This window comes from Camelus ferus, chromosome 16 (genome assembly GCF_009834535.1).
Source record: "Camelus ferus isolate YT-003-E chromosome 16, BCGSAC_Cfer_1.0, whole genome shotgun sequence".
Taxonomy (NCBI): Eukaryota; Metazoa; Chordata; class Mammalia; order Artiodactyla; family Camelidae; genus Camelus; species Camelus ferus.
Genome location: NC_045711.1, coordinates 55,647,027 through 55,719,115, shown reverse-complemented (window position 1 = coordinate 55,719,115; position 72,089 = coordinate 55,647,027).

Genomic DNA, 72,089 nt, shown 5'->3' with positions numbered 1-72,089 from the left:
TTCCTGCACTATTCACTGTAAAACCGAGTTGGAGCGAGTACCTAGCCATAGACATCTATGGAGTTCAGTTGGCAAATGAAAAGAAACTTTGTCTTCCCACAAGCTGGGTGAAGGACGATTTTCACACACACTTATCTCTCAGAACTGAGCATGTGGAGAGATGATCGTGCATCTAACGCAAAATGAACGTGTTATAGGAGAAACTTTTCCTCTGGTTTCTCAGTCTTTTTCCTAGTGCCGGTTTGAATTTCCTGCAGGTTTCACTGTAAAAGAGTGTTGGAACTAGTGCCTCCCCATATACATGTATGGATTGCAGTTTGCAACTGAAAAGAATCTTTGTGTTCCCAACAAGCTAGGTGAAGGCGGCTTTCAAACACACTTTTAAAAAAGAACTGAGCATGTGGGGAGACTTTCCTTCATCTAGCACAATGGGAACTGTTTGAAGGAGAAACTTTTACTCTGGTTTCTCAGTGTGTTTCCTAGTGCCGGTTTGAAGATCCTGCAGTTCACACTGTAAAATCGAGTTGGAGCTAGTACCACCCCATATACATATATGGAGTGCCGTTTGCAACTGAAAAGAAACTTTTTGTTCCCAAAAAGCTAGGTGAAGAACGGCTTTCACAAACACTTATCTCTCAGAAATGAGCTTGAGGAGAGACTTTGGTTCATCTAGCACAAATGGAACGGGTTGCAGTAGAAACATTTACTCTGGTTTCTCAGTGTGTTTCCTAGTGCCGGTTTGAATTTCCTGCAGTTTTTACTGCAAAACTGTTTTGGAGCGAGTACTTCCCCATATGTATGTATGGAGTGTAGTTTGCAACTGAAAACAAACGTTGTGTTCACAACAATCTTGGTGTACGACGGCATTCACACACAGTTATCTCTCAGAAATGAGCATGTAGAGAGCCGTTCTTTCAACTAGCACTTAGGGAACGGGTTGCAGAGAATCATTTACTCTGGTTTCTCAGTGTGTTTCCTGGTGACTGATTGATGTTCCTGCAGTTTTCACAGTAAAGTCGATTTGGAGGGAGCACCTCCCCATATACATGTATGGATTGCAGATTGCAAAGGAAAAGAAAATTTGTGTTCCCAAGAAGCTATGTGGAGTAGGGCTTTCTCACACCCTTATCACTCAAAAGAAATCATGTGGAGAGACGATCGTTTATCTAGCACAAATTGATTGGGTTTCAGGAGAAACTTTTACTCTCTTATCTCAGTGTGTGTTCTCTAGTGCTGGTTTGAATTTCCTGCAATTTAAACTGTAAAACCGATTTCCTGCGTGTACCACCCCATATAAATATATGGAGTGCAGTTTGAAATTGAAAAGGAACTATGAGTTCAAAACAAGCTAGATGAAGGACGGCTTTCACACCCACTCATCTCTCAGAACTGAGCTTGTGGAGAGACGTTCGTTCATCTATCTCAAAAGGAACGGGTTGCAGGAGAAAGTTTCCTCTGGATTCCCAGTGTGTTTCCTAGTACAGGTTTGAAGTTCCTGCAGTTTTCACTGTAAAAGAGAGTTGGAGCGAGTATCTCCCGATATATATTTATGGAGTGCATTTTGCATCTGAAAAAATCGTTGTGTTCAAAACAAGCTAGATGAAGGACGGCATCACACACAATTATCTCTCAGAACTGAGCATGTGGAGAGACGTTCCTTCATCAAGCACGAAGGGAACGGGTTGCAGGATATACTTTTACTCTGGTTTCTCAATGTGTTTCATAGTGCCTGTTTGAATTTCCTGAAATTTTCACTGTAAAACTGAGTTGGAGCGAGTACCTCCCCATATATAAGTATGGATTGCACTATGCATCTTAAAGGAGACTTTGTGTTCCCAACAAACTTGGTGAAGTACCGATTTCACTCACAATTATCTCTCAGAACTGAGCATGTGGAGAGACTTTCGTTTATCTAGCAAAAAGTGAACGGGTTGCAGGAGAAACTTTTACTCTGTTTTCTCAGAGTGTTTCCTAGTACCTGTTTGAACTTCCTGCAGATATCACTGTAAACTCGAGTTGGATTTGGTACCTCCTAATATACATGAATGGAGTGCAGATTTCAACTGAAAAGTGTCTTTGTGTTCCCAACAAGGTAGGTGAAGGACAGCTTTCACAAACTCTTATATCTCAGAACTGAGCATGTGGAGGGACTTTCGTTCATCTTTCACAAATGGAAGAGTTTGCAAGAGAAACATTTACTCAGTTATCTCAGTGTGTTTCCTAGTCCCGTTATGTAGTTCCTGCATTTTTCAATGTAAAACCGAGTTGGATCGAGTACCTCCCCATATATATGAATGGAGTACAGTTTGCAACTGAAAAGAAACTTTGTGTTCCAAACAGGCTAGGTGAAGGACGGCTTTCACACACACTTATCTCTCAGAGCTACGCATGTGGAGAGACGTTCGTTCATCTTGCACAAATGGAAAGGTTTGTTGGAGAAACATATGCTCTGATTTCTCAGTGTGTTTCCTAGGGCCAGTTTGAAGTTCCTGCAGTTTTCACTGTAAAACCTAGTTGGTGAGATTACCTCCCCATATATATATATGGAGTACAGTTCGCTACTGAAAAGAAACTTTGTGTTCAGAACCAGCTGGGTGAAAGACGGTTTACATACACACTTATTTCTCAGAACTGAGCATGTGGAGAGAGTTTCGTTCGTCTAGCTCAAAGGGAAAAGTTTGCAGGAGATAATTTCTCTCTGGTATCTCAGTGTGTTTCCTAGTGCCGATATGAATTTCCTGCACTTTTCACTGTAAAATCGAGTTGGAGCTAGTACCTAGCCATAGATATCTATGGAGTTCAGTTGGCAAATGAAAAGAAACTTTGTCTTCCCACAAGCTAGGTGAAGGACGGTTTTCACACACACTTATCTCTCAGAACTGAGCATGTGGTGAGACTTTCATTCATCTTGCACAAATGGAAAGATTTGCTGGAGAAACATATTCGCTGATTTCTCAGTGTGTTTCCTAGTGCCGGTTTGAAGTTCCTGCAGATTTCACTGTAAAACCGAGTTGGAGCGAGTATCTCTTTATATATATTTTTAAGGAGTGCAGTTTGCATCTGAAAAGAAACTTGTTTTCCCAAAAACCTAGGTGAAGGACGGCTTTCACACACACTTATCACTCAGAACTGAGCATGTGGAGAGATGTTCGTTCATCTAACGCAAAATGAACGTGTTATAGGAGAAACTTTTCCTCTGGTTTCTCAGTCTTTTTCCTAGTGCCGGTTTGAATTTCCTGCAGGTTTCACTGTAAAAGAGTGTTGCAACTAGTGCCTCCCCATATATATGTATGGATTGCTGTTTGCAACTGAAAAGAATCTTTGTGTTCCCAACAAGCTAGGTGAAGGCGGCTTTCAAACACACTTTTAAAAAAGAACTGAGCATGTGGGGAGACTTTCCTTCATCTAGCACAATGGGAACTGTTTGAAGGAGAAACTTTTACTCTGGTTTCTCAGTGTGTTTCCTAGTGCCGGTTTGAAGATCCTGCAGTTCACACTGTAAAATCGAGTTGGAGCTAGTACCACCCCATATACATATATGGAGTGCCGTTTGCAACTGAAAAGAAACTTTTTGTTCCCAAAAAGCTAGGTGAAGTACGGCTTTCACAAACACTTATCTCTCAGAAATGAGCTTGAGGAGAGACTTTGGTTCATCTAGCAAAAATGGAACGGGTTGCAGTAGAAACATTTACTCTGGTTTCTCAGTGTGTTTCCTAGTGCCGGTTTGAATTTCCTGCAGTTTTTACTGCAAAACTGTTTTGGAGCAAGTACCTCCCCATATGTATGTATGGAGTGTAGTTTGCAACTGAAAACAACGTTGTGTTCTCAACAATCTTGGTGTACGACGGCATTCACACACAGTTATCTCTCAGAAATGAGCATGTAGAGAGCCGTTCTTTCAACTAGCACTTAGGGAACGGGTTGCAGAGAATCTTTTACTCTGGTTTCTCAGTGTGTTTCCTGGTGACTGATTGATGTTCCTGCAGTTTTCACAGTAAAGTCGATTTGGAGGGAGCACCTCCCCATATACATGTATGGATTGCAGATTGCAAAGGAAAAGAAAATTTGTGTTCCCAAGAAGCTATGTGGAGTAGGGCTTTCTCACACCCTTATCACTCAAAAGAAATCATGTGGAGAGACGATCGTTTATCTAGCACAAATTGATTGGGTTTCAGGAGAAACTTTTACTCTCTTATCTCAGTGTGTGTTCTCTAGTGCTGGTTTGAATTTCCTGCAATTTAAACTGTAAAACCGATTTCCTGCGTGTACCTCCCCATATAAATATATGGAGTGCAGTTTGAAATTGAAAAGGAACTTTGAGTTCAAAACAAGCTAGATGAAGGACGGCTTTCACACCCACTCATCTCTCAGAACAGAGCTTGTGGAGAGACGTTCGTTCATCTATCTCAAAAGGAACGGGTTGCAGGAGAAAGTTTCCTCTGGATTCCCAGTGTGTTTCCTAGTACAGGTTTGAAGTTCCTGCAGTTTTCACTGTAAAAGAGAGTTGGAGCGAGTATCTCCCGATATATATTTATGGAGTGCATTTTGCATCTGAAAAAATCGTTGTGTTCAAAACAAGCTAGATGAAGGACGGCTTCACACACAATTATCTCTCAAAACTGAGCATGTGGAGAGACGTTCCTTCATCAAGCACGAAGGGAACGGGTTGCAGGATATACTTTTACTCTGGTTTCTCAATGTGTTTCATAGTGCCTGTTTGAATTTCCTGAAATTTTCACTCTAAAACTGAGTTGGAGCGAGTACCTCCCCATATATAAGTATGGATTGCACTATGCAACTTAAAGGAGACTTTGTGTTCCCAACAAACTTGGTGAAGTACCGATTTCACTCACAATTATCTCTCAGAACTGAGCATGTGGAGAGACTTTCGTTTATCTAGCAAAAATTGAACGGGTTGCAGGAGAAACTTTTACTCTGTTTTCTCAGAGTGTTTCCTAGTACCTGTTTGAACTTCCTGCAGATATCACTGGAAACTCGAGTTGGATTTGGTACCTCCTAATATACATGTATGGGGTGCAGATTTCAACTGAAAAGTGTCTTTGTGTTCCCAACAAGGTAGGTGAAGGACAGCTTTCACAAACTCTTATATCTCAGAACTGAGCATGTGGAGGGACTTTCATTCATCTTTCACAAATGGAAGAGTTTGCAAGAGAAACATTTACTCAGTTATCTCAGTGTGTTTCCTAGTCCCGTTATGTAGTTCCTGCATTTTTCAATGTAAAACCGAGTTGGATCGAGTACCTCCCCATATATATGAATGGAGTACAGTTTGCAACTGAAAAGAAACTTTGTGTTCCAAACAGGCTAGGTGAAGGACGGCTTTCACACACACTTATCTCTCAGAGCTACGCATGTGGAGAGACGTTCGTTCATCTTGCACAAATGGAAAGGTTTGTTGGAGAAACATATGCTCTGATTTCTCAGTGTGTTTCCTAGGGCCAGTTTGAAGTTCCTGCAGTTTTCACTGTAAAACCTAGTTGATGAGATTACCTCCCCATATATATATATGGAGTACAGTTCGCTACTGAAAAGAAACTTTTTGTTCAGAACCAGCTGGGTGAAAGACGGTTTACATACACACTTATTTCTCAGAACTGAGCATGTGGAGAGAGTTTCGTTCGTCTAGCTCAAAGGGAAAAGTTTGCAGGAGATAATTTCTCTCTGGTATCTCAGTGTGTTTCCTAGTGCCGATATGAATTTCCTGCACTTTTCACTGTAAAACCGAGTTGGAGCGAGTACCTAGCCATAGACATCTATGGAGTTCAGTTGGCAAATGAAAAGAAACTTTGTCTTCCCACAAGCTAGGTGAAGGACGGTTTTCACACACACTTTTCTCTCAGAACTGAGCATGTGGTGAGACTTTCATTCATCTTGCACAAATGGAAAGATTTGCTGGAGAAACATATTCGCTGATTTCTCAGTGTGTTTCCTAGTGCCGGTTTGAAGTTCCTGCAGATTTCACTGTAAAACCGTGTTGGAGCGAGTATATCTTTATATATATTTTTAAGGAGTGCAGTTTGCATCTGAAAAGAAACTTGTTTTCCCAAAAACCTAGGTGAAGGACGGCTTTCACACACACTTATCTCTCAGAACTGAGCATGTGGAGAGATGTTCGTTCATCTAACGCAAAATGAACGTGTTATAGGAGAAACTTTTCCTCTGGTTTCTCAGTCTTTTTCCTAGTGCCGGTTTGAATTTCCTGCAGGTTTCACTGTAAAAGAGTGTTGGAACTAGTGCCTCCCCATATATATGTATGGATTGCAGTTTGCAACTGAAAAGAATCTTTGTGTTCCCAACAAGCTAGGTGAAGGCGCCTTTCAAACACACTTTTAAAAAAGAACTGAGCATGTGGGGAGACTTTCCTTCATCTAGCACAATGGGAACTGTTTGAAGGAGAAACTATTACTCTGTTTTCTCAGAGTGTTTCCTAGTACATGTTTGAACTTCCTGCAGATTTCACTGTAAACTCGAGTTGGATTTGGTACCTCCTAATATACATATATGGAGTGCAGATTTCAACTGAAAAGAGTCCTTGTGTTCCCAACAATGTAGGTGAAGGACAGCTTTCACAAACACTTATATCTCAGAACAGAGCATGTGGAGAGACTTTCGTTCATCTTTCACAAATGGAAGAGTTTGCAAGAGAAACATTTACTCAGTTATCTCAGTGTGTTTCCAAGTCCCGTTATGTAGTTCCTGCATTTTTCACTGTAAAACCGAGTTGGAGGGAGTATCTCTTTATATATATTTTTAAGGAGTGCAGTTTGTATCTGAAAAGAAACTTGTTTTCCCAAAAACTTAGGTGAAGGACGGCTTTCACACACACATATCTCTCAGAACTGAGCATGTGGAGAGATGTTCGTTCACCTAACGCAAAATGAACGTGTTATAGGAGAAACTTTTCCTCTGGTTTCTCAGTCTTTTTCCTAGTGCCGGTTTGAATTTCCTGCAGGTTTCACTGTAAAAGAGTGTTGGAACTAGTGCCTCCCCATATATATGTATGGATTGCAGTTTGCAACTGAAAAGAATCTTTGTGTTCCCAACAAGCTAGGTGAAGGCGGCTTTCAAACACACTTTTAAAAAAGAACTGAGCATGTGGGGAGACTTTCCTTCATCTAGCACAATGGGAACTGTTTGAAGGAGAAACTTTTACCCTGTTTTCTCAGAGTGTTTCCTAGTACATGTTTGAACTTCCTGCAGATTTCACTGTAAACTCGAGTTGGATTTGGTACCTCCTAATATACATATATGGAGTGCAGATTTCAACTGAAAAGAGTCTTTGTGTTCCCAACAAGGTAGGTGAAGGACAGCTTTCACAAAAACTTATATCTCAGAACAGAGCATGTGGAGAGACTTTCGTTCATCTTTCACAAATGGAAGAGTTTGCAAGAGAAACATTTACTCAGTTATCTCAGTGTGTTTCCTAGTCCCGTTATGTAGTTCCTGCATTTTTCAATGTAAAACCGAGTTGGATCGAGTACCTCCCCATATATATGTATGGAGTACAGTCTGCAACTGAAAAGAAACTTTGTGTTCCAGACAAGCTAGGTGAAGGACGGCTTTCACACACACTTATCTCTCAGAACTACGCATTTGGAGAGACATTCGTTCATCTTGCACAAATGGAAAGGTTTGTTGGAGAAACATATGCTCTGATTTCTCAGTGTGTTTCCTCGTGCCGGTTTGAAGTTCCTGCAGATTTCACTGTAAATCAGATTTGGAGCGAGTACCTCCTCATATTTATATTTATGGAGTGCAGTTTGCATCTGAAAAGAAACTTTGTGTTCCCAACAAGCTAGGTGAATTACAGCTTTCACAAACACCTATATCTCAGAACTGAGCACGTGGAGAGACTTTCATTCATCTAGCACAAATGGAACGGTTGGAGGAGAAACTTTTACTCTGGTTTCTCAGTGTGTTTTCAAGTGCCAGTTTGAAATTCCTGCAGATATCCCTGTAAAACCGTGTTGGAGAGGGTACCTCCCCATATAAATGTATGGAGTACAGTTTGCAACTGAAAAAAGTATTTTTTCCCAAAAAGCTAGGTGAAGGACGGCTTTCACACACACTTATTTCTCAGAACTGAGCATGTGGAGAAAAGTTCTTTCATCTAATGCAAAATGAACGTGTTACAGAAGATAATATTCCACTGGTTTCTCAGTGTGTTTCCTAGGGCCGGTTTGAAGTTCCTGCAGTTTTCACTTTAAGAACTAGTTGGAGAGATTACCTCCCCATATATATATATGGAGTACAGTTCGCTATTGAAAAGAAACTTTGTGTTCAGAACCAGCTGGGTGAAAGACGGTTTACATACACACTTATTTCTCAGAACTGAGCATGTGGAGAGAGTTTCGTTCGTCTAGCTCAAAGGGAAAAGTTTGCAGGAGATAATTTCTCTCTGGTATCTCAGTGTGTTTCCTAGTGCCGATATGAATTTCCTGCACTTTTCACTGTAAAACCGAGTTGAAGCGAGTACCTAGACATAGACATCTATGGAGTTCAGTTGGCAAATGAAAAGAAACTTTGTCTTCCCACAAGCTGGGTGAAGTACGATTTTCACACACACTTATCTCTCAGAAATGAGCATGTGGAGAGATGATCGTGCATCTAACGCAAAATGAACGTGTTATAGGAGAAACTTTTCCTCTGGTTTCTCAGTCTTTTTCCTAGTGCCGGTTTGAATTTCCTGCAGGTTTCACTGTAAAAGAGTGTTGGAACTAGTGCCTCCCCATATACATGTATGGATTGCAGATTGCAACGGAAAAGAAAATTTGTGTTCCCAAGAAGCTATGTGGAGTAGGGCTTTCTCACAAAATTATCACTCAAAAGTGAGCATGTGGAGAGACGATCTTTTATCTAGCACAAATGGATCGGTTTTCAAGAGAAATTTTACTCTCTTATCTCAGTGTGTTTCCTAGTGCTGGTTTGAACTTCCTGCAATTTAAAGTGTAAAACCGATTTCCTGCGTGTACCTCCCCATATAAATATATGGAGTGCAGTTTGAAATTGAAAAGGAACTATGAGTTCAAAACAAGCTAGATGAAGGACGGCTTTCACACCCACTCATCTCTCAGAACTGAGCTTTTGGAGAGACGTTCGTTCATCTATCTCAAAGGGAACGGGTTGCAGGAGAAATTTTCCTCTGGTTTCCCAGTGTGTTTCCTAGTGCCGGTTTGAAGTTCCTGCAGTTTTCACTGTAAAAGAGAGTTGGAGCGAGTATCTCCCGATATATATTTATGGAGTGCATTTTGCATCTGAAAAAATCGTTGTGTTCAAAACAAGGTAGATGAAGGACGGCTTCACACACAATTATCTCTCAGAACTGAGCATGTGGAGAGACGTTCCTTCATCAAGCACAAAGGGAACGGGTTGCAGGATATACTTTTTCTCTGGTTTCTCAATCTGTTTCATAGTGCCTGTTTGAATTTCCTGAAATTTTCACTGTAAAACTGAGTTGGAGCGAGTACCTCCCCATATATAAGTATGGATTGCACTTTGCAACCTAAAGGAGACTTTGTGTTCCCAACAAACTTGGTGAAGTACCGATTTCACTCACAATTATCTCTCAGAACTGAGCATGTGGAGAGACTTTCGTTTATCTAGCAAAAAGTGAACGGGTTGCAGGAGAAACTTTTACTCTGTTTTCTCAGAGTGTTTCCTAGTACCTGTTTGAACTTCCTGCAGATTTCACTGTAAACTCGAGTTGGATTTCGGACCTACTAATATACATGTATGGAGTGCAGATTTCAACTGAAAAGTGTCTTTGTGTTCCCAACAAGTTAGGTGAAGGAGAGCTTTCACAAACTCTTATATCTCAGAACTGAGCATGTGGAGGGATTTTCGTTCATCTTTCACAAATGGAAGAGTTTGCAAGAGAAACATTTACTCAGTTATCTCAGTGTGTTTCCTAGTCCCGTTATGTAGTTCCTGCATTTTTCAATGTAAAACCGAGTTGGATCGAGTACCTCCCCATATATATGTATGGAGCACAGTCTGCAACTGAAAAGAAACTTTGTGTTCCAAACAGGCTAGGTGAAGGATGGCTTTCACACACACTTATCTCTCAGAGCTACGCATGTGGAGAGACATTAGTTCATCTTGCAAAAATGGAAAGTTTTGTTGGAGAAACATATGCTCTGATTTCTCAGTGTGTTTCCTAGGGCCAGTTTGAAGTTCCTGCAGTTTTCACTGTAAAACCTAGTTGATGAGATTACCTCCCCATATATATATATGGAGTACAGTTCGCTACTGAAAAGAAACTTTTTGTTCAGAACCAGCTGGGTGAAAGACGGTTTACATACACACTTATTTCTCAGAACTGAGCATGTGGAGAGAGTTTCGTTCGTCTAGCTCAAAGGGAAAAGTTTGCAGGAGATAATTTCTCTCTGGTATCTCAGTGTGTTTCCTAGTGCCGATATGAATTTCCTGCACTTTTCACTGTAAAACCGAGTTGGAGCGAGTACCTAGCCATAGACATCTAAGGAGTTCAGTTGGCAAATGAAAAGAAACTTTGTCTTCCCACAAGCTAGGTGAAGGACGGTTTTCACACACACTTATCTCTCAGAACTGAGCATGTGGAGAGACTTTCATTCATCTTGCACAAATGGAAAGTTTTGCTGGAGAATCATATTCGCTGATTTCTCAGTGTGTTTCCTAGGGCCGGTTTGAAGTTCCTGCAGATTTCACTGTAAACCCGAGTTGGAGCGAGTATCTCTTTATATATATTTTTATGGAGTGCAGTTTGCATCTGAAAAGAAACTTGTTTTCCCAAAAACTTAGGTGAAGGACGGCTTTCACACACACTTATCTCTCAGAACTGAGCATGTGGAGAGATGTTCGTTCATCTAACGCAAAATGAATGTGTTATAGGAGAAACTTTTCCTCTGGTTTCTCAGTCTTTTTCCTAGTGCCGGTTTGAATTTCCTGCAGGTTTCACTGTAAAAGAGTGTTGGAACTAGTGCCTCCCTTATATATGTATGGATTGCAGTTTGCAACTGAAAAGAATCTTTGTGTTCCCAACAAGCTAGGTGAAGGCGGCTTTCAAACATACTTTTAAAAATGAACTGAGCATGTGGGGAGACTTTCCTTCATCTAGCACAATGGGAACTGTTTGAAGGAGAAACTTTTACTCTGTTTTCTCAGAGTGTTTCCTAGTACATGTTTGAACTTCCTGCAGATTTCACTGTAAACTCGAGTTGGATTTGGTACCTCCTAATATACATATATGGAGTGCAGATTTCAACTGAAAAGAGTCTTTGTGTTCCGAACAAGGTAGGTGAAGGACAGCTTTCACAAACACTTATATCTCAGAACTGAGCATGTGGAGAGACTTTCGTTCATCTTTCACAAATGGAAGAGTTTGCAAGAGAAACATTTACTCAGTTATCTCAGTGTGTTTCCTAGTCCCGTTATGTAGTTCCTGCATTTTTCAATGTAAAACTGAGTTGGATCGAGTACCTCCCCATATATATGTATGGAGTACAGTCTGCAACTGAAAAGAAACTTTGTGTTCCAGACAAGCTAGGTGAAGGACGGCTTTCACACACACTTATCTCTCAGAACTATGCATTTGGAGAGACATTCGTTCATCTTGCACAAATGGAAAGGTTTGTTGGAGAAACATATGCTCTGATTTCTCAGTGTGTTTCCTCGTGCCGGTTTGAAGTTCCTGCAGATTTCTGTGTAAATCAGATTTGGAGCGAGTACCTCCTCATATTTATATTTATGGAGTGCAGTTTGCATCTGAAAAGAAACTTTGTGTTCCCAACAAGCTAGGTGAATTACAGCTTTCACAAACACCTATATCTCAGAACTGAGCACGTGGAGACACTTTCATTCACTAGCACAAATGGAACGGTTGGAGGAGAAACTTTTACTCTGGTTTCTCAGTGTGTTCTCAAGTGCCAGTTTGAAATTCCTGCAGATATCCCTGTAAAACCGTGTTGGAGAGGGTACCTCCCCATATAAATGTATGGAGTACAGTTTGCAACTGAAAGAAAGAATTATTTCCCCAAAAAGCTAGCTGAAAGACGGCTTTCACACACACTTATTTCTCAGAACTGAGCATGTGGAGAAAAGTTCTTTCATCTAATGCAAAATGAACGTGTTACAGAAGATAATATTCCACTGGTTTCTCAGTGTGTTTCCTAGGGCCGGTTTGAAGTTCCTGCAGTTTTCACTTTAAGAACTAGTTGGAGAGATTACCTCCCCATATATATATATATGGAGTACAGTTCGCTACTGAAAAGAAACTTTGTGTTCAGATCCAGCTGGTTGAAAGACGGTTTACATACACACTTATTTCTCAGAACTGAGCATGTGGAGAGAGTTTCGTTCGTCTAGCTCAAAGGGAAAAGTTTGCAGGAGATAAATTCTCTCTGGTATCTCAGTGTGTTTCCTAGTGCCGATATGAATTTCCTGCACTTTTCACTGTAAAACCGAGTTGGAGCGAGTACCTAGCCATAGACATCTATGGAGTTCAGTTGGCAAATGAAAAGAAACATTGTCTTCCCTCAAGCTGGGTGAAGGACGATTTTCACACACACTTATCTCTCAGAACTGAGCATGTGGAGAGATGATCGTGCATATAACGCAAAAAGAACGTGTTATAGGAAAAACTTTTCCTCTGGTTTCTCAGTCTTTTTCCTAGTGCCGGTTTGAATTTCCTGCAGGTTTCACTGTAAAAGAGTGTTGGAACTAGTGCCTCCCCATATATATGTATGGATTGCAGTTTGCAACTGAAAAGAATCTTTGTGTTCCCAACAAGCTAGGTGAAGGCGGCTTTCAAACACACTTTTAAAAAAGAACTGAGCATGTGGGGAGACTTTCCTTCATCTAGCACAAATGGAACGGGTGGAGGAGAAACTTTTACTCTGGTTTCTCAGTGTGTTTCCAAGTGCCAGTTTGAAATTCCTGCAGATTTCCCTGTAAAACCATGTTGGAGAGGGTACCTCCCCATATAAATATATGGAGTACAGTTTGCAACTGAAAAGAAAGTTTTTGTTCCCAGAAAGCTAGGTAAAAGACGGCTTTCACACACACATATTACTCAGAACTGAGCATGTGGAGAGAAGTTCTTTCATCTAATGCAAAATGAACGTGTTACAGAAGAAACTATTCCACTGGTTTCTCAGTGTGTTTCCTAGTGCCGGTTTGAATTTCCTGCAGTTTTCACTGTAAAACCTAGTTGGAGAGATTACCTCCCCTTTATATATATATGGAGTACAGTTCGCTACTGAAAAGAAACTTTGTGTTCAGATCCAGCTGGTTGAAAGACGGTTTACATACACACTTTTTTCTCAGAACTGAGCATGTGGAGAGAGTTTCGTTCGTCTAGCTCAAAGGGAAAAGTTTGCAGGAGATAATTTCTCTCTGGTATCTCAGTGTGTTTCCTAGTGCCGATATGAATTTCCTGCACTTTTCACTGTAAAACCGAGTTGGAGCGAGTACCTAGCCATAGACATCTATGGAGTTCAGTTGGCAAATGAAAAGAAACTTTGTCTTCCCACAAGCTAGGTGAAGGACGGTTTTCACACACACTTATCTCTCAGAACTGAGCATGTGGAGAGACTTTCATTCATCTTGCACAAATGGAAAGTTTTGCTGGAGAAACATATTCGCTGATTTCTCAGTGTGTTTCCTTGGGCCGGTTTGAAGTTCCTGCAGATTTCAATGTAAAACCGAGTTGGAGCGAGTATCTCTTTATATATATTTTTATGGAGTGCAGTTTGCATCTGAAAAGAAACTTGTTTTCCCAAAAACCTAGGTGAAGGACGGCTTTCACACACACTTATCTCTCAGAACTAAGCATGTGGAGAGATGTTCGTTCATCTAACGCAAAATGAACGTGTTATAGGAGAAACTTTTCCTCTGGCTTCTCAGTATTTTTCCTAGTGCCGGTTTGAATTTCCTGCAGGTTTCACTGTAAAAGAGTGTTGGAACTAGTGCCTCCCCATATATATGTATGGATTGCAGTTTGCAACTGAAAAGAATCTTTGTGTTCCCAGCAAGCTAGGTGAAGGCGGCTTTCAAACACACTTTTAAAAAAGAACTGAGCATGTGGGGAGACTTTCCTTCATCTATCACAATGGGAACTGTTTGAAGGAGAAACTTTTACTCTGGTTTCTCAGTGTGTTTCCTAGTGCAGGCTTAAAGATCCTGCAGTTCACACTGTAAAATCGAGTTGGAGCTAGTACCACCCCATATACATATATGGAATGCCGTTTGCAACTGAAAAGAAACTTTTTGTTCCCAAAAAGCTAGGTGAAGAACGGCTTTCACAAACACTTATCTCTCAGAAATGAGCTTGAGGAGAGACTTTGGTTCATCTAGCACAATTGGAACGGGTTGCAGTAGAAACATTTACCCTGGTTTCTCAGTGTGTTTCCTAGTGCCGGTTTGAATTTCCTGCAGTTTTTACTGCAAAACTGTTTTGGAGCGAGTACCTCCCCATATGTATGTATGGAGTGTAGTTTGCAACTGAAAAGAAACGTTGTGTTCACAACAATCTTGGTGTACGACGGCATTCACACACAGTTATCTCTCAGAAATGAGCATGTAGAGAGACGTTCTTTCAACTAGCACATAGGGAACGGGTTGCAGAGAATCTTTTACTCTGGTTTCTCAGTGTGTTTCCTGGTGACTGATTGATGTTCCTGCAGTTTTCACTGTAAAATCGAGTTGGAGGGAGCACCTCCCCATATACATGTAAGGATTGCAGATTGCAACGGAAAAGAAAATTTGTGTTCCCAAGAAGCTATGTGGAGTAGGGCTTTCTCACACACTTATCACTCATAAGTGAGCATGTGAAGTGACGATAGTTTATCTAGCTCAAATGGATCGGATTTCAGGAGAAACCTTTACTCTGGTTTCTCAGTGAGTTTCCTAGTGCAGGTTTGAATTTCCTGCAGTTTACAATGTAAAACGGATTTCGAGCGTGTACCTCCACATATATATGTATGGATTGCAGTTTGAAACTGAAAAGAATCTATGTGTTCTAAACAAGCTAGCTGAAGGACGGCTTTCACACCCACTCATCTCTCAGAACTGAGCGTGTGGAGAGACGTACGTTCATCTAGCTCAAATGGATCAGGTTGCTGTAGAAATTTTACTGTGGTTTCCCAGTGTGTTTCCTAGTGCCGGTTTGAAGTTCCTGCAGTTTTCACTGTAAAGAGAGATGGAGCGAGTACCTCCCCATATATATTTATGGAGGGCATTTTGCATCTGAAAAAATCGTTGTGTTCAAAACAAGCTAGGTGAATGACGGCTTCACCCACAATTATCTATCAGAAGTGAGCATGTGGAGAGACGTTCCTTCATCAGGCACGAAGGGAACGGGTTGCAGGATATACTTTTACTCTGGTTTCTCAGTGTTTTTCATAGTGCCTGTTTCAATTTCCTGCAATTTTCACTGTAAAACTGAGTTGGAGCGTGTACCTCCCCATATATAAGTATGGATTGCACTTTGCAACTTAAAGGAGACTTTGTGTTCCCAACAAACTTGGTGAAGTACCGATTTCACTCACAATTATCTCTCAGAACTGAGCATGTGGAGAGACTTTCGTTTATCTAGCAAAAAGTGAACGGGTTGCAGGAGAAACTTTTACTCTGTTTCTCAGAGTGTTTCCTAGTACCTGTTTGAACTTCCTGCAGATTTCACTGTAAACTCGAGTTGGATTTGGTACCTCCTAATATACATGTATGGAGTGCAGATTTCAACTGAAAAGATTCTTTGTGTTCCCAACAAGGTAGGTGATGGACAGCTTTCACAAACACTTATATCTCAGAACTGAGCATGTGGAGAGACTTTCGTTCATCTTTCACAAATGGAAGAGTTTGCAAGAGAAACATTTACTCAGTTATCTCAGTGTGTTTCCTAGTCCCGTTATGTAGTTCCTGCATTTTTCAATGTAAAACTGAGTTGGATCGAGTACCTCCCCATATATATGTATGGAGTACAGTCTGCAACTGAAAAGAAACTTTGTGTTCCAGACAAGCTAGGTGAAGGACGGCTTTCACACACACTTATCTCTCAGAACTACGCATTTGGAGAGACATTCGTTCATCTTGCACAAATGGAAAGGTTTGTTGGAGAAACATATGCTCTGATTTCTCAGTGTGTTTCCTCGTGCCGGTTTGAAGTTCCTGCAGATTTCTGTGTAAATCAGATTTGGAGCGAGTACCTCCTCATATTTATATTTATGGAGTGCAGTTTGCATCTGAAAAGAAACTTTGTGTTCCCAACAAGCTAGGTGAATTACAGCTTTCACAAACACCTATATCTCAGAACTGAGCACGTGGAGACACTTTCATTCACTAGCACAAATGGAACGGTTGGAGGAGAAACTTTTACTCTGGTTTCTCAGTGTGTTCTCAAGTGCCAGTTTGAAATTCCTGCAGATATCCCTGTAAAACCGTGTTGGAGAGGGTACCTCCCCATATAAATGTATGGAGTACAGTTTGCAACTGAAAGAAAGAATTATTTCCCCAAAAAGCTAGGTGAAAGACGGCTTTCACACACACTTATTTCTCAGAACTGAGCATGTGGAGAAAAGTTCTTTCATCTAATGCAAAATGAACGTGTTACAGAAGATAATATTCCACTGGTTTCTCAGTGTGTTTCCTAGGGCCGGTTTGAAGTTCCTGCAGTTTTCACTTTAAGAACTAGTTGGAGAGATTACCTCCCCATATATATATATGGAGTACAGTTCGCTACTGAAAAGAAACTTTGTGTTCAGAACCAGCTGGGTGAAAGACGGTTTACATACACACTTATTTCTCAGAACTGAGCATGTGGAGAGAGTTTCGTTCGTCTAGCTCAAAGGGAAAAGTTTGCAGGAGATAAATTCTCTCTGGTATCTCAGTGTGTTTCCTAGTGCCGATATGAATTTCCTGCACTTTTCACTGTAAAACCGAGTTGGAGCGAGTACCTAGCCATAGACATCTATGGAGTTCAATTGGCAAATGAAAAGAAACATTGTCTTCCCTCAAGCTGGGTGAAGGACGGTTTTCACACACACTTATCTCTCAGAACTGAGCATGTGGAGAGACTTTCATTCATCTTGCACAAATGGAAAGTTTTGCTGGAGAAACATATTCGCTGATTTCTCAGTGTGTTTCCTAGGGCCGGTTTGAAGTTCCTGCAGATTTCACTGTAAACCCGAGTTGGAGCGAGTATCTCTTTATATATATTTTTATGGAGTGCAGTTTGCATCTGAAAAGAAACTTGTTTTCCCAAAAACTTAGGTGAAGGACGGCTTTCACACACACTTATCTCTCAGAACTGAGCATGTGGAGAGATGTTCGTTCATCTAACGCAAAATGAATGTGTTATAGGAGAAACTTTTCCTCTGGTTTCTCAGTCTTTTTCCTAGTGCCGGTTTGAATTTCCTGCAGGTTTCACTGTAAAAGAGTGTTGGAACTAGTGCCTCCCCATATATATGTATGGATTGCAGTTTGCAACTGAAAAGAATCTTTGTGTTCCCAACAAGCTAGGTGAAGGCGGCTTTCAAACACACTTTTAAAAAAGAACTGATCATGTGGGGAGACTTTCCTTCATCTAGCACAAATGGAACGGGTGGAGGAGAAACTTTTACTCTGGTTTCTCAGTGTGTTTCCAAGTGCCAGTTTGAAATTCCTGCAGATTTCCCTGTAAAACCATGTTGGAGAGGGTACCTCCCCATATAAATATATGGAGTACAGTTTGCAACTGAAAAGAAAGTTTTTGTTCCCAGAAAGCTAGGTGAAAGACGGCTTTCACACACACATATTTCTCAGAACTGAGCATGTGGAGAGAAGTTCTTTCATCTAATGCAAAATGAACGTGTTACAGAAGAAACTATTCCACTGGTTTCTCAGTGTGTTTCCTAGTGCCGGTTTGAATTTCCTGCAGTTTTCACTGTAAAACCTAGTTGGAGAGATTACCTCCCCTTTATATATATATGGAGTACAGTTCGCTACTGAAAAGAAACTTTGTGTTCAGATCCAGCTGGTTGAAAGACGGTTTACATACACACTTTTTTCTCAGAACTGAGCATGTGGAGAGAGTTTCGTTCGTCTAGCTCAAAGGGAAAAGTTTGCAGGAGATAATTTCTCTCTGGTATCTCAGTGTGTTTCCTAGTGCCGATATGAATTTCCTGCACTTTTCACTGTAAAACCGAGTTGGAGCGAGTACCTAGCCTTAGACATCTAAGGAGTTCAGTTGGCAAATGAAAAGAAACTTTGTCTTCCCACAAGCTAGGTGAAGGACGGTTTTCACACACACTTATCTCTCAGAACTGAGCATGTGGAGAGACTTTCATTCATCTTGCACAAATGGAAAGTTTTGCTGGAGAAACATATTCGCTGATTTCTCAGTGTGTTTCCTAGGGCCGGTTTGAAGTTCCTGCAGATTTCACTGTAAAATCGAGTTGGAGGGAGCACCTCCCCATATACATGTAAGGATTGCAGATTGCAACTGAAAAGAAAATTTGTGTTCCCAAGAAGCTATGTGGAGTAGGGCTTTCTCACACACTTATCACTCAAAAGTGAGCATGTGGAGTGACGATAGTTTATCTAGAACAAATGGATCGGGTTTCAGGAGAAACTTTTACTCTGGTTTCTCAGTGAGTTTCCTAGTGCAGGTTTGAATTTCCTGCAGTTTACAATGTAAAACGGATTTCGAGCGTGTACCTCCACATATATATGTATGGATTGCAGTTTGAAACTGAAAAGAAACTATGTGTTCAAAACAAGCTACCTGAAGGACGGCTTTCACACCCACTCATCTCTCAGAACTGAGCTTGTGGAGAGACTTTCGTTCATCTAGCTCAAAGGGATCAGGTGGCAGTAGAAATTTTACGGTGGTTTCACAGTGTGTTTCCTAGTGCCGGTTTTAAATACCTGCAGTTTTCACTGTAAAGAGAGATGGAGCGAGTACCTCCCCATATATATTTATGGAGGGCATTTTGCATCTGAAAAAATCCTTGTGTTCAAAACAAGCTAGGTGAATGACGGCTTCACGCACAATTATCTATCAGAACTGAGCATGTGGAGAGACGTTCCTTCATCAAGCACGAAGGGAACGGGTTGCAGCATATACTTTTACTCTGGTTTCTCAGTGTTTTTCATAGTGCCTGTTTCAATTTCATGCAATTTTCACTGTAAAACTGAGTTGGAGCGTGTACCTCCCCATATATATGTATGGAGTTCACTTTGCAACTTAAAGGAGACTTTGTGTTCCCAACAAGCTTTGTTAAGAACGGATTTCACACACAATTATCTCTCAGAACTGAGCATGTGGAGAGATTTTCGTTTATCTAGCAAAAAGGGAACGGGTTGCAGATGAAACTTTTACTCAGGTTTCCCAGAGTGTTTCCTAGAACATGTTTTAAGTTCCCGCAGATTTCACTTTAAACCCGAGTTGGAGCTAGTACCTCCCAATGTACATGTATGGAGTTCAGATTTCAACTGAAAAGAATCGTTGTGTTCCCAACAAGCTAGGTGAAGAACGGCTTTCACACACACTTATCTCTGAGAACTGAGCATGTGAAGAGACTTTTTTTCACCTAGCACAAATGGAACGGTTTGCAGGAGAAACTTTTCCTCTGGTTTCTCAGTCTTTTTCCTAGTGCCGGTTTGAATTTCCTGCAGGTTTCACTGTAAAAGAGTGTTGGAACTAGTGCCTCCCCATATATATGTATGGATTGCAGTTTGCAACTGAAAAGAATCTTTGTGTTCCCAACAAGCTAGGTGAAGGCGGCTTTGAAACACACTTTTAAAAAAGAACTGAGCATGTGGGGAGACTTTCCTTCATCTAGCACAATGGGAACTGTTTGAAGGAGAAACTTTTACTCTGGTTTCTCAGTGTGTTTCCTAGTGCCGGTTTGAAGATCCTGCAGTTCACACTGTAAAATCGAGTTGGAGCTAGAACCACCCCATATACATATATAGAGTGCCATTTGCAACTGAAAAGAAACTTTTTGTTCCCAAAAAGCTAGGTGAAGAACGGCTTTCACAAACACTTATCTCTCAGAAATGAGCTTGAGGAGAGACTTTGGTTCATCTAGCACAAATGGAACTGGTTGCAGTAGAAACATTTACTCTGGTTTCTCAGAGTGTTTCCTAGTGCCGGTTTGAATTTCCTGCAGTTTTTACTGCAAAACTGTTTTGGAGCGAGTACCTCCCCATATGTATGTATGGAGTGTAGTTTGCAACTGAAAAGAAACTTTGTGTTCACAACAATCTTGGTGTACGACAGCATTCACACACACTTATCTCTCAGAAATGAGCATGTAGAGAGACGTTCTTTCAACTAGCACATAGGGAACGGGTTGCAGAGACTCTTTTACTCTGGTTTCTCAGTGTGTTTCCTGGTGACTGATTGATGTTCCTGCAGTTTTCACAGTAAAATCGAGTTGGAGGGAGCACCTCCCCTTATACATGTATGGATTGCAGATTGCAACTGAAAAGAAAATTTGTGTTCCCAAGAAGCTACGTGGAGTAGGGCTTTCTCACACACTTATCACTCAAAAGTGAGCATGTGGAGAGACGATTGTTTATCTAGCACAAATGGATCGGGTTTCAGGAGAAACTTTTACTCTCTTATCTCAGTGTGTTTCCTAGTGCTGGTTTGAATTTCCTGCAATTTAAACTGTAAAACCGATTTCCTGCGTGTACCTCCCCATATATATGTATGGAGTGCAGTTTGATATTGTAAAGGAACTATGTGTTCAAAACAAGCTAGCTGAAGTACGGCTTTCACACCCACTCATCTCTCAGAACTGAGCTTGTGGAGAGACGTTCGTTCATCTAACTCTAAGGGAACGGGTTGCAGGAGAAATTTTACTCTGGATTCCCAGTGTGTTTCCTAGTGCCGATTTGAAGTTCCTGCAGTTTTCACTGTAAAAGAGAGTTGGAGCGAGTATCTCCAGATATATATTTATGGAGTGCATTTTGCATCTGAAAAAATCGTTGTGTTCAAAACAAGCTAGATGAAGGACGGCTTCACACACAATTATCTTTCAAAACTGAGCATGTGGAGAGACGTTCCTTCATCAAGCACGAAGGGAACGGGTTGCAGGATATACTTTTACTCTGGTTTCTCAATGTGTTTCATAGTGCCTGTTTGAATTTCCTGAAATTTTCACTGTAAAACTGAGTTGGAGCGATTACCTCCCCATATATATGTATGGAGTGCACTTTGCAACTTAAAGGAGACTTTGTGTTCCCAACAAACTTGGTGAAGTACAGATTTCACTCACAACTATCTCTCAGAACTGAGCATGTGGAGAGACTTTCGTTTATCTAGCAAAAAGTGAACGGGTTGCAGGAGAAACTTTTACTCTGTTTTCTCAGAGTGTTTCCTAGTACCTGTTTGAACTTACTGCAGATTTCACTGTAAACTCGAGTTGGATTTGGTACCTCCTAATATACATGTATGGAGTGCAGATTTCAACTGAAAAGAGTCTTTGTGTTCCCAACAAGGTAGGTGATGGACAGCTTTCACAAACACTTATATCTCAGAACTGAGCATGTGGAGAGACTTTCGTTAATATTTCACAAATGGAAGAGTTTTCAAGAGAAACATTTACTCAGTTATCTCAGTGTGTTTCCTAGTCCCGTTATGTAGTTCCTGCATTTTTCAATGTAAAACAGAGTTGGATCGAGTACCTCCCCATATATATGTATGGAGTACAGTCAGCAACTGAAAAGAAACTTTGTGTTCCAAACAGGCTAGGTGAAGGACGGCTTTCACACACACTTATCTCTCAGAGCTACTCATGTGGAGAGACGTTCGTTCATCTTGCACAAATGGAAAGGTTTGTTGGAGAAACATATGCTCTGATTTCTCAGTGTGTTTCCTAGGGCCAGTTTGAAGTTCCTGCAGTTTTCACTGTAAAACTTATTTGGTGAGATTACCTCCCCATATATATATATGGAGTACAGTTCGCTACTGAAAAGAAACTTTGTGTTCAGAACCAGCTGGGTGAAAGACGGTTTACATACACACTTATTTCTCAGAACTGAGCATGTGGAGAGAGTTTCGTTCGTCTAGCTCAAAGGGAAAAGTTTGCAGGAGATAATATCTCTCTGGTATCTCAGTGTGTTTCCTAGTGCCGATATGAATTTCCTGCACTTTTCACTGTAAAACCGAGTTGGAGCGAGTACCTAGCCATAGACATCTATGGAGTTCAATTGGCAAATGAAAAGAAACATTGTCTTCCCTCAAGCTGGGTGAAGGACGATTTTCACACACACTTATCTCTCAGAACTGAGCATGTGGAGAGATGATCGTGCATATAACGCAAAAAGAACGTGTTATAGGAAAAACTTTTCCTCTGGTTTCTCAGTCTTTTTCCTAGTGCCGGTTTGAATTTCCTGCAGGTTTCACTGTAAAAGAGTGTTGGAGCGAGTACCTCCCCATATATAAGTATGGATTGCACTTTGCAACTTAAAGGAGACTTTGTGTTCCCAACAAACTTGGTGAAGTACCGATTTCACTCACAATTATCTCTCACAACTGAGCATGTGGAGAGACTTTCGTTTATCTAGCAAAAAGTGAACGGGTTGCAGGAGAAACTTTTACTCTGTTTTCTCAGAGTGTTTCCTAGTACCTGTTTGAACTTCCTGCAGATTTCACTGTAAACTCGAGTTGGATTTGGGACCTACTAATATACATGTATGGAGTGCAGATTTCAACTGAAAAGTGTCTTTGTGTTCCCAACAAGGTAGGTGAAGGAGAGCTTTCACAAACTCTTATATCTCAGAACTGAGCATGTGGAGGGATTTTCGTTCATCTTTCACAAATGGAAGTGTTTGCAAGAGAAACATTTACTCAGTTATCTCAGTGTGTTTCCTAGTCCCGTTATGTAGTTCCTGCATTTTTCAATGTAAAACCGATTTGGATCGAGTACCTCCCCATATATATGTATGGAGCACAGTCTGCAACTGAAAAGAAACTTTGTGTTCCAAACAGGCTAGGTGAAGGATGGCTTTCACACACACTTATCTCTCAGAGCTACGCATGTGGAGAGACGTTCGTTCATCTTGCAAAAATGGAAAGTTTTGTTGGAGAAACATATGCTCTGATTTCTCAGTGTGTTTCCTAGGGCCAGTTTGAAGTTCCTGCAGTTTTCACTGTAAAACCTAGTTGATGAGATTACCTCCCCATATATATATATGGAGTACAGTTCGCTACTGAAAAGAAACTTTTTGTTCAGAACCAGCTGGGTGAAAGACGGTTTACATACACACTTATTTCTCAGAACTGAGCATGTGGAGAGAGTTTCGTTCGTCTAGCTCAAAGGGAAAAGTTTGCAGGAGATAATTTCTCTCTGGTATCTCAGTGTGTTTCCTAGTGCCGATATGAATTTCCTGCACTTTTCACTGTAAAACCGAGTTGGAGCGAGTACCTAGCCATAGACATCTAAGGAGTTCAGTTGGCAAATGAAAAGAAACTTTGTCTTCCCACAAGCTAGGTGAAGGACGGTTTTCACACACACTTATCTCTCAGAACTGAGCATGTGGAGAGACTTTCATTCATCTTGCACAAATGGAAAGTTTTGCTGGAGAAACATATTCGCTGATTTCTCAGTGTGTTTCCTAGGGCCGGTTTGAAGTTCCTGCAGATTTCACTGTAAACCCGAGTTGGAGCGAGTATCTCTTTATATATATTTTTATGGAGTGCAGTTTGCATCTGAAAAGAAACTTGTTTTCCCAAAAACTTAGGTGAAGGACGGCTTTCACACACACTTATCTCTCAGAACTGAGCATGTGGAGAGATGTTCGTTCATCTAACGCAAAATGAATGTGTTATAGGAGAAACTTTTCCTCTGGTTTCTCAGTCTTTTTCCTAGTGCCGGTTTGAATTTCCTGCAGGTTTCACTGTAAAAGAGTGTTGGAACTAGTGCCTCCCCTTATATATGTATGGATTGCAGTTTGCAACTGAAAAGAATCTTTGTGTTCCCAACAAGCTAGGTGAAGGCGGCTTTCAAACACACTTTTAAAAAAGAACTGAGCATGTGGGGAGACTTTCCTTCATCTAGCACAATGGGAACTGTTTGAAGGAGAAACTTTTACTCTGTTTTCTCAGAGTGTTTCCTAGTACATGTTTGAACTTCCTGCAGATTTCACTGTAAACTCGAGTTGGATTTGGTACCTCCTAATATACATATATGGAGTGCAGATTTCAACTGAAAAGAGTCTTTGTGTTCCGAACAAGGTAGGTGAAGGACAGCTTTCACAAACACTTATATCTCAGAACTGAGCATGTGGAGAGACTTTCGTTCATCTTTCACAAATGGAAGAGTTTGCAAGAGAAACATTTACTCAGTTATCTCAGTGTGTTTCCTAGTCCCGTTATGTAGTTCCTGCATTTTTCAATGTAAAACTGAGTTGGATCGAGTACCTCCCCATATATATGTATGGAGTACAGTCTGCAACTGAAAAGAAACTTTGTGTTCCAGACAAGCTAGGTGAAGGACGGCTTTCACACACACTTATCTCTCAGAACTACGCATTTGGAGAGACATTCGTTCATCTTGCACAAATGGAAAGGTTTGTTGGAGAAACATATGCTCTGATTTCTCAGTGTGTTTCCTCGTGCCGGTTTGAAGTTCCTGCAGATTTCACTGTAAATCAGATTTGGAGCGAGTACCTCCTCATATTTATATTTATGGAGTGCAGTTTGCATCTGAAAAGAAACTTTGTGTTCCCAACAAGCTAGGTGAATTACAGCTTTCACAAACACCTATATCTCAGAACTGAGCACGTGGAGACACTTTCATTCACTAGCACAAATGGAACGGTTGGAGGAGAAACTTTTACTCTGGTTTCTCAGTGTGTTCTCAAGTGCCAGTTTGAAATTCCTGCAGATATCCCTGTAAAACCGTGTTGGAGAGGGTACCTCCCCATATAAATGTATGGAGTACAGTTTGCAACTGAAAGAAAGAATTATTTCCCCAAAAAGCTAGCTGAAAGACGGCTTTCACACACACTTATTTCTCAGAACTGAGCATGTGGAGAAAAGTTCTTTCATCTAATGCAAAATGAACGTGTTACAGAAGATAATATTCCACTGGTTTCTCAGTGTGTTTCCTAGGGCCGGTTTGAAGTTCCTGCAGTTTTCACTTTAAGAACTAGTTGGAGAGATTACCTCCCCATACATATATATATGGAGTACAGTTCGCTACTGAAAAGAAACTTTGTGTTCAGATCCAGCTGGTTGAAAGACGGTTTACATACACACTTATTTCTCAGAACTGAGCATGTGGAGAGAGTTTCGTTCGTCTAGCTCAAAGGGAAAAGTTTGCAGGAGATAAATTCTCTCTGGTATCTCAGTGTGTTTCCTAGTGCCGATATGAATTTCCTGCACTTTTCACTGTAAAACCGAGTTGGAGCGAGTACCTAGCCATAGACATCTATGGAGTTCAGTTGGCAAATGAAAAGAAACATTGTCTTCCCTCAAGCTGGGTGAAGGACGATTTTCACACACACTTATCTCTCAGAACTGAGCATGTGGAGAGATGATCGTGCATATAACGCAAAAAGAACGTGTTATAGGAAAAACTTTTCCTCTGGTTTCTCAGTCTTTTTCCTAGTGCCGGTTTGAATTTCCTGCAGGTTTCACTGTAAAAGAGTGTTGGAACTAGTGCCTCCCCATATATATGTATGGATTGCAGTTTGCAACTGAAAAGAATCTTTGTGTTCCCAACAAGCTAGGTGAAGGCGGCTTTCAAACACACTTTTAAAAAGAACTGAGCATGTGGGGAGACTTTCCTTCATCTAGCACAAATGGAACGGGTGGAGGAGAAACTTTTACTCTGGTTTCTCAGTGTGTTTCCAAGTGCCAGTTTGAAATTCCTGCAGATTTCCCTGTAAAACCATGTTGGAGAGGGTACCTCCCCATATAAATATATGGAGTACAGTTTGCAACTGAAAAGAAAGTTTTTGTTCCCAGAAAGCTAGGTAAAAGACGGCTTTCACACACACATATTACTCAGAACTGAGCATGTGGAGAGAAGTTCTTTCATCTAATGCAAAATGAACGTGTTACAGAAGAAACTATTCCACTGGTTTCTCAGTGTGTTTCCTAGTGCCGGTTTGAATTTCCTGCAGTTTTCACTGTAAAACCTAGTTGGAGAGATTACCTCCCCTTTATATATATATGGAGTACAGTTCGCTACTGAAAAGAAACTTTGTGTTCAGATCCAGCTGGTTGAAAGACGGTTTACATACACACTTTTTTCTCAGAACTGAGCATGTGGAGAGAGTTTCGTTCGTCTAGCTCAAAGGGAAAAGTTTGCAGGAGATAATTTCTCTCTGGTATCTCAGTGTGTTTCCTAGTGCCGATATGAATTTTCTGCACTTTTCACTGTAAAACCGAGTTGGAGCGAGTACCTAGCCATAGACATCTATGGAGTTCAGTTGGCAAATGAAAAGAAACTTTGTCTTCCCACAAGCTAGGTGAAGGACGGTTTTCACACACACTTATCTCTCAGAACTGAGCATGTGGAGAGACTTTCATTCATCTTGCACAAATGGAAAGTTTTGCTGGAGAAACATATTCGCTGATTTCTCAGTGAGTTTCCTAGGGCCGGTTTGAAGTTCCTGCAGATTTCACTGTAAACCCGAGTTGGAGCGAGTATCTCTTTATATATATTTTTATGGAGTGCAGTTTGCATCTGAAAAGAAACTTGTTTTCCCAAAAACTTAGGTGAAGGACGGCTTTCACACACACTTATCTCTCAGAACTGAGCATGTGGAGAGATGTTCGTTCATCTAACGCAAAATGAATGTGTTATAGGAGAAACTTTTCCTCTGGTTTCTCAGTCTTTTTCCTAGTGCCGGTTTGAATTTCCTGCAGGTTTCACTGTAAAAGAGTGTTGGAACTAGTGCCTCCCCTTATATATGTATGGATTGCAGTTTGCAACTGAAAAGAATCTTTGTGTTCCCAACAAGCTAGGTGAAGGCGGCTTTCAAACACACTTTTAAAAAAGAACTGAGCATGTGGGGAGACTTTCCTTCATCTAGCACAATGGGAACTGTTTGAAGGAGAAACTTTTACTCTGTTTTCTCAGAGTGTTTCCTAGTACATGTTTGAACTTCCTGCAGATTTCACTGTAAACTCGAGTTGGATTTGGTACCTCCTAATATACATATATGGAGTGCAGATTTCAACTGAAAAGAGTCTTTGTGTTCCGAACAAGGTAGGTGAAGGACAGCTTTCACAAACACTTATATCTCAGAACTGAGCATGTGGAGAGACTTTCGTTCATCTTTCACAAATGGAAGAGTTTGCAAGAGAAACATTTACTCAGTTATCTCAGTGTGTTTCCTAGTCCCGTTATGTAGTTCCTGCATTTTTCAATGTAAAACTGAGTTGGATCGAGTACCTCCCCATATATATGTATGGAGTACAGTCTGCAACTGAAAAGAAACTTTGTGTTCCAGACAAGCTAGGTGAAGGACGGCTTTCACACACACTTATCTCTCAGAACTACGCATTTGGAGAGACATTCGTTCATCTTGCACAAATGGAAAGGTTTGTTGGAGAAACATATGCTCTGATTTCTCAGTGTGTTTCCTCGTGCCGGTTTGAAGTTCCTGCAGATTTCACTGTAAATCAGATTTGGAGCGAGTACCTCCTCATATTTATATTTATGGAGTGCAGTTTGCATCTGAAAAGAAACTTTGTGTTCCCAACAAGCTAGGTGAATTACAGCTTTCACAAACACCTATATCTCAGAACTGAGCACGTGGAGACACTTTCATTCACTAGCACAAATGGAACGGTTGGAGGAGAAACTTTTACTCTGGTTTCTCAGTGTGTTCTCAAGTGCCAGTTTGAAATTCCTGCAGATATCCCTGTAAAACCGTGTTGGAGAGGGTACCTCCCCATATAAATGTATGGAGTACAGTTTGCAACTGAAAGAAAGAATTATTTCCCCAAAAAGCTAGCTGAAAGACGGCTTTCACACACACTTATTTCTCAGAACTGAGCATGTGGAGAAAAGTTCTTTCATCTAATGCAAAATGAACGTGTTACAGAAGATAATATTCCACTGGTTTCTCAGTGTGTTTCCTAGGGCCGGTTTGAAGTTCCTGCAGTTTTCACTTTAAGAACTAGTTGGAGAGATTACCTCCCCATACATATATATATGGAGTACAGTTCGCTACTGAAAAGAAACTTTGTGTTCAGATCCAGCTGGTTGAAAGACGGTTTACATACACACTTATTTCTCAGAACTGAGCATGTGGAGAGAGTTTCGTTCGTCTAGCTCAAAGGGAAAAGTTTGCAGGAGATAAATTCTCTCTGGTATCTCAGTGTGTTTCCTAGTGCCGATATGAATTTCCTGCACTTTTCACTGTAAAACCGAGTTGGAGCGAGTACCTAGCCATAGACATCTATGGAGTTCAGTTGGCAAATGAAAAGAAACATTGTCTTCCCTCAAGCTGGGTGAAGGACGATTTTCACACACACTTATCTCTCAGAACTGAGCATGTGGAGAGATGATCGTGCATATAACGCAAAAAGAACGTGTTATAGGAAAAACTTTTCCTCTGGTTTCTCAGTCTTTTTCCTAGTGCCGGTTTGAATTTCCTGCAGGTTTCACTGTAAAAGAGTGTTGGAACTAGTGCCTCCCCATATATATGTATGGATTGCAGTTTGCAACTGAAAAGAATCTTTGTGTTCCCAACAAGCTAGGTGAAGGCGGCTTTCAAACACACTTTTAAAAAAGAACTGAGCATGTGGGGAGACTTTCCTTCATCTAGCACAAATGGAACGGGTGGAGGAGAAACTTTTACTCTGGTTTCTCAGTGTGTTTCCAAGTGCCAGTTTGAAATTCCTGCAGATTTCCCTGTAAAACCATGTTGGAGAGGGTACCTCCCCATATAAATATATGGAGTACAGTTTGCAACTGAAAAGAAAGTTTTTGTTCCCAGAAAGCTAGGTAAAAGACGGCTTTCACACACACATATTACTCAGAACTGAGCATGTGGAGAGAAGTTCTTTCATCTAATGCAAAATGAACGTGTTACAGAAGAAACTATTCCACTGGTTTCTCAGTGTGTTTCCTAGTGCCGGTTTGAATTTCCTGCAGTTTTCACTGTAAAACCTAGTTGGAGAGATTACCTCCCCTTTATATATATATGGAGTACAGTTCGCTACTGAAAAGAAACTTTGTGTTCAGATCCAGCTGGTTGAAAGACGGTTTACATACACACTTTTTTCTCAGAACTGAGCATGTGGAGAGAGTTTCGTTCGTCTAGCTCAAAGGGAAAAGTTTGCAGGAGATAATTTCTCTCTGGTATCTCAGTGTGTTTCCTAGTGCCGATATGAATTTTCTGCACTTTTCACTGTAAAACCGAGTTGGAGCGAGTACCTAGCCATAGACATCTATGGAGTTCAGTTGGCAAATGAAAAGAAACTTTGTCTTCCCACAAGCTAGGTGAAGGACGGTTTTCACACACACTTATCTCTCAGAACTGAGCATGTGGAGAGACTTTCATTCATCTTGCACAAATGGAAAGTTTTGCTGGAGAAACATATTCGCTGATTTCTCAGTGTGTTTCCTAGGGCCGGTTTGAAGTTCCTGCAGATTTCAATGTAAAACCGAGTTGGAGCGAGTATCTCTTTATATATATTTTTATGGAGTGCAGTTTGCATCTGAAAAGAAACTTGTTTTCCCAAAAACCTAGGTGAAGGACGGCTTTCACACACACTTATCTCTCAGAACTAAGCATGTGGAGAGATGTTCGTTCATCTAACGCAAAATGAACGTGTTATAGGAGAAACTTTTCCTCTGGCTTCTCAGTCTTTTTCCTAGTGCCGGTTTGAATTTCCTGCAGGTTTCACTGTAAAAGAGTGTTGGAACTAGTGCCTCCCCATATATATGTATGGATTGCAGTTTGCAACTGAAAAGAATCTTTGTGTTCCCAACAAGCTAGGTGAAGGCGGCTTTCAAACACACTTTTAAAAAAGAACTGAGCATGTGGGGAGACTTTCCTTCATCTATCACAATGGGAACTGTTTGAAGGAGAAACTTTTACTCTGGTTTCTCAGTGTGTTTCCTAGTGCAGGTTTGAAGATCCTGCAGTTCACACTGTAAAATCGAGTTGGAGCTAGTACCACCCCATATACATATATGGAGTGCCGTTTGCAACTGAAAAGAAACTTTTTGTTCCCAAAAAGGTAGGTGAAGAACGGCTTTCACAAACACTTATCTCTCAGAAATGAGCTTGAGGAGAGACTTTGGTTCATCTAGCACAAATGGAACGGGTTGCAGTAGAAACATTTACTCTGGTTTCTCAGTGTGTTTCCTAGTGCCGGTTTGAATTTCCTGCAGTTTTTACTGCAAAACTGTTTTGGAGCGAGTACCTCCCCATATGTATGTATGGAGTGTAGTTTGCAACTGAAAAGAAACGTTGTGTTCACAACAATCTTGGTGTACGACGGCATTCACACACAGTTATCTCTCAGAAATGAGCATGTAGAGAGACGTTCTTTCAACTAGCACATAGGGAACGGGTTGCAGAGAATCTTTTACTCTGGTTTCTCAGTGTGTTTCCTGGTGACTGATTGATGTTCCTGCAGTTTTCACTGTAAAATCGAGTTGGAGGGAGCACCTCCCCATATACATGTAAGGATTGCAGATTGCAACTGAAAAGAAAATTTGTGTTCCCAAGAAGCTATGTGGAGTAGGGCTTTCTCACACACTTATCACTCATAAGTGAGCATGTGAAGTGACGATAGTTTATCTAGCTCAAATGGATCGGGTTTCAGGAGAAACCTTTACTCTGGTTTCTCAGTGAGTTTCCTAGTGCAGGTTTGAATTTCCTGCAGTTTACAATGTAAAACGGATTTCGAGCGTGTACCTCCACATATATATGTATGGATTGCAGTTTGAAACTGAAAAGAATCTATGTGTTCTAAACAAGCTAGCTGAAGGACGGCTTTCACACCCACTCATCTCTCAGAACTGAGCGTGTGGAGAGACGTACGTTCATCTAGCTCAAATGGATCAGGTTGCTGTAGAATTTTTACTGTGGTTTCCCAGTGTGTTTCCTAGTGCCGGTTTGAAGTTCCTGCAGTTTTCACTGTAAAGAGAGATGGAGCGAGTACCTCCCCATATATATTTATGGAGGGCATTTTGCATCTGAAAAAATCGTTGTGTTCAAAACAAGCTAGGTGAATGACGGCTTCACCCACAATTATCTATCAGAACTGAGCATGTGGAGAGACGTTCCTTCATCAGGCACGAAGGGAACGGGTTGCAGGATATACTTTTACTCTGGTTTCTCAGTGTTTTTCATAGTGCCTGTTTCAATTTCCTGCAATTTTCACTGTAAAACTGAGTTGGAGCGTGTACCTCCCCATATATAAGTATGGATTGCACTTTGCAACTTAAAGGAGACTTTGTGTTCCCAACAAACTTGGTGAAGTACCGATTTCACTCACAATTATCTCTCAGAACTGAGCATGTGGAGAGACTTTCGTTTATTTAGCAAAAAGTGAACGGGTTGCAGAAGAAACTTTTACTCTGTTTCTCAGAGTGTTTCCTAGTACCTGTTTGAACTTCCTGCAGATTTCACTGTAAACTCGAGTTGGATTTGGTACCTCCTAATATACATGTATGGAGTGCAGATTTCAACTGTAAAGATTCTTTGTGTTCCCAACAAGGTAGGTGATGGACAGCTTTCACAAACACTTATATCTCAGAACTGAGCATGTGGAGAGACTTTCGTTCATCTTTCACAAATGGAAGAGTTTGCAAGAGAAACATTTACTCAGTTATCTCAGTGTGTTTCCTAGTCCCGTTATGTAGTTCCTGCATTTTTCAATGTAAAACTGAGTTGGATCGAGTACCTCCCCATATATATGTATGGAGTACAGTCTGCAACTGAAAAGAAACTTTGTGTTCCAGACAAGCTAGGTGAAGGACGGCTTTCACACACACTTATCTCTCAGAACTACGCATTTGGAGAGACATTCGTTCATCTTGCACAAATGGAAAGGTTTGTTGGAGAAACATATGCTCTGATTTCTCAGTGTGTTTCCTCGTGCCGGTTTGAAGTTCCTGCAGATTTCACTGTAAATCAGATTTGGAGCGAGTACCTCCTCATATTTATATTTATGGAGTGCAGTTTGCATCTGAAAAGAAACTTTGTGTTCCCAACAAGCTAGGTGAATTACAGCTTTCACAAACACCTATATCTCAGAACTGAGCACGTGGAGACACTTTCATTCACTAGCACAAATGGAACGGTTGGAGGAGAAACTTTTACTCTGGTTTCTCAGTGTGTTCTCAAGTGCCAGTTTGAAATTCCTGCAGATATCCCTGTAAAACCGTGTTGGAGAGGGTACCTCCCCATATAAATGTATGGAGTACAGTTTGCAACTGAAAGAAAGAATTATTTCCCCAAAAAGCTAGGTGAAAGACGGCTTTCACACACACTTATTTCTCAGAACTGAGCATGTGGAGAAAAGTTCTTTCATCTAATGCAAAATGAATGTGTTACAGAAGATAATATTCCACTGGTTTCTCAGTGTGTTTCCTAGGGCCGGTTTGAAGTTCCTGCAGTTTTCACTTTAAGAACTAGTTGGAGAGATTACCTCCCCATATATATATATATGGAGTACAGTTCGCTACTGAAAAGAAACTTTGTGTTCAGATCCAGCTGGTTGAAAGACGGTTTACATACACACTTATTTCTCAGAACTGAGCATGTGGAGAGAGTTTCGTTCGTCTAGCTCAAAGGGAAAAGTTTGCAGGAGATAAATTCTCTCTGGTATCTCAGTGTGTTTCCTAGTGCCGATATGAATTTCCTGCACTTTTCACTGTAAAACCGAGTTGGAGCGAGTACCTAGCCATAGACATCTATGGAGTTCAGTTGGCAAATGAAAAGAAACATTGTCTTCCCTCAAGCTGGGTGAAGGACGATTTTCACACACACTTATCTCTCAGAACTGAGCATGTGGAGAGATGATCGTGCATATAACGCAAAAAGAACGTGTTATAGGAAAAACTTTTCCTCTGGTTTCTCAGTCTTTTTCCTAGTGCCGGTTTGAATTTCCTGCAGGTTTCACTGTAAAAGAGTGTTGGAACTAGTGCCTCCCCATATATATGTATGGATTGCAGTTTGCAACTGAAAAGAATCTTTGTGTTCCCAACAAGCTAGGTGAAGGCGGCTTTCAAACACACTTTTAAAAAAGAACTGAGCATGTGGGGAGACTTTCCTTCATCTAGCACAAATGGAACGGGTGGAGGAGAAACTTTTACTCTGGTTTCTCAGTGTGTTTCCAAGTGCCAGTTTGAAATTCCTGCAGATTTCCCTGTAAAACCATGTTGGAGAGGGTACCTCCCCATATAAATATATGGAGTACAGTTTGCAACTGAAAAGAAAGTTTTTGTTCCCAGAAAGCTAGGTGAAAGACGGCTTTCACACACACATATTTCTCAGAACTGAGCATGTGGAGAGAAGTTCTTTCATCTAATGCAAAATGAACGTGTTACAGAAGAAACTATTCCACTGGTTTCTCAGTGTGTTTCCTAGTGCCGGTTTGAATTTCCTGCAGTTTTCACTGTAAAACCTAGTTGGAGAGATTACCTCCCCTTTATATATATATGGAGTACAGTTCGCTACTGAAAAGAAACTTTGTGTTCAGATCCAGCTGGTTGAAAGACGGTTTACATACACACTTTTTTCTCAGAACTGAGCATGTGGAGAGAGTTTCGTTCGTCTAGCTCAAAGGGAAAAGTTTGCAGGAGATAATTTCTCTCTGGTATCTCAGTGTGTTTCCTAGTGCCGATATGAATTTCCTGCACTTTTCACTGTAAAACCGAGTTGGAGCGAGTACCTAGCCTTAGACATCTAAGGAGTTCAGTTGGCAAATGAAAAGAAACTTTGTCTTCCCACAAGCTAGGTGAAGGACGGTTTTCACACACACTTATCTCTCAGAACTGAGCATGTGGAGAGACTTTCATTCATCTTGCACAAATGGAAAGTTTTGCTGGAGAAACATATTCGCTGATTTCTCAGTGTGTTTCCTAGGGCCGGTTTGAAGTTCCTGCAGATTTCACTGTAAAATCGAGTTGGAGGGAGCACCTCCCCATATACATGTAAGGATTGCAGATTGCAACTGAAAAGAAAATTTGTGTTCCCAAGAAGCTATGTGGAGTAGGGCTTTCTCACACACTTATCACTCAAAAGTGAGCATGTGGAGTGACGATAGTTTATCTAGAACAAATGGATCGGGTTACAGGAGAAACTTTTACTCTGGTTTCTCAGTGAGTTTCCTAGTGCAGGTTTGAATTTCCTGCAGTTTACAATGTAAAACGGATTTCGAGCGTGTACCTCCACATATATATGTATGGATTGCAGTTTGAAACTGAAAAGAAACTATGTGTTCAAAACAAGCTACCTGAAGGACGGCTTTCACACCCACTCATCTCTCAGAACTGAGCTTGTGGAGAGACTTTCGTTCATCTAGCTCAAAGGGATCAGGTGGCAGTAGAAATTTTACTGTGGTTTCACAGTGTGTTTCCTAGTGCCGGTTTTAAATACCTGCAGTTTTCACTGTAAAGAGAGATGGAGCGAGTACCTCCCCATATATATTTATGGAGGGCATTTTGCATCTGAAAAAATCCTTGTGTTCAAAACAAGCTAGGTGAATGACGGCTTCACGCACAATTATCTATCAGAACTGAGCATGTGGAGAGACGTTCCTTCATCAAGCACGAAGGGAACGGGTTGCAGCATATACTTTTACTCTGGTTTCTCAGTGTTTTTCATAGTGCCTGTTTCAATTTCATGCAATTTTCACTGTAAAACTGAGTTGGAGCGTGTACCTCCCCATATATATGTATGGAGTTCACTTTGCAACTTAAAGGAGACTTTGTGTTCCCAACAAGCTTTGTTAAGAACGGATTTCACACACAATTATCTCTCAGAACTGAGCATGTGGAGAGATTTTCGTTTATCTAGCAAAAAGGGAACGGGTTGCAGATGAAACTTTTACTCAGGTTTCCCAGAGTGTTTCCTAGAACATGTTTTAAGTTCCCTCAGATTTCACTGTAAACCCGAGTTGGAGCTAGTACCTCCCAATGTACATGTATGGAGTTCAGATTTCAACTGAAAAGAATCGTTGTGTTCCCAACAAGCTAGGTGAAGAACGGCTTTCACACACACTTATCTCTGAGAACTGAGCATGTGAAGAGACTTTTTTTCACCTAGCACAAATGGAACGGTTTGCAGGAGAAACTTTTCCTCTGGTTTCTCAGTCTTTTTCCTAGTGCCGGTTTGAATTTCCTGCAGGTTTCACTGTAAAAGAGTGTTGGAACTAGTGCCTCCCCATATATATGTATGGATTGCAGTTTGCAACTGAAAAGAATCTTTGTGTTCCCAACAAGCTAGGTGAAGGCGGCTTTGAAACACACTTTTAAAAAAGAACTGAGCATGTGGGGAGACCTTCCTTCATCTAGCACAATGGGAACTGTTTGAAGGAGAAACTTTTACTCTGGTTTCTCAGTGTGTTTCCTAGTGCCGGTTTGAAGATCCTGCAGTTCACACTGTAAAATCGAGTTGGAGCTAGAACCACCCCATATACATATATAGAGTGCCATTTGCAACTGAAAAGAAACTTTTTGTTCCCAAAAAGCTAGGTGAAGAACGGCTTTCACAAACACTTATCTCTCAGAAATGAGCTTGAGGAGAGACTTTGGTTCATCTAGCACAAATGGAACTGGTTGCAGTAGAAACATTTACTCTGGTTTCTCAGAGTGTTTCCTAGTGCCGGTTTGAATTTCCTGCAGTTTTTACTGCAAAACTGTTTTGGAGCGAGTACCTCCCCATATTTATGTATGGAGTGTAGTTTGCAACTGAAAAGAAACTTTGTGTTCACAACAATCTTGGTGTACGACAGCATTCACACACACTTATCTCTCAGAAATGAGCATGTAGAGAGACGTTCTTTCAACTAGCACATAGGGAACGGGTTGCAGAGACTCTTTTACTCTGGTTTCTCAGTGTGTTTCCTGGTGACTGATTGATGTTCCTGCAGTTTTCACAGTAAAATCGAGTTGGAGGGAGCACCTCCCCTTATACATGTATGGATTGCAGATTGCAACTGAAAAGAAAATTTGTGTTCCCAAGAAGCTACGTGGAGTAGGGCTTTCTCACACACTTATCACTCAAAAGTGAGCATGTGGAGAGACGATTGTTTATCTAGCACAAATGGATCGGGTTTCAGGAGAAACATTTACTCTCTTATCTCAGTGTGTTTCCTAGTGCTGGTTTGAATTTCCTGCAATTTAAACTGTAAAACCGATTTCCTGCGTGTACCTCCCCATATATATGTATGGAGTGCAGTTTGATATTGTAAAGGAACTATGTGTTCAAAACAAGCTAGCTGAAGTACGGCTTTCACACCCACTCATCTCTCAGAACTGAGCTTGTGGAGAGACGTTCGTTCATCTAACTCTAAGGGAACGGGTTGCAGGAGAAATTTTACTCTGGATTCCCAGTGTGTTTCCTAGTGCCGATTTGAAGTTCCTGCAGTTTTCACTGTAAAAGAGAGTTGGAGCGAGTATCTCCAGATATATATTTATGGAGTGCATTTTGCATCTGAAAAAATCGTTGTGTTCAAAACAAGCTAGATGAAGGACGGCTTCACACACAATTATCTCTCAGAACTGAGCATGTGGAGAGACGTTCCTTCATCAAGCACGAAGGGAACGGGTTGCAGGATATACTTTTACTCTGGTTTCTCAATGTGTTTCATAGTGCCTGTTTGAATTTCCTGAAATTTTCACTGTAAAACTGAGTTGGAGCGAGTACCTCCCCATATATATGTATGGAGTGCACTTTGCAACTTAAAGGAGACTTTGTGTTCCCAACAAACTTGGTGAAGTACCGATTTCACTCACAATTATCTCTCAGAACTGAGCATGTGGAGAGACTTTCGTTTATCTAGCAAAAAGTGAACGGGTTGCAGGAGAAACTTTTACTCTGTTTTCTCAGAGTGTTTCCTAGTACCTGTTTGAACTTACTGCAGATTTCACTGTAAACTCGAGTTGGATTTGGTACCTCCTAATATACATGTATGGAGTGCAGATTTCAACTGAAAAGAGTCTTTGTGTTCCCAACAAGGTAGGTGATGGACAGCTTTCACAAACACTTATATCTCAGAACTGAGCATGTGGAGAGACTTTCGTTAATATTTCACAAATGGAAGAGTTTGCAAGAGAAACATTTACTCAGTTATCTCAGTGTGTTTCCTAGTCCCGTTATGTAGTTCCTGCATTTTTCAATGTAAAACAGAGTTGGATCGAGTACCTCCCCATATATATGTATGGAGTACAGTCAGCAACTGAAAAGAAACTTTGTGTTCCAAACAGGCTAGGTGAAGGACGGCTTTCACACACACTTATCTCTCAGAGCTACTCATGTGGAGAGACGTTCGTTCATCTTGCACAAATGGAAAGGTTTGTTGGAGAAACATATGCTCTGATTTCTCAGTGTGTTTCCTAGGGCCAGTTTGAAGTTCCTGCAGTTTTCACTGTAAAACCTAGTTGGTGAGATTACCTCCCCATATATATATATGGAGTACAGTTCGCTACTGAAAAGAAACTTTGTGTTCAGAACCAGCTGGGTGAAAGACGGTTTACATACACACTTATTTCTCAGAACTGAGCATGTCGAGAGAGTTTCGTTCGTCTAGCTCAAAGGGAAAAGTTTGCAGGAGATAATTTCTCTCTGGTATCTCAGTGTGTTTCCTAGTGCCGATATGAATTTCCTGCACTTTTCACTATAAAACCGAGTTGGAGCGAGTACCTAGCCATAGACATCTATGGAGTTCAGTTGGCAAATGAAAAGAGACTTTTTCTTCCCACAAGCTAGGTGAAGGACGGTTTTCACACACACTTATCTCTCAGAACTGAGCATGTGGAGAGACTTTCATTCATCTTGCACAAATGGAAAGTTTTGCTGGAGAAACATATTCGCTGATTTCTCAGTGTGTTTCCTAGGGCCGGTTTGAAGTTCCTGCAGATTTCAATGTAAAACCGAGTTGGAGCGAGTATCTCTTTATATATATTTTTATGGAGTGCAGTTTGCATCTGAAAAGAAACTTGTTTTCCCAAAAACCTAGGTGAAGGACGGCTTTCACACACACTTATCTGTCAGAACTGAGCATGTTGAGAGATGTTCGTTCATCTAACGCAAAATGAACGTGTTATAGGAGAAACTTTTCCTCTGGTTTCTCAGTATTTTTCCTAGTGCCGGTTTGAATTTCCTGCAGGTTTCACTGTAAAAGAGTGTTGGAACTAGTGCCTCCCCATATATATGTATGGATTGCAGTTTGCAACTGAAAAGAATCTTTGTGTTCCCAACAAGCTAGGTGAAGGCGGCTTTCAAACACACTTTTAAAAAAAACTGAGCATGTGGGGAGACTTTCCTTCATCTAGCACAATGGGAACTGTTTGAAGGAGAAACTTTTACCCTGTTTTCTCAGAGTGTTTCCTAGTACCTGTTTGAACTTCCTGCAGATTTCAGTGTAAACTCGAGTTGGATTTGGTACCTCCTAATATACATGTATGGAGTGCAGATTTCAACTGAAAAGAGTCTTTGTGTTCCCAACAATGTAGGTGATGGACAGCTTTCACAAACACTTATATCTCAGAACTGAGCATGTGGAGAGACTTTCGTTCATCTTTCACAATTGGAAGATTTTGCAAGAGAAACATTTACTCAGTTATCTCAGTGTGTTTCCTAGTCCCGTTAAGTAGTTCCTGCATTTTTCAATGTAAAACAGAGTTGGATCGAGTACCTCCCCATATATATGTATGGAGTACAGTCTGCAACTGAAAATAAACTTTGTGTTCCAAACAGGCTAGGAGAAGGACGGCTTTCACACACACTTATCGCTCAGAACTACGCATTTGGAGAGACATTCGTTCATCTTGCACAAATGGAAAGGTTTGTTGGAGAAACATATGCTCTGATTTCTCAGTGTGTTTCCTCGTGCCGGTTTGAAGTTCCTGCAGATTTCTGTGTAAATCAGATTTGGAGCGAGTACCTCCTCATATTTATATTTATGGAGTGCAGTTTGCATCTGAAAAGAAACTTTGTGTTCCTAACAAGCTAGGTGAATTACAGCTTTCACAAACCCCAATATCTCAGAACTGAGCACGTGGAGAGACTTTCATTCATCTAGCACAAATGGAACGATTGGAGGAGAAACTTTTATTCTGGTTTCTCAGTGTGTTTCCAAGTGCCAGTTTGAAATTCCTGAGATATCCCTGTAAAACCGTGTTGGAGAGGGTACCTCCCCATATAAATGTATGGAGTACAGTTTGCAACTGAATGAAAGAATTATTTCCCCAAAAAGCTAGGTGAAAGACGGCTTTCACACACACTTATTTCTCAGAACTGAGCATGTGGAGAAAAGTTCTTTCATCTAATGCAAAATGAACGTGTTACAGAAGATAATATTCCACTGGTTTCTCAGTGTGTTTCCTAGGGCCGGTTTGAAGTTCCTGCAGTTTTCACTTTAAGAACTAGTTGGAGAGATTACCTCCCCATATATATATATATGGAGTACAGTTCGCTACTGAAAAGAAACTTTGTGTTCAGATCCAGCTGGTTGAAAGACGGTTTACATACACACTTATTTCTCAGAACTGAGCATGTGGAGAGAGTTTCGTTCGTCTAGCTCAAAGGGAAAAGTTTGCAGGAGATAAATTCTCTCTGGTATCTCAGTGTGTTTCCTAGTGCCGATATGAATTTCCTGCACTTTTCACTGTAAAACCGAGTTGGAGCGAGTACCTAGCCATAGACATCTATGGAGTTCAGTTGGCAAATGAAAAGAAACATTGTCTTCCCTCAAGCTGGGTGAAGGACGATTTTCACACACACTTATCTCTCAGAACTGAGCATGTGGAGAGATGATCGTGCATATAACGCAAAAAGAACGTGTTATAGGAAAAACTTTTCCTCTGGTTTCTCAGTCTTTTTCCTAGTGCCGGTTTGAATTTCCTGCAGGTTTCACTGTAAAAGAGTGTTGGAACTAGTGCCTCCCCATATATATGTATGGATTGCAGTTTGCAACTGAAAAGAATCTTTGTGTTCCCAACAAGCTAGGTGAAGGCGGCTTTCAAACACACTTTTAAAAAAGAACTGAGCATGTGGGGAGACTTTCCTTCATCTAGCACAATTGGAACGGGTGGAGGAGAAACTTTTACTCTGGTTTCTCAGTGTGTTTCCAAGTGCCAGTTTGAAATTCCTGCAGATTTCCCTGTAAAACCATGTTGGAGAGGGTACCTCCCCATATAAATATATGGAGTACAGTTTGCAACTGTAAAGAAAGTTTTTGTTCCCAGAAAGCTAGGTGAAAGACGGCTTTCACACACATTTATTTCTCAGAACTGAGCATGTGGAGAGAAGTTCTTTCATCTAATGCAAAATGAACGTGTTACAGAAGAAACTATTCCACTGGTTTCTCAGTGTGTTTCCTAGTGCCGGTTTGAATTTCCTGCAGTTTTCACTGTAAAACCTAGTTGGAGAGATTACCTCCCCTTTATATATATATGGAGTACAGTTCGCTACTGAAAAGAAACTTTGTGTTCAGATCCAGCTCGTTGAAAGACGGTTTACATACACACTTTTTTCTCAGAACTGAGCATGTGGAGAGAGTTTCGTTCGTCTAGCTCAAAGGGAAAAGTTTGCAGGAGATAATTTCTCTCTGGTATCTCAGTGTGTTTCCTAGTGCTGATATGAATTTCCTGCACTTTTCACTGTAAAACCGAGTTGGAGCGAGTACCTAGCCATAGACATCTATGGAGTTCAGTTGGCAAATGAAAAGAAACTTTGTCTTCCCACAAGCTAGGTGAAGGACGGTTTTCACACACACTTATCTCTCAGAACTGAGCATGTGGAGAGACTTTCATTCATCTTGCACAAATGGAAAGTTTTGCTGGAGAAACATATTCGCTGATTTCTCAGTGTGTTTCCTAGGGCCGGTTTGAAGTTCCTACAGATTTCAATGTAAAACTGAGTTGGAGCGTGTATCTCTTTATATATATTTTTATGGAGTGCAGTTTGCATCTGAAAAGAAACTTGTTTTCCCAAAAACCTAGGTGAAGGACGGCTTTCACACACACTTATCTCTCAGAAAAAAGCATGTGGAGTGATGTTCGTTCATCTAACGCAAAATGAACGTGTTATAGGAGAAACTTTTCCTCTGGCTTCTCAGTCTTTTTCCTAGTGCCGGTTTGAATTTCCTGCAGGTTTCACTGTAAAAGAGTGTTGGAACTAGTGCCTCCCCATATATATGTATGGATTGCAGTTTGCAACTGAAAAGAATCTTTGTGTTCCCAACAAGCTAGGTGAAGGCGGCTTTCAAACACACTTTTAAAAAAGAACTGAGCATGTGGGGAGACTTTCCTTCATCTAGCACAATGGGAACTGTTTGAAGGAGAAACTTTTACTCTGGTTTCTCAGTGTGTTTCCTAGTGCCGCTTTGAAGATCCTGCAGTTCACACTTTAAAATCGATTTGGAGCTAGTACCAACCCATATACATATATGGAGTGCCGTTTGCAACTGGAAAGAAACTTTTTGTTTCCAAAAAGCTAGGTGAAGAGCGGCTTTCACAAACACTTATCTCTCAGAAATGAGCTTGAGGAGAGACTTTGGTTCATCTAGCACAAATGAAACGGGTTGCAGTAGAAACATTTACTCTGGTTTCTCAGAGTGTTTCCTAGTGCCGGTTTGAATTTCCTGCAGTTTTTACTGCAAAACTGTTTTGGAGCGAGTACCTCCCCATATGTATGTATGGAGTGTAGTTTGCAACTGAAAAGAAACGTTGTGTTCACAACAATCTTTGTGTATGACGGCATTCACACACACTTATCTCTCAGAAATGAGCATGTAGAGAGACGTTCTTTCAACTAGCACATAGGGAACGGGTTGCAGAGACTCTTTTACTCTGGTTTCTCAGTGTGTTTCCTGGTGACTGATTGATGTTCCTGCAGTTTTCACTGTAAAATCGAGTTGGAGGGAGCACCTCCCCATATACATGTAAGGATTGCAGATTGCAACTGAAAAGAAAATTTGTGTTCCCAAGAAGCTATGTGGAGTAGGGCTTTCTCACACACTTATCACTCAAAAGTGAGCATGTGGAGTGACAATAGTTTATCTAGCACAAATGGATCGGGTTTCAGGAGAAACCTTTACTCTGGTTTCTCAGTGAGTTTCCTAGTGCAGGTTTGAATTTCCTGCAGTTTACAATGTAAAACGGATTTCGAGCGTGTACCTCCACATATATATGTATGGATTGCAGTTTCAAACTGAAAAGAAACTATGTGTTGTAAACAAGCTAGCTGAAGGACGGCTTTCACACCCACTCATCTCTCAGAACTGAGCGTGTGGAGAGACGTTCGTTCATCTAGCTCAAATGGATCAGGTTGCTGTATAAATTTTACTGTGGTTTCCCAGTGTGTTTCCTAGTGCCGGATTGAAGTTCCTGCAGTTTTCACTGTAAAGAGAGATGGAGCGAGTACCTCCCCATATATATTTATGGAGGGCATTTTGCATCTGAAAAAATCGTTGTGTTCAAAACAAGCTAGGTGAATGACGGCTTCACCCACAATTATCTATCAGAACAAAGCATGTGGAGAGACGTTCCTTCATCAGGCACGAAGGGAACGTGTTGCAGGATATACTTTTACTCTGGTTTCTCAGTGTTTTTCATAGTGCCTGTTTCAATTTCCTGCAATTTTCACTGTAAATCTGAGTTGGAGCGAGTACCTACCCATATATATGTATGGAGTGCACTTTGCAACATAAAGGAGGCTTTGTGTTCCCAACAAACTTGGTGAAGTACCGATTTCACTCACAATTATCTCTCAGAACTGAGCATGTGGAGAGACTATCGTTTATCTAGCAAAAAGTGAACGGGTTGCAGGAGAAACTTTTACTCTGTTTTCTCAGAGTGTTTCCTAGTACCTGTTTGAACTTCCTGCAGATTTCACTATAAACTCGAGTTGTATTTGGTACCTCCTAATATACATGTATGGAGTGCAGATTTCAACTGAAAAGATTCTTTGTGTTCCCAACAAGGTATGTGATGGACAGCTTTCACAAACACTTATATCTCAGAACTGAGCATGTGGAGAGACTTTCGTTAATCTTTCACAAAAGTAAGGGTTTGCAAGTGAAACATTTACTCAGTTATCTCAGTGTGTTTCCTAGTCCCGTTATGTCGTTCCTGCATTTTTCAATGTAAAACCGAGTTGGATCGAGTACCTCCCCATATATATGTATGGAGTACAGTTTGTAACTGAAAAGAAACTTTGTGTTCCAAACAGGCTAGGTGAAGGACGGCTTTCACACACACTTTTCTCTCAGAACTACGCATGTGGAGAGACGTTCGTTCATCTTGCACAAATGGAAAGGTTTGTTGGAGAAACATATGCTCTGATTTCTCAGTGTGTTTCCTCGTGCCGGTTTGAAGTTCCTGCAGATTTCACTGTAAATCCGATTTGAAGCGAGTACCTCCTCATATATATATTTATGGAGTGCAGTTTGCATCTGAAAAGAAACTTTGTGTTCCCAACAAGCTAGGTGAATTACAGCTTTCACAAACTCCTATATCTCAGAACTGAGCACGTGGAGAGACTTTCATTCATCTTGCACAAATGGAACGGGTGGAAGAGAAACTTTTACTCTGGTTTCTCAGTGTGTTTCCAAGTGCCAGTTTGAAATTCCTGCAGATTTCCCTGTAAAACCGTGTTGGAGAGGGTACCTCCCCATATAAATGTATGGAGTACAGTTTGCAACTGAAAAGAAAGTTTTTGTTCCCAGAAAGCTAGGTGAAAGACGGCTTTCACACACACATATTTCTCAGAACTGAGCATGTGGAGAGAAGTTCTTTCATCTAATGCAAAATGAACGTGTTACAGAAGAAACTATTCCACTGGTTTCTCAGTGTGTTTCCTAGTGCCGGTTTGAATTTCCTGCAGTTTTCACTGTAAATCCTAGTTGGAGAGATTACCTCCCCATATATATTTAGGGAGTACAGTTCGCTACTGAAAGGAAACTTTGTGTTCAGATCCAGCTGGTTGAAAGACGGTTTATATACACACTTATTTCTCAGAACTGAGCATTTGGAGAGAGTTTCGTCCGTCTAGCTCAAAGGGAAAAGTTTGCAGGAGATAATTTCTCTCTGGTATCTCAGTGTGTTTCCTAGTGCCGATATGATTTTCCTGCACTTTTCACTGTAAAACCGAGTTGTAGCGAGTACCTAGCCGTAGACATCTATCGAGTTCAGTTGGCAAATGAAAAGAAACTTTGTCTTCCCACAAGCTAGGTGAAGGACGGTTTTCACACACACTTATCTCTCAGAACTGAGCATGTGGAGAGAATTTCATTCATCTTGCACTAATGGAAAGTTTTGCTGGAGAAACATATTCGCTGATTTCTCAGTGTGTTTCCTAGGGCCGGTTTGAAGTTCCTGCAGATTTCAATGTAAAACCGAGTTGGAGCGAGTATCTCTTTATATATATATTTATGGAGTGCAGTTTGCATCTGAAAAGAAACTTGTTTTCCCAAAAACCTAGGTGAAGGACGGCTTTCACACACACTTATCTCTCAGAACTAAGCATGTGGAGAGATATTCGTTCATCTAACGCAAAATGAACGTGTTATAGGAGAAACTTTTCCTCTGGTTTCTCAGTCTTTTTCCTAGTGCCGGTTTGAATTTCCTGCAGGTTTCACTGTAAAAGAGTGTTGGAACTAGTGCCTCCCCATATATATATATGGATTGCAGTTTGCAACTGAAAAGAATCTTTGTGTTCCCAACAAGCTAGGTGAAGGCAGCTTTCAAACACACTTTTAAAAAAGAACTGAGCATGTGGGGAGACTTTCCTTCATCTAGCACAATGGGAACTGTTTGAAGGAGAAACTTTTACTCTGGTTTCTCAGTGTGTTTCCTAGTGCCGGTTTGAAGATCCTGCATTTCACACTGTAAAATTGAGTTGGAGCTAGTACCACCCCATATACATATATGGAGTGCCGTTTGCAACTGAAAAGAAACTTTTTGTTCCCAAAAAGCTAGGTGAAGAACGGCTTTCACAAACACTTATCTCTCAGAAATGAGCTTGAGGTGAGACTTTGGTTCATCTAGCACAAATGGAACGGGTTGCAGTAGAAACATTTACTCTGGTTTCTCAGTGTGTTTCCTAGTGCCGGTTTGAATTTCCTGCAGTTTTTACTGCAAAACTGTTTTGGAGCGAGTACCTCCCCATATGTATGTATGGAGTGTAGTTTGCAACTGAAAAGAAACGTTGTGTTCACAACAATCTTGGTGTATGACGGCATTCACACACACTTATCTCTCAGAAATGAGCATGTAGAGAGACGTTCTTTCAACTAGCACATAGGGAACGGGTTGCAGAGACTCTTTTACTCTGGTTTCTCAGTGTGTTTCCTGGTGACTGATTGATGTTTCTGCAGTTTTCACAGTAAAATCGAGTTGGAGGGAGCACCTCCCCATATACATGTAAGGATTGCAGATTGCAAATGAAAAGAAAATTTGTGTTCCCAAGAAGCTATGTGGAGTAGGGCATTCTCACACACTTATCACTCAAAAGTGAGCATGTGGAGTGACGATAGTTTATCTAGCACAAATGGATCGGGTTTCAGGAGAAACTTTTACTCTGGTTTCTCAGTGAGTTTCCTAGTGCAGGTTTGAATTTCCTGCAGTTTACAATGTAAAACGGATTTTGAGCGTGTACCTCTACATATATATGTATGGATTGCAGTTTCAAACTGAAAAGAAACTATGTGTTCAAAACAAGCTAGCTGAAGGACGGCTTTCACACCCACTCATCTCTCAGAACTGAGCTTGTGGAGAGACATTCGTTCATCTAGCTCAAAGGGATCAGGTTGCAGTAGAAATTTTACTGTGGTTTCCCAGTGTGTTTCCTAGTGCCGGTTTTAAGTTCCTGCAGTTTTCACTGTAAAGAGAGTTGAAGCGAGTACCTCCCCATATATATTTATGGAGGACATTTTGCATCTGAAAAAATCGTTGTGTTCAAAACAAGCTAGGTGAATGACGGCTTCACCCACAATTATCTATCAGAACTGAGCATGTGGGGAGACGTTCCTTCATCAAGCACGAAGGGAACGGGTTGCAGCATATACTTTTACTCTGGTTTCTCAGTGTTTTTCATAGTGCCTGTTTCACTTTCATGCAAATTTCACTGTAAAACTGAGTTGGAGCGAGTACCTCCCCATATATATGTATGGAGTGCACTTTGCAACTTAAAGGAGACTTTGTGTTCCCAACAAGCTTTGTTAAGAACGGATTTCACACACAATTATCTCTCAGAACTGAGCATGTGGAGAGATTTTCGTTTATCTAGCAAAAAGGGAACGGGTTGCAGATGAAACTTTTACTCAGGTTTCTCAGAGTGTTTCCTAGAACAAGTTTTAAGTTCCTGCAGATTTCACTGTAAACCCGAGTTGGAGCTAGTACCTCCCAATGTACATGTATGGAGTTCAGATTTCAACTGAAAGAATCGTTGTGTTCCCAACAAGCTAGGTGAAGAACGGCTTTCACACACACTTATCTCTGAGAACTGAGCATGTGAAGAGACTTTTTTTCACCTAGCACAAATGGAACGGTTTGCAGGAGAAACTTTTCCTCTGGTTTCTCAGTCTTTTTCCTAGTGCCGGTTTGAATTTCCTGCAGGTTTCACTGTAAAAGAGTGTTGGAACTAGTGCCTCCCCATATATATGTATGGATTGCAGTTTGCAACTGAAAAGAATCTTTGTGTTCCCAACAAGCTAGGTGAAGGCGGCTTTCAAACACACTTTTAAAAAAGAACTGAGCATGTGGGGAGACTTTCCTTCATCTAGCACAAATGGAACGGTTTGCAGGAGAAACTTTTCCTCTGGTTTCTCAGTCTTTTTCCTAGTGCCGGTTTGAATTTCCTGCAGTTTTTACTGCAAAACTGTTCTGGAGCGAGTACCTCCCCATATTTATGTATGGAGTGTAGTTTGCAACTGAAAAGAAACGTTGTGTTCACAACAATCTTGGTGTACGACGGCATTCACACACACTTATCTCTCAGAAATGAGCATGTAGAGAGACGTTCTTTCAACTAGCACATAGGGAACGGGTTGCAGAGACTCTTTTACTCTGGTTTCTCAGTGTGTTTCCTGGTGACTGATTGATGTTCCTGCAGTTTTCACAGTAAAATCGAGTTGGAGGGAGCACCTCCCCATATACATGTATGGATTGCAGATTGCAACTGAAAAGAAAATTTGTGTTCCCAAGAAGCTATGTGGAGTAGGGCTTTCTCACACACTTATCACTCAAAAGTGAGCATGTGGAGAGACGATTGTTTATCTAGCACAAATTGATCGGGTTTCAGGAGAAACTTTTACTCTCTTATCTCAGTGTGTTTCCTAGTGCTGGTTTGAATTTCCTGCAATTTAAACTGTAAAACCGATTTCCTGCGTGTACCTCCCCATATATATATATGGAGTGCATTTTGATATTGAAAAGGAACTATGAGTTCAAAACAAGCTAGCTGAAGTACGGCTTTCACACCCACTCATCTCTCAGAACTGAGCTTGTGGAGAGACGTTCGTTCATCTAGCTCAAAGGGAACGGGATGCAGGAGAAATTTTACTCTGGTTTCCAAGTGTTTTTCCTAGTGCCGATTTGAAGTTCCTGCAGTTTTCACTGTAAAAGAGAGTTGGAGCGAGTATCTCCAGATATATATTTATGGAGTGCATTTTGCATCTGAAAAAATCGTTGTTTTCAAAACAAGCTTGATGAAGGACGGCTTCACACACAATTATCTCTCAGAACTGAGCATGTGGAGAGACGTTCCTTCATCAAGCACGAAGGGAACGGGTTGCAGGATATACTTTTACTCTGGTTTCTCAATGTGTTTCATAGTGCCTGTTTGAATTTCCTGAAATTTTCACTGTAAAACCGAGTTGGTGCGAGTACCACCCCATGTATATTTATGGAATAAAGTTTGCAAATGAAAACAAACTTTGTGTTCACAACAAGGTAAGTGAAGGACGACTTTCACACACATATATTTCAAAGAGCAGAGCATGGGTAGAGACGTTCTTTCATCTATCAAATGGAACGGTTGCAGGAAAAACTTTTACTTGGTTTCTTTGTGTGTTTCATAGTGCTGGTGTGAAGTTCCTGCAGTTTTCTCTGTAAAACCGAGTTGGAGCAAGTACCTTCCCATATATATGTAACAAGTACAGTTTGCAATTTAAAAGATACTTTGTGTTCCCAACCAGATAGGTGATGGAAGGAATTCACACACACGTATCTCTCAGAACTGAGCATGGGGAGAGACTTTCGTCCATCTTGCACAATAGGAACGGGATACAGGAAAAACTTTTATTCTGGTTTCTCAGTTTGTTTCCTTGTGCCGTTTTTAAGTTCCTGCAGTTTTAACTGTAAATCCGAGTTAGAGCGAGTACATCCTCATATATATGTATGGAGTGCAGTTGGCAACTGAAAAGAAACTTTGTATTCCCAACAAGCTAGTTGAAGTACGGCTTTCACACACACTTATCTCTGAGAACTGAGCATGTGCAGAGACGATCGTTCATCTAATATAAAGGAAACTGGTTGCAGGTGAATCTATTACTCTGGTTTCTCAGTGTGTTTCATAGTGCCTGTTGGATGTTCCTGCAGTTTTCACTGTAAAACCGAGTTGGAGCGAGTACCTTCCCATATATATGTAACGAGTACAGTTTACACGTGAAAAGAAGCTTTCTGTTCTTAACAAGCTAGGTGAAAGACGGCTTTCACACACAATTATCACTCTGAAATGAGCATGTGGAGAGGCGTTCGTTCATCTAGCACAATGGGATCGGGTTGCAGGAGAATCTTTTACTCTGTTTTCTCAGTGATTTTCCTACTGCCGTTTAGAAGTTCCTGCACTTTTCTCTGTAAAATCGAGTTGCAACGAGTACCTACCCTTATATATGTATGGAGTGCAGTTTGCAACTAAATAGGAACTTCTGTTCCCAACAAGCTAGGTGAAGGACAGCTTTCACACACACTTATCTCTCAGAACTGAGCATGTGGAGAGACGTTCGTTCATCTAGCACAAAGGAAATGTTTGCAGGAGAAACTATTACTCTGGATTCTCAGTGTGTTTCCTACTGCCGGCTTGAAGTTCCTGCAGTTTTCACTGTAAAACCTAGTTGGAGCGAGAAAATCGCCATATATAAGTATGGAGTGCAATTTTCAACTAAAATCAAACTTCTGTTCCCAACAAGCTAGGTGAAGGATGGCTTTAACACACATTTATCTCAAAGAACTGTGCATGTGGAGAGACGTTCATTCATCTAGCCCAATGGGAACAGGTTGTAGGAAAAATTTTTACTCTGGTTTCTCAATGTGTTTCCTAGTGCCGGTTGAAGTTCCTGCATTTTTCACTGTAAAACTGATTTGGAGCTTGTACCGCCCCATATATAATTTATGGAGTGCAGTTTGCAACTAAAAACAAACTTCTGTTCCCAACAAGCTAGGTGAGGGTTGGCTTTAACACACACTTTTCTATCAGAACTGAGCATGTGGAGAGACGTTCATTCATCTAGCACAATTGGAACAGGTTGCAGTTTAAACTATTACTCTGATTTCTCAGTGTTTTTCCTAGTGCCTGTTTAAAGTTCCTGCAGTTTTCATTGTTAAACTGAGTTGGAGATAGTAACTCCCCATATATATATATGGAGTGTAGTTTGCAACTAAAAAGAATCTTTGTGTTCCCAACACGGTAGGTGAAGGATGGATTTCACTCACACTTATCCCTCAGAACTGAGCATGAGGAGAGTCTTTCTTTCACCCAGCACAAAGGGAACGGTTTGCAGGAGAAACTTTTTCTCTGGATTCTCAGTATGTTTCCTAGTGCCTGTTTGAAGTTCCTGAATTTTTCAGACTAAAACAGAGTTGGAGAGAGTAACCCCCCATATATATGTATTGAGTGCAGTTTGCAACTAAAAAGAAACTTTGTGTTCCCAACAAGCTAGGTGAAGGTCGGCTTTCACACACACATATTTCTCAGAAATAAGCATGTGGAGAGACTTTCATTCATCTAGTACAAAGGGATCGTTTTGCATGTGAAACTTTTACTCTGGTTTCTCAGTGTGTTTCCTAGTGCCTGTTTGAAGTTACTGCAGTTTTCTCTGTTAAACCGTGTTGGAGCGAGTACCTTCCCATATATACGTAAAAAGTACAGTTTGCAAGTGAAAAGATACTTTGTGTTCCCAAAAAGTTAGGTGATGGAAGGAATTCACACACACGTATCTCTCAGAACTGAGCATGTGGAGAGACGTTCGTCCATCTTGCACAATAGGAACGGGATACAGGGAAAACTTTTATTCTGGTTTCTCAGTTTGTTTCCTTGTGCCGGTTTTAAGTTCCCGCAGTTTTCACTGTAAAACCGAGTTATAGAGAGTACATCCTCATATATATGTATGGAGTGCAGTTGGCAACTGAAAAGAAACTTTGTGTTCCCAACAAGCTAGTTGAAATACGGCTTTCACACACACTTATCTCTGAGAACTGAGCATGTGCAGAGACGATCGTTCATCTAATATAAAGGAAAAGGGTTGCAGGTGAAACTTTTACTCTGATTTCTCAGTGTGTTTCCTAGTGCCTGTTGGAAGTTCCTGCAGTTTTCACTGTAAAACCGAGTTGGAGGGAGTACCTCCCCATATATATGTAAAGAGTGCAGTTTGCACCTGAAAAGAATCTTTGTGTTCCCAACAAGTTATGTGAAGGACGGCTTTCACAATCAAATAACTCTCAGAACAGAGAATTTGGAGAGACAATCGTTCATGTAGCACAATGGGATCACTTTGAAAGAGAATCTTTTACTCTGTTTTCTCAGGGTTTTTCCTAGTGCCGGTTAGAATTTCCTGCATTTTTCTCTATAAAATGGATTTGGAGCGAGTACATCCCCTTATATATGTATGGAGTGCAGTTTGCAACTAAAAAGAAACTTTGTGTTCCCAACAAGCTAGGTGAAGGTCGGCTTTCACACACACTTATCACTCAGAACTGAGCATGCGGGGAGACGTTCGTTCATCTCTCCCAAAGGGAACTGGTTGCAGGAGAAATTTTACTCTGGTTTCCCAGTTTGTTTCTTAGTACCAGTCTGAAGTTCCTGGAGTTTTCACTGTAAAGGCGAATTTGAACGAAAACCTCCCCATATATATGTATGGAGTGCAGTTGGCAACTGAATAGAAACTTTGTGTTCCCAACAAGCAAGATGAAGGACGGCTTTCACACACATCTCTCCGAACTGAGCATTTGGATAGAAGATCTTTCACCTAGTACAAAGGGAACGGGTTGCATGAGAAACTTTTACTCTGGTTTCTCAGTGTGTTTCCTAATGCCGGTATGAATTTCCTGCAGTTTTCAGTGTAATACCGTATTGGAGGTTGTACCTCCTCCTATATATGTATGGAGTGCAGTTTTCAACGGAAAAGAAACTTTGTGTTCCCAACAAGCAAGGTGAAGGACGGCATTCACACACACTTATCTCTCAGAACTGAGCATGTGGAGATACGTTCGTTCATCTAGCACAAATGAACGGTTTGCAGGAGAAACTATTATTTGGTTTCTCATGTGTATCCTAGTGCCGGTTTGAAATTCCTTCAGTTTTCTCTGTAAAAGCGAGTTGGAGCGAGTAACTCTCCATATATATGTATGGAGTGCAGTTGGCAACTGAAAAGATAGTTTGTGTTCCCAACAAGCTAAGTGAAGAAAGGCTTTAACTCACATTTATCTCTGAGAACTGAGCATGTGCAGAGACTTTCGTTCATCTAGTAAAACGGGAACGGATTGAAGGAGGAACTTTTACTCTGGTTTCTCAGTGTGTTTCCTAGTGCCGGGTTGAAGTTCCTGCAGTTTTCACAGCAAAACCGAGTTGCAGCGAGTACCGCCCCATATATATTTATGGAGTGAATTTTGCAACGGAACAGAAACTTTCTGTTCCTAACAGGCTAGTTGAAAGACGGCTTTCACACACAATTATCACTCAGAAATGAGCATGTGGAGAGGCGTTCGATCATCAAGAACAAACGGAACAGGTTGCAGGGGAAACTTATACCATGGTTTCTCAGTGTGTTTCCTAGTGCCGGTTTGAAGTTCCTGCAGTTTTCACTGTAAAAGAGTGTTGGATCCTGTTCATCCCCATATATATGTATGGAGTTTAGTTTGCAATTGAAAAGAATATTTGTGTTCCCTAAAACCTAGGTGAAGGACGGCTTTCACACACACTTATCCCTCCGAACTGAGCATTTGGATAGAAGTTCTTTCATCTAGTAGAAAGGGAACGGGTTGCAGGAGAAACTTTAACTCTGGTTTCTCAGTGTGTTTCCTAATGCCGGTATGAATTTCCTACAGTTTTCAGTGTAATACCGAATTGGAGGGTGTAACTCCTCCTATATATGTATGGAGTGCAGTTTTCAACTGAAAAGAAACTTTGTGTTCCCAACAAGCAGGGTGAAAGACGGCTTTCACACACACTTATCTCTCCGAACTGAGCATTTGGATAGAAGTTCTTTCATCTAGAACAAAGGGAACGGGATTCAGGAGAAACTATTACTCTGGTTTCTCAGTGTGTTTCCTAGTGCCGGTTTGAAATTCCTTCAGTTTTCTCTGTAAAAGCGAGTTGGAGCGAGTAACTCTCCATATATATGTATGGACTGCAGTTGGCAACTGAAAAGAACTTTGTGTTCCGAACAAGCAAGATGAAGGGCGGCTTTCACACACACTTATCTCTCAGAAATGAGCATTTGGATAGAAGTTCTTTCATCTAGTACAAAGGGAACGGGTTGCAGGAGAAACTTTTACTCTGGTCTCTCCGTGTGTTTCCTAATGCCGGTTTGAAATTCCTGCAGTTTTCACTGTAAAACTGTGTTGGAGCGAGAACCTCCCCATATGTATATGTATGGAGTGCAATTTGCAATTGAAAAGAAACCTTTTGTTCCAAACAAGCAAGGTGAAGGAAGGCATTCACACACATTTATCTCTGAGAACTGAGCATGTGCAGAGACTTTCGTTCATCTAGTACAACGGGATCGGATTCAAGGAGGAACTTTTACTCTGGTTTCTCAGTGTGTTTCCTAGTGCTGGGTTGAAGTTCCTGCAGTTTTCACAGCAAAATCGAGTTGCAGCGGTTACCGCCCCATATATATGTATGGAGTGAAGTTTGCAACGGAAAAGAAACTTTCTGTTCCTAACAAGCTAGTTGAAAGACGGCTTTCACACACAATTATCACTCAGAAATGAGCATGTGGAGACGCGTTCGTTCATCAAGAACAAAGGGATCAGGTTGCAGGGGAAAATTTTACCATGGTTTCTCAGTGTGTTTCCTAGTGCCAGTTTGAAGTTCCTGCAGTTTTCACTGTAAAAGAGAGTTGGATCCTGTTCATCCCCATATATATGTATGGAGTTTTGTTTGCAATTGAAAAGAATATTTGTGTTCCCAAAAAGCTAGGTGAAAGACGGCTTTCACACACACTTATGTCTCAGTAATGAGCATGTGGAGAGACTTTGGTTCATCTAGCACAAATGGAAATTGTTGCAGCCGAAACTTTTTCTCTGGTTTCTCAGTGAGTTTCCTAGTGCCGGTTTGAAGTTCTTGCAGTTTTCACTGTAAAACCGAGTTGGTGAGAGTACCACCCCATGTATATTTATGGAATAAAGTTTGCAAATGAAAACAAACTTTGTGTTCACAACAAGGTAAGTGAAGGACGACTTTCACACACATTTATTTCAAAGAGCAGAGCATGGGTAGAGACGTTCTTTCATCTATCAAATGGAACGGTTTGCAGGAAAAACTTTTACTTGGTTTCTTTGTGTGTTTCATAGTGCTGGTGTGAAGTTCCTGCAGTTTTCTCTGTAAAACCGAGTTGGAGCAAGTACCTTCCCATATATATGTAACAAGTACAGTTTGCAAGTTAAAAGATACTTTGTGTTCCCAACAAGATAGGTGATGGAAGGAATTCACACACACGTATCTCTCAGAACTGAGCATGGGGAGAGACTTTCGTCCATCTAGCACAATAGGAATGGGATACAGGAAAAACTTTTATTCTGGTTTCTCAGTTTGTTTCCTTGTGCCGGTTTTAAGTTCCTGCAGATTTAACTGTAAAACCGAGTTAGAGCGAGTACATCCTCATATATATGTATGGAGTGCAGTTGGCAACTGAAAAGAAACTTTGTGTTCCCAATAAGCTAGTTTAAGGACGGCTTTCACACACACTTATCTCTGAGAACTGAGCATGTGCAGAGACGATCGTTCATCTAATATAAAGGAAACGGTTTGGAGGTGAAACTTTTACTCTGGTATCTCAGTGTGTTTCCTAGTGCCTGTTGGAAGTTCCTGCAGTTTTCACTGTAAAACCGAGTTGGAGCGAGTACCTTCCATATAAATGTAACGAGTACAGTTTACACGTGAAAAGAAACTTTCTGTTCTTAACAAGCTAGGTGAAAGACGGCTTTCACACACAATTATCACTCTGAAATGAGCATGTGGAAAGGCGTTCGTTCATCTAGCACAATGGGATCGGGTTGCAGGAGAATCTTTTACTCTGTTTTCTCAGTGATTTTCCTAGTGCCGTTTAGAAGTTCCTGCACTTTTCTCTGTAAAATCGAGTTGCAACGAGTACCTACCCTTATATATGTATGGAGTGCAGTTTGCAACTAAATAGGAACTTCTGTTCCCAACAAGCTAGGTGAAGGACAGCTTTCACACACACTTATCTCTCAGAACTGAGCATGTGGAGAGACGTTCGTTCATCTAGCACAAAGGAAATGTTTACAGGAGAAACTATTACTCTGGATTCTCAGTGTGTTTCCTACTGCCGGCATGAAGTTCCTGCAGTTTTCACTGTAAAACCTAGTTGGAGCGAGAAAATCCCCATATATAAGTATGGAGTGCAATTTTCAACTAAAATCAAACTTCTGTTCCCAACAAGCTAGGTGAAGGATGGCTTTAACACACATTTATCTCAAAGAACTGTGCATGTGGAGAGACGTTCATTCATCTAGCCCAATGGGAACAGGTTGTAGGAAAAATTTTTACTCTGGTTTCTCAATGTGTTTCCTAGTGCCGGTTGAAGTTCCTGCATTTTTCACTGTAAAACTGATTTGGAGCTTGTACCGCCCCATATATAATTTATGGAGTGCAGTTTGCAACTAAAAACAAACTTCTGTTCCCAACAAGCTAGGTGAGGGTTGGCTTTAACACACACTTTTCTATCAGAACTGAGCATGTGGAGAGACGTTCATTCATCTAGCACTATTGGAACAGGTTGCAGTTTAAACTATTACTCTGATTTCTCAGTGTTTTTCCTAGTGCCTGTTTAAAGTTCCTGCAGTTTTCACTGTAAAACTGAGTTGGAGATAGTAACTCCCCATATATATATATGGAGTGTAGTTTGCAACTAAAAAGAATCTTTGTGTTCCCAACACGGTAGGTGAAGGTTGGATTTCACTCACACTTATCCCTCAGAAATGAGCATGAGGAGAATCTTTCTTTCACGTAGCACAAATGGAACGGTTTGCAGGAGAAACTTTTACTCTGGATTCTCAGAATGTTTCCTAGTGCCTGTTTGAATTTCCTGAATTTTTCAGAGTAAAACAGAGTTGGAGAGGGTAACCCCCCATATATATGTATTGAGTGCAGTTTGCAACTAAAAAGATACTTTGTGTTCCCAACAAGCTAGGTGAAGGTCGGCTTTCACACACACATATTTCTCAGATATAAGCATGTGGAGAGACGTTCATTCATCTTGTACAAAGGGATCGTTTTGCATGTGAAACTTTTACTCTGGATTCTCAGTGTGTTTCCTAGTGCCTGTTTGAAGATACTGCAATTTTCTCTGTTAAACCGTGTTGGAGCGAGTACCTTCCCATATATATGTAACAAGTACAGTTTGCAAGTGAAAAGATACTTTGTGTTCCCAACAAGCTAGGTGATGGAAGGAATTCACACACACTTATCTCTCAGAACTGAGCATGTGGAGAGACGTTCATCCATCTTGCACAATAGGAACGGGATACAGGGAAAACTTTTATTCTGGTTTCTCAGTTTGTTTCCTTGTGCCGGTTTTAAGTTCCCACACTTTTCACTGTAAAACCGAGTTATAGAGTGTACATCCTCATATATATTTATGGAGTGCAGTTGGCTACTGAAAAGAAACTTTGTGTTCCCAACAAGCTAGTTGAAGTACGGCTTTCACACACACTTACCTCTCAAAACTTAGCATGTGGAGTGAAGTTCGTTCATATTGCACATAGGGAAAAGTTTGCAGGGGAAAATTTTGCTTTGTTTTCTCAGTGTGTTTCCTAGTTCTGGTTTGAAGTTCCTGTAGTTTACCCTGTGAAACCGAGTTGGAGCGAGTATCTCCCCATATATATTTATGGACTACCATTTGCACCAGAAAAGAATATTTGTGTTCCCAAAAAGCTAGGTGAAGGGCGTCTTTCACACACACATACCTGTCAGAACTGAGCATGTGGAGATACGTTCGTTCATCTAACACAATGGGAATGATTTGCAGGAGAAACTTTTACTCTGGTTTCTCAGTGTGTTTCCTAGTGCCGGTTTGTAGTTCCTGCAGATTTCACTGTAAAACAGAATTGAAGAGAGTACATCCCCATATATATGTATGGAGTACAGTTTGCAGCTGAAAAGAAATTTTGTTCCCTTCAAGCTAGTTTAAGTACGGCTTTCACACACACTTATCTCTCAGAACTGAGCATGTGGAGAGAAGTTCGTTCATTTTGCACATAGGGAAAAGTTTGCAGGAAAAAATTTTACTTTGTCTTCTCAGTGTGTTTCCTAGTTCTGGTTTGAATTTCCTGCAGTTTTCACTGTAAAACCGAGTTGGAGAGAGTACCTCCCCATATATATGTATGGAGTACAGTTTGCAACTGAAAAGTAACTTTATGTTCTAAGAAGCTAGTTTAAGGAAGGCTTTCATACACAATTATTTCTCAGAACTGAGCATGAGGAGAGATATTCGTTCATCTAGCATAAAGGGAAAGGGTTCAAAGAGAAACATTTACTCTGGTATCTCTGTGTTTTTCCTAGTGCCGTTTTGAATTTCCTGCAGTTTTCACTGTAAAACAGATTTGGAACGAGTACCTACCCATATATATGTATGGCGTACAGTTTACAACTGAAAAGAAACTTTGAGTTCCCAACAAGCTAGGTGAAAGACGGCTTTTACACACACTTATCTCTCAGAACTGAGCATGTGGAGAGAAGTTCATTCATCTTGCACAAAGGGAAATGTTTGCAGGAGAAGCTTTTTCTCTGGCTTCTCAGGTTGTTTCCTAGTGCCGGTTTGAAGATCCTACAGTTTTCACTGTAAAACCGAGTTGGAGCTAGTACCTCTCTATGTATATTTATGGAATACCGTTTTCACCTGAAAAGAATATTTGTGCTCTCAACAAACTTGCTGAAGAACAGCTTTCACACACAATTTTCTCTCCGAACTGACCATGTGGAGAGACGTTCATTCATCTATCTCAAATGGAATGGTTTGCAGGAGAATATTTTACTTTGGTTTCTCAGTGTGTTTCCTAGACCCCTTATGAAGTTACTTCAGTTTTCAATGTAAAACAGTGTTGGTGCGAGTACCTCCCCATATATATGTATGGAGTACAATTTGCAACGGAAAAGAAACTTTGTGTTCCCAACAATCTAGGTGATGTATGCATTTCCACACACTTATCTCTCAGAACTGTGCATGTGGAGAGACGTTCGTTAATCTTGCACAAAGGGAAAGATTTGCAGGAGAAACATTTGCTCTGATTTCTCAGTGTTTTTCCTAGTGTCAGTTTGAAGTTCCTGCCGTTTTCACTATAATATCGTGTTGGACCACGTACCACCCCATATATATTTATGGATTTCAGTTTGCAACTGAAAAGAAACTTTGTATTCCAAACAACTTGTGTGAATAACGGCTTTCACACACACTTACCTCTCAAAACATAGCATGTGGAGAGAAGTTCGTTCATTTTGCACAAAGGGAATAGTTTGCAGGAGAAACTTTTACTCTGGTTTCTCAGTGTGTTTCCTAGTGCTGGTTTGAAGTTCCTGCAGTTTTCACTGTAAAACCGAGTTGGAGCGAGTATCTCCCCATATATATGTATGGAGTACATTTTGCAACTGAATAGAAACTTTGTGTTCCCAACAAGCTACGTTAAGGATGATTTTCACACACAATTATCTCTCAGAACAGATTGTGTGTTGAGACGTTCGTTCATCTTGCACAAAGGGAAAGGTTTGCAGAAGAAAATTTTGCTCTGATTTCTCAGTTTGTTTCCTAGTGCCTGTTTGAAGTGACTGCAGTTTTCACTGTAAATCCGAGTTGGACTGTGTACCTCCCCATATATATGTAAAGATTGCAGTTTGCAACTGAAAAGAAAGTTTGTTTTCCCAACAAGTTAGGTGAAGTACGGCTTTCACACACACTCATCCCTCAGAACTGAGCTTGTGGAGAGACGTTCGTTCATCTAGCTCAAAAGGAACGGTTTGCAGGAGAAAGTTTTACTCTGGTTTCTCAGATATTTTCCTAGTGCCGAATTGAAGTTCCTGCAGTTTTCACTTTAAAAACGATTTGGAGTTAGTACCACCCCATATATATTTATGGAGTGCAGTTTGCAACTGGAAAGAATCTTTGTGTTAGCAAAAAGCTAGGTGAAGGTGGCTTTCACACACACTTATCTCTCAGAACTGGGCATTGGAGAGAAGTTCATTCGTCTAGCACAAAGGGAACGGGTTGCAATAGAAACATTTACTCTGGTGTCTCAGTGTGTTTCCTTGTGCCGTTATGACGTTCCTTCTAATTTCACTGTAAAATCGATTTGGAACGAGTACCTCCACATATATATGTATGGAGTGCAATTTGCAACTGAAAAGAAACTTTTTGTTCCCAACAAGCTAAGTGAAGGACGGCTTTCACACACACTAATCTCTCAGAACTGAGCATGTGGAGAGAGATTTGTTCATCTAGCACAAATTGATCAGGATGCAGGAGAAATTTTACTCTGGATTCTCAGTGTGTTTCCTATTGCTGGTTTGAAATTCCTGCTGTTTTCAGTGAAAAACTGAGTTGAGAGAATACCTCCCCATAAATATGGATGGAGTACACTTTGCAACTAAACGAAACTTACTTTTCCCAACACGCTAAGTGAAGGTCGGCTTTCACACACACTTATCTCTCAGAACTGAGCATGTGGAGACACGTTCGTTCATCTAGAACAACGGGAACGGGTTGCAGGAGAAACTTTTACTCTGGTTTCTCTTTGTGTTTCCTAGTGCCCGTTTAAATTTCCTGCAGTTTTCAATGTAAAACGACTTGGAGCGAGTAGTTCCCCATATATACATGTATGGAGTACAGTTTGCAAATGAAAAGAAACTTTGTGATCCCAACAAGTTAGGTGAAGGTCGGCTTTGACACACAATTTTCTCAAAGAAGTGAGCATGTCGAGAGACTTTCGATCATCTAGATCAAAGGGAACGGTTTGCAGGTGAAACTTTTACTCTCGTTTCTCAGTGTGTTTACTAGTGCCGGTATGAATTTCCTGGAATTTTCACTGTAAATCCGAGTTGGAGCTTGTACCACACCATATGTAATTATGGAGTACAGTTTGCAACTGAAAATAAACTTTGTATTCCCATCAAGCTAGGTGAAGGACAGCTTTCACACACATATCTCTCAGAACTGAGCATGTGGAGAGACGTTCGTTCATCTAGAAGAAAGGGAATGTGTTGCAGGTAAACATTTACTCTGGTTTTTCAGTGTGTTTCCTAGTGCCGGTTTGAAGTTCCTGCAGTTTTCCCTGTAAAACCGAGTTGAGCGTGTACCACCACAAATAAATGTACGGAGTACACTTTGCAATTTAAATGAAACTTGGTGTTCCCAACAAGCTAGGTGAAGGACGGCTTTCACACACACTTATCTGAAAGAACTGAGAATTTCGAGAGACGTTCGATCATCTAGCACAAAGGGAACGGTTTGCAGGAGAAACTTTTATTCTAGTTTCTCAGTGTGTTTCCTAGTGTCGATTTGAAGTTACTGCAGTTTTCCCTGTAAAACCGAGTTGAGCGTGTAAATCCCCATATATATGTATGGATTACAGTTTGCAAATTAAAAGAAACTTTGTGTTCCCAAGAAGCTAGTTGAAGGACGGCTTTCACCCACACTTATCTCTCAGATCTGAGCATGTGGAGAGACTTTCGTTCATTTAGAACAAAGGGAATGGTTTGCAGGAGAAATTTTACTCTGGATTTTCAGTGTGATTCCTACTGCCGTTTTGAAGTTCATTCAGTTTTCACAGTAAAACCGAGTTGGTGCAAGTACCTCCCCATATGTATGTATGGAGTGCAGTATGCAACTGAAAAGAAACTTTGTGTTCCCAACAAGCTAGGTAAAGGACGGCTTTCACACACAATTCTCTCTCAGATCTGAGCATGTGGAGAGACGTTCGTTCATCAAGCACAAAGGGAACAGGTTGCAGGAGAAATTTCTTCTCTGGATTCTCAGTGTGTTTCATACTGACGGTTTGAAGTTCCTGCAATTTTCACTGAAAAACCGAGTTTCAGCATGAACATCCCCATATATATGTATGGAGTACAGTTTGATACTGAATAAAACTTTGTATTCACAAAACGCTAGGTGAAGTAAGGCTTTCACACACACTTATCTCTCAGAACTGATCATGTGGAGAGACGTACTTTCATCTATCACAAAGGGAAAGGTTGCAGGAGAAACTTTTACTCTGGTTTCTCAGTGTGTTTCATAGTGTCGTTTTGAAGTTCCTGCAATTTTCACTGTAAAACCGTGTTGAGCGAAAACCTCCATATATATATGTATGGATTACAGTTTGCACCTGAAAAGAAACTTTATTTTCAAAACAAGCATGTTGAAGTACGGCTTTCACACACGCTTATCTCTCTGAACTGAGCATGTGGAGATACGTTCATTCATGTAGCACAAAGGGAATGGGTTGCAGGAGAAACTTTTACTCTGGTTTCTCAGTGTGTTTCCTAGTGCCGGTTTAAAGTTCCTGCAGTTTTCACTGTAAAACAGAGTTGAGCGAATACATCTCCATATCTATGTATGGATTAGAGTTTGCACCTGAAAAGAAACTTTGTGTTCCCATCAACCTACGTGAAGTACGGCTTTCACACACACTTATCACTGAGAACTGATCATTTGGGGACATGTTCATTCATCTAGTAAAAAGGGAACGGGTTGCAGGGCAATTTTTGCTCTGGTTTCTCAGTGAGTTTCCTAGTGCCGGTTTGAAGTTCCTGCAGTTTTCACTGTAAAACCGAGTTAAGCACGTACCGCCCCATATATATCTATGGAATTTTGTTTGCAACTGAACAGGAAATTTGTGTTCCCAGCAATATAGGCGAAGGACGGCGTTCAAACACATTTATCTCTGAACTGAGCATATGGAGAGACGTTCGTTCATCTAGCACAAAGAGAAAGGTTTGCAGGAGAAATTATTACTCTGATTTCTCAGTGTGTTTCCTTGTGTCGGTCTGAAGTTCCTGCAGTTTTCACTGTAAAACCGTGTTGAGCTAATACCTCCCCATATATATGTATGGATTACAGATTGCACCAGAATAGATACTTTGTGTTCCCAACAAGCAAGCTGAAGAACTGCTTTCACACACACTTATCTCTCTGAAATGAGCATGTGTGGATACATTCGTTCATCTAGCACAAAGGGAACGGGTTGCAGGGGAAACTATTACTCTGATTTCTCAGTGTGTTTCCTTGTGCCGGTCTGAAGTTCCTGCAGTTTTCACTGTAAAACCGAGTTGAGCGAATATATCTCCATATATATGTATGGATTACAGTTTGCACTTCAAAAAAAACTTTGTGTTCCCAACAAGCTACGTGAATTAAGGCTTTCACACACACTTATCACTCAGAACTGAGCATGTGGAGACATGTTGTTTCATCTAGCACAACGGGAACGGGTTGCAGGGGAAACTTTTGCTCTGGTTTCTCAGTGTGTTTCCTAGTGCCGGTTTCAAGTTCCTGCAGTTTTCAGTTTAAACCGAGTTGAGAGTGTACCACCACATATATATGTATGGAGAACAGTTTGCAACTGAAAAGAAACTTGGTTTTCCCAACAAGCTAGGTGAAGGACGGCTTTCAGACACACTTATCTCAAAGAACTGAGCATGTTGAGAGACGTTCGATCATCTAGCAGAAAGGGAACGGTTTGCAGGAAAAACTTTTCTCTGGTTTCTCAGTGTGTTTACTAGTGCCGGTATGAATTTCCTGGAGTTTTCATTGTAAAACCGAGTTGGAGCTAGTACCTCCCCATATATATTTATGGATTACAGTTTGCAACTGAATAGAAAATTTTTGTTCCCAACAATTTATGTGAGGGACGGCTTTCACACACAACTTTCTCTTAGAACAGAACATGTGGAGAGGCTTTCTTTCATCTAGCACAAAGGGAACAGGTTGCAGGAGAAATTTCTTCTCTGGTTTCTCAGTGTTTTTCCTTGTGCCGTTTTGAAGTTCTGGCAATTTTCACTGTAAAATAGAGTTGGAGCGAGTACCTTCCCATATCAATGTATTTAGTGCAGTTTGCACTTGAAAAGAAAATTTGTGTTCCCAACAAGCTGGGTGAAAGACGGCTTTCAAACACAATTATCTCTCAGAACTGAGCATGTGGAGAGACTTTCGTTCATCTAGCACAATGTGAAAGGTTTGCAGGAGAAACTTTTGCTCTGGTTTCCCAGTGTGTTTCATAGTGCCGGTATGAATTTCCTGAAGTTTTCAATGTGAAACGGTGTTGAGCGAGTACCTCCACGTTTTAATTTTATGGAGTACAGTTAGCAACTGAAAAGAAATTTTGTGTTCCCTACAAGCTAGTTGAAGGACGGCTTTCACACACACTTATATCTCAGAACTATGCATGTGGAGAGATATTCGTTCATCTAGCACAAAGGGAATGGATTGCAGGAGAAACTTTTACTCTGGTTTCCTTTGTGTTTCCTAGTGTCCGTTTGAATTTCCTGCAGCTTTCAATGTAAATCGAGTTGGAGCGAGTAGCTCCCCATATATATGTATCTAGTACAGTTTGCAAATGAAAAGAAACTTTGTGATCCCAACAAGTTAGATGAAGGATGGCTTTCACACACACTTATCTCAAAGAACTGAGCATGTCGTGAGACGTTCGATCATCTAGATCAAAGTTAATGGTTTGCAGGTGAAAATTTTACTCTGGTTCCTCAGTGTTTTTCCTAGTGCCAATTTGAATTTTCTGCAGTTTTCACAGTAAAACCTGGTTGGTGCGAGTACCACCCCATATGTATGAATGGAGTGCACTTTGCCCCTGAATAGAAACATTGTGTTCCCAACAAGCTAGGTGAAGGAAGGCTTTCACACACATTTATATTTCAGAACTGAGCATGTGGAGAGACGTTCAGTCATCTAGATCAAAAGGAACGGTTTGCAGGAGAAACTATTTCTCTGGTTTCTCAGTGTGTTTGCTAGTCCCACTTTGAAGTTCCTGCAGTTTTCAGTGTAAACCCGAGTTGGAGCGAGTACCACCCCATATATATTTATGGATTACAGTTTGCAACTAAATAGAAACTGTGTTTTCCCAACAATTTATGTGAAGGACGGCTTTCACACAACTTTTTCTCAGAACAGAGCATGTGGAGAGACTTTCTTTCATCTAGAACAAAGGGAAATGGTTGCAGGAGAAATTTCTTCTCTGGTTTCTCAGTGTATTTCCTTGTGCCGTTTTGATGTTCCGGCAATTTTCACTGTAAAATAGAGTTGGAGTGAGTACCTCCCCATATGGATGTATTTAGTGCAGTTTGTGCCTGAAAAGAAAATTTGTGTTCCCAACAAGCTGGGTGAAAGGCGGCTTTCACACACACTTATATCTCAGAACTAAACATGTGGAGAGATACTCGTTCATCTAGCACAAAGGTAACGGATTGCAGGAGAAACTTTCACTCTAGTTTCTCATTGTGTTTCCTAGAGCCCGTTTGAATTTCCTGCAGTTTTCAATGTAAACCGAGTTGGAGCGAGTAGCTCCCCATATATATGTATGGAGTAGAGTTTGCAAATGAAAAGAAACTTTGTTATCCCAACAAGTTATGTGAAGGGCGGCTTTCACACACACATATCTCAAAGAACTGAGCATGTCGAGAGACGTTCGATCATCTAGATCAAAGTTAATGTTTTGCAGGCTAAAATTTTACTGTGGTTCCTCAGTGTTTTTCCTAGGGCCAATGTGAATTTTCTGCAGTTTTCTCAGTAAATCCGGGTTGGTGCGAGTACTTCCCCATATGTATGAATGGAGTGCACTTTGCACCTGAATAGAAACTTTGTGTTCCCAACAAGCTAGGTGAAGGAAGGCTTTCACACACATTTTTTATTCCAGAACTGAGCATGTGGAGAGACTTTCTGTCATCTAGATCAAAGGAACAGGTTGCAGGAGAAACTATTACTCTGGTTTCTCAGTGTGTTTGCTAGTCCCACTTTGAAGTTCCTGCAGTTTTCAGTGTAAACCCGAGTTGGAGCGAGTACCACCCCATATATATTTATGGATTACAGTTTGCAACTAAATAGAAACTGTGTTTTCCCAACAATTTATGTGAAGGACGGCTTTCACACACAACTTTTTCTCAGAACAGAGCATGTGGAGAGACTTTCTTTCATCTAGAACAAAGGGAACTGGTTGCAGGAGAAATTTCTTCTCTGGATTCTCAGTGTATTTCCTTGTGCCGTTTTGAAGTTCCAGCAATTTTCACTGTAAAATAGAGTTGGAGTGAGTACCTCCCCATATGGATGTATTTAGTGCAGTTTGCGCCTGAAAAGAATATTTGTGTTCCCAACAAGCTGGGTGAAAGGCGGCTTTCTCACACACTTATATCTCAGAACTAAACATGTGGAGAGATATTCGTTCATCTAGCACAAAGGTAACGGATAGCAGGAGAAACATTTACCCTAGTTTCTCATTGTGTTTCCTAGAGCCCGTTTGAATTTCCTGCAGTTTTCAATGTAAACCGATTTGGAGCGAGTAGCTCCCCATATATATGTATGGAGTACAGTTTGCAAATGGAAAGAAACTTTGTGATCCCAACAAGTTAGGTGAAGGGCGGCTTTCACACACACATATCTCAAAGAACTGAGCATGTCGAGAGACGTTCGATCATCTAGATCGAAGGGAACAGTTTGCAGGAGTATCTTTTACTCTGGTTTTTCAGTGTGTTTAATAGTGCCGGTATGAAGTTCTTGGAATTTTCACTGTAAACCGACTTGTAGCTGGTACCACACCATTTAAAATTATGGAGTACAATTTGCAACTGAAAATAAACATTGTGTTCCCAACAAGCTAGGTGAAGGACGGCTTTCACACAAACTTATCTCTCAGAAGAGAAAATGTGGAGAAACTTTCATTCATCTAGCACAAAATGATCGGATTTCAGGAGAAATTTTACTTTGGTTTCACAGTCTGCTTCCTACTGCCGGTTTGAAGTTCCTGCATCTCTAACTGTAAAACCGAGTTGAGCGAATACCTCCCCATATATATGTATGGAGTACACTTTGCATCTTTATAGATACTTTGTGTTCCCATCATGCTAGTTGAAGTACGGCTTTCACACCCACATATCTCTCAGAACTCACCATGTGGAGAGACGTACGTTCACCTAGCACAAATGGAAAGGGTTGAAGGAGAAACTTTTACTCTGGATTCTCAGTGTGTTTCCTAGTGCCGGTTTGAATTTCCTGCAGTTTTCACTGTAAAACCGAGGTGAGCGTATAGATCCCCATATATATGTATGGATTACAGTTTGCACCTGAAAAGAAACTTTGTGTTCATAACAAGCAAGTTGAAGTACGGCTTTCAGACACACTCATGTCTCAGAACTGAGCATGTGGAGACACTTTCCTTCATCTAGCACAAAGGGAACGTGTTGCAGGAGAAATTTTGCTCTGCTTTATCAGTGTGTTTCCTAGTGCCAGTTTGAAGTTTCTGCAGTTTTAAGTGTAAAACCGAGTTGAAGCAATACCTCCCCATATACATTTATGGAGTTTTGTTTGCAACTGAAAAGGAACTTTGTGTTCCCAGCAAGATTGGTGAAGGACGGCATTTACACACACTTATCTCTCCGAAATAAGCATGTGGAGAGACGTCCGTTCATCTAACACAAATGCAAAGGGTTGCAGGAGAAATTTTTACTCTGGTTTCTCAGTGTGTTTGCTAGTGCCGGTTTTAAGTTCCTGCAGTTTTTACTATAAAATCTGGTTGAGCGTGTACCTCCCCATATATATGTATGGAATAATGTTTGCTACTTAAAATAAACTTTGTGTACCCAGCAAGCAAGATGAAGGACGGCTTTCACACACATTTAACTATCAGAAATGAACATGTGGAGAGACGTTAGTTCATGTAGCACAAAGGGAATGGGTTGCAGGAGAAACTTTTGCTCTGGATTCTCAGTGTGTTTCCTAGTACCGGTTTGAAGTTCCTGCATTTTTCACTGTAAAATAGTTTTGGAGCAAGTACTTCCCCATATATATGTATGGAGTTTTGTTTGCAACTGAAAAGAAAATTTATGTCCCTAGCAAGTAATTGAAGGACGGCTTTCACACACACTGATCACTCAGAAGTGAGCATGTGGTGTGACGATCGTTCATCTAGCTCAAAGGAACGGGTTGCATGAGAAACTTTTACTCTGGTTTCTCAGAGTGTTTCCTAGGGCCGGTTTGAAGTTCCTGCAGGTTTCACTGTAAAATGGTTTTGGAGCAAGTACTTCCCCATATATATGTATGCAGATTTGTTTGCAACTGAAAAGAAACTTTTAGTTCCTAGCAAGTAACTGAAGGTCGGCTTTCACACACAATTATCTCTCAGATCTGAGCATGTGGTGAGACGATAGTTTATCTAACACAAAGGGAACGGTTTGCATGAGAAACTTTTACTCTGGTTTCTCAGTTTGTTTCCTAGTGCCGGTTTGAAGTTCCTGCAGTTTTCACTGTAAAATCGAGTTGGTATGAGTACCTCCCCATATATACATATGGAGTGCATTTGCAACTGAAAAGAATCTTTGTGTTCCCAACAAGCTAAGTGAAGGACGGCATTCACACACACTTATTTCTCAGATCTGAGCATGTGGAGAGACGTTCGTTCATCTAGCACAAACGGAAAGGTTTGCAGGAGAAACTTTTAATCTGCTTTCTCAGTGTGATTACTAGTGCCAGTTTTATGTTCCTGCAGTTTTCACTTAAAAAAAAGTTCAGCAAATACCCCCCATATATATGTATGGAGTAGAGTTTGCAACTAAAAGGAACTGTGTTTTCCAAACAAGCTAGGTGAAGGACAGCTTTCACACACAACTATCTCTCATAACTGAGCTTGTTGAGAGACGTTCGTTCATCATGCACAAAGGGAACTGTTTGCAGGGGAAATTTTTACTCTGGTTTCTCAGTGTGCTTCCTAGTGCCAGTTTGAAGTTCCTGCAGTTTTCACAGTAAAACTGAGTTGGAGTGAGTACCTCCCCACATATATGTATGGATTGTAGTTTGAAAATGAAAATAAACTTTGAGTTCCAAACAAGCTATTTGAAGGACGGCTTTCAAACACAATTATTTCAAAGATTTGAGCATTTGGAGAGACGTTCCTTCAACTAACACAAAAAGATAGTGTTGCAGGAGAATCTTTTACTCTGGTTTTCAGTGTGTTTCCTAGTGCCGGTATGAAGTTCCTGCAGTTTTCACAGTAAAACCGTGTTGGAGCTAATAACTCCCCATATACATGTATGGAGTTCAGTTTGCAACTAAAAAGAAACTTTTGGTTCCCAACAAGCTAGGTGAAAGACGGCTTTCACACACACTTATCTCTCAGAACAGAGAATGTGGAGAAGCGTTCATTCATCTAGCACAAAATGAACGGATTTCAGGAGAAATTTTACTCTGGATTCACAGTCTGTTTCCAAGTGCCGGTTTGAAGTTCCTGCAGCTTTCACTGAAAAACCGAGTTCAGCGAATACCTCCCCATATATATGTATGGAGTACACTTTGCAACTATAAGAAACTTTGTGTTCCCAAAATGCTAGGTGAATGTCGGCTTTCACACAAACATATCTCCCAGAAGTGAGCATGTGGAGAGACGTTCGTTCATCTAGCACAAAGGGAACGGTTTGCAGGAAAAACTTTTACTCTGGTTTCTCAGTTTGTTTCCTAGTGCCGGATTGAAGTTCCTGCAGTTTTCACTGTAAAACCGACTTGGAGCGAGTACCTCCCCACATATATGTATGGATTGTAGTTTGAAAATGAAAATAAACTTTGAGTTCCAAACAAGCTATTTGAAGGACGGCTTTCAAACACAATTATTTCAAAGATTTGAGCATTTGGAGAGACGTTCCTTCAACTAACACAAAAAGATAGTGTTGCAGGAGAATCTTTTACTCTGGTTTTCAGTGTGTTTCCTAGTGCCGGTTTGAAGTTCCTGCAGTTTTCACAGTAAAACCGTGTTGGAGCTAATAACTCCCCATATACATGTATGGAGTTCAGTTTGCAACTAAAAAGAAACTTTTGGTTCCCAACAAGCTAGGTGAAAGACGGCTTTCACACACACTTATCTCTCAGAACAGAGAATGTGGAGAAGCGTTCATTCATCTAGCACAAAATGAACGGATTTCAGGAGAAATTTTACTCTGGATTCACAGTCTGTTTCCAAGTGCCGGTTTGAAGTTCCTGCAGCTTTCACTGAAAAACCGAGTTCAGCGAATACCTCCCCATATATATGTATGGAGTACACTTTGCAACTATAAGAAACTTTGTGTTCCCAAAATGCTAGGTGAATGTCGGCTTTCACACAAACATATCTCCCAGAAGTGAGCATGTGGAGAGACGTTCGTTCATCTAGCACAAAGGGAACGGTTTGCAGGAAAAACTTTTACTCTGGTTTCTCAGTTTGTTTCCTAGTGCCGGATTGAAGTTCCTGCAGTTTTCACTGTAAAACCGACTTGGAGCGAGTACCTCCACATATATATATATATATCTATGGAGTGCAGTTGGCAACTGAAAAGAGACTTTGTGTTCCCAACACGCTAGATGAAGGACAGCATTCACACACACTTATCCCTTAGAACAGAGCATGTGGAGTGACGTTCGTTCAACTAGCACAAATGGAACTGTTTGCAGGAGAAATTTCTTCTCTAGATTCTCAGTGTGTTTCCTAATGACGGTTGGAAATTCCTGCAGTTTTCACCGTAAAACCGAGTTTGAGCGTGTACATCCACATATATATGTATGGAGTACAGTTTGCAACTGAAAAGAATCATTTTGTTCCCAGCAAATATTTGAAGCAAGGCTTTCACTCACACTTATCTCTCAGAACTGAGCATGTGGTGAGACGATCATTCAGGTTGCACAAAGGGAATGGGATGCAGGAGAAACTTTTACTCTGGTTTCTCAGTGTGTTTCCTAGTGCTGGTTTTAATTTCCTGAAGTTTTCACTGTAAAATCGACTTTAGCGATTACCTCCCCATGTATATATATGGATTACAGTTTGCACCTGAAAAGAATCTTTTTGTTCCTAACAAACTAGGTGAAGGACGGCTTTCACACACACTTTTCTCTCAGAGCTAAGCATGTGGGGAAACTTTCGTTCATTTAGCACAAAGGGAATGGGTTGCAGGAGAAACTTTTACTATGGTTTCTCAGAGATTTTCCTAGTGCCGATTTGAATTTCCTGCAGTTTTCACTGTAAAAAAGATTTGGAGTTAGTACCACCCCATATATATTTATGGTGTGCAGTTTGCAACTGGAAAGAAACTTTGTGTTACCAACAAGCTAGGTGAAGGCAGCTTTCTCACACAATTATCTCTCAGGACTGAGCATTGGAGAGAAGTTCATTCATCTAGCACAAAGGGAACGGGTTGCAATAGAAACTTTTACTCTGGTTTCTCAGTGTGTTTCCTTGTGCCGTTATGAAGTTCCTCTTAATTTCACTGTAAAATCGATTAGGAACGAGTACCTCCACATATATATGTATGGAGTGCAAATAGCAACTGAAAAGAGAATTTTTGTTCCCAACAAGCTAAGTGAAGGACGGCTTTCACACAAACTAATCTCTGAGAACTGAGCATGTGGAGAGACGTTTGTTCATCTAGCACAAATTGATCAGGATTCAGGAGAAATTTTACTCTGGATTCTCAGTGTGTTTCCTATTGCCGGTTTGAAATTCCTGCTGTTTTCATTGAAAAACCGAGTTGAGCGAATACCTCCCCATATATATGGATGGAGTACAGTTTGCAACTAAAAGAAACTTTCTATTTCCAACACACTAGGTGAAGGTCGGCTTTCACACACACTTATCTATGAGAAATGAGCATGTGGAGACACGTTCTTTCATCTAGCACAAAGGGAACGTGTTGCAGGAGAAACTTTTGCTCTGCTTTATCAGTGTGTTTCCTAGTGCCGGTTTGAATTTTTTGCAGTTTTCACTGTAAAACCGAGTTGATGCAATACCTCCCCTTATATATTTATGGAGTTTTGTTTGCAACTGAAAAGGAACTTTTTGTTCCCAGCAAGATTGGTGAAGGACGGCATTCACACACACTTATGTCTCAGAACTAAACATGTGGAGAGATGTTAGTTCATCTAGCACAAAGGGAAAGGTTTGCAGGAGAAAGTTTTACTCTGGTTTCTCAGTGTGTTTCCTAGTGCCGGTTTGAAGTTCCTACAGTTTTTACTGTAAAAGCTTGTTGAGCGTGTACCTCCCCATATATATGTATGGAAAAATGTTGGCTACTTAAAATAAACTTTGTGTTCCCAGCAAGCAAGGTGAAGGACGGATTTCACACACATACATCTCTCAGAAATGTACATGTGGAGAGACGTTAGTTCATCTATCACAAAGGGAATGAGTTGCTGGGGAAACTTTTTCTCTGGTTTCTCAGTATGTTTCCTAGTACCGGTTTGAAGTTCCTGCATTTTTCACTGTAAAATCTTTTTGGAGCAAGTACTTCCCCATATATATGTATGCAGATTTGTTTGCAACTGAAAAGAAACTTTTAGTTCCTAGCAAGTAATTGAAGGTCGGCTTTCACACACAATTATCTCTCAGATCTGAGCATGTGGTGAGACGATCCTTTATCTAACACAAAGTGAACGGTTTGCATGAGAAACTTTTACTCTGGTTTCTCAGTTTGTTTCCTAGTGCCGGTTTGAAGTTCCTGCAGTTTTCACTGTAAAATCGAGTTTAGCGATTACCTCTCCATATATATGTATGGATTAAAGTTTGCACCTGAAAAGAAACTTTTTGTTCCCAACAAGCTAGGTGAAGGACGGCTTTCACACACACTTTTCTCTCAGAGCTAAGCATGTGGAGAGACGTTCGTTCATTTAGCACAAAGGGAACGGGATGCAGGAGAAATTTTACTCTGGTATCTCAGAGATTTTCCTAGTGCCGATTTGAATTTCCTGCAGTTTTCACTGTAAAAACGATTTGGATATTGTACCACCCCATATATATTTATGGAGTGTAGTTTGCAACTGGAAAGAATCTTTGTGTTACCAACAAGCCAGGTGAAGCCGGCTTTCACACACACTTATCTCTCAGAACTAAGCATTGGAGAGAAGTTCATTCATCTAGCACAAAGGGAACTGGTTGCAATAGAAACTTTTACTCGGGTTTCTCAGTGTGTTTCCCTGTGCCGTTATGAAGTTCCTTCTAATTTCACTTTAAAATCGATTAGGAACGAGTACCTCCACATATATATGTATGGAGAGCAAATTGCAACTGAAAAGAAACTTTTTGTTCCCAACAAGCTAAGTGAAGGACGGTTTTCACACACACTAATCTCTCAGAACTGAGCATGTAGAGAGACGTTTGTTCATCTAGCACAAATTGATCAGGATGCAGGAGAAATTTTACTCTGGATTCTCAGTGTGTTTCCTATTGCCGTTTTGAAATTCCTGCTGTTTTCAGTGAAAAACCGAGTTGAGCGAATTC